Source organism: Argentina silus (assembly GCF_951799395.1).
Source record: "Argentina silus genome assembly, chromosome: 6".
Classification (NCBI taxonomy): Eukaryota; Metazoa; Chordata; class Actinopteri; order Argentiniformes; family Argentinidae; genus Argentina; species Argentina silus.
Window position 1 is genome coordinate 12,538,362 of NC_139660.1, and position 63,663 is coordinate 12,602,024.

A 63,663-nucleotide genomic window follows, 5' to 3' on the forward strand; every position below is an offset into this window, starting at 1 on the left:
TAGGATTATGACTCCTAAATACCTTTATGAGTTACAAATAACAACATCTTTACAACCAAAATAATAAGGACTTATTACTGTATTGTATTGTTTATGTTTTTGTTGACATACTCATAGACATTTTGATTGAGCACAACAGATCATAGAAAGTAATAGAAATCTAGTCATATTTGCATAATGCATTTTCCCCATTGTTTACATTTTACAAGACCCTGTATGCCATTAAACAGATGTTAATATTACAATTTACTTTCAAGAAAGAGTCAGACATAATCTGAGAAATTATTGTTTATTTCCTCTTTATTGGCCTATTTATTTTTTCAGTTGTCATTCCAGTATGTGAGAATAAAAACTCAACTATATTATATGTTTTCAATACAGTGTTTTTTTCAAGGGGGCAATCTGGGATTCAAACAACAAAGTGGTCACTCTGCCACTTTTGGGGGGAAACAGCTGAGGGATGGGGCTGGAAAAATGTAACCACTCTCAAATTCATAGATGTAACTTTGGAAAGTGACTTTCAAATGCTTCTGTGCCAAATATTTTCTTTCCATAGTTCTTTCGTCGATGCTCAGTGAGATCCTTGGGAGGACCCTACTCTAAACCGTAACCTTTACCTCTACCATTAACCTAACTTTTAACGTCCAGTACGCTAACCCACGGAATGTTCCTCCCCCTAACCATAAATCGAGCATTTACCATTGTTCTTTTCCCTCCTTTGTTAATATTAGACACCGTGTTTTGATCACTGATTGGTTAAAAGCGACTATGTCCTAGCAACGTGCCTTTGTGTGGTGATTGGGTTTCTAGTTGCCATGTGATGTCCCTTTAAGATGTTTGCTTGTAGCCTCCGTAATCATGGCAAGCCAAGGAAAGATTTGTGCAGAGTCTGGATCGGAAATAAGTGAAATGTTGAACCAGGAATTCAGATGAGCTCAAATGCGCGAAGATTTTCCTCTGTCGTCGTTAACAAACCTCTAAATGAAATCACCAGGAATGCAATTATTTCTTGATGCATATCTACATTTTTACTTGGCTTAGATTTCGAGTCGAAATGGCAAAATGACGTCTCATTTATTATTTTGGCAGCAGATTTCAGCCTAGTGCGTGGCTAGAAACTAAGGGTAGCTTCTGCTAGCTAGCTAACTAACTTATACACCCTTACTGTAGCTACTGTTTGCTTGCCAACTTGATAGCTGGCTAACGTCAAGTTTTTGTCAAGATAACGTTAGCAAATACTAGCTAGCTTTTCTCCAGTTTTAAACTTCTGTCACTGCATCGCCGATGACTCTAGACAGCCTTAAACATTCTGCTATCCTTTCAACTTTATTTAAAATGGCAGACGACATTGAATTGATAGGAGCCTCTGAGTTGATCAAAGGTAAGTGAAATTGAACTATTATATCCCCTTAAATTCGCCGTATAAGTACTTCATCCCCTTCCAGAGTGAGAAGCTAAGTTAGCTATATGGGGCGGTGGTGTATTACATCCCGCGAGCCGTTACAGCTGTCCTGTCTGTGTGACATTGTGCATTCGAGAATGAAAGAAATCTCAATTTGCGTAATAAACAAATTTGATTTGAAGTTTGCGTCCAAAATGTGTTAAATTAAAGTTGTTTTATTCTCCAAATATGTTTCGAAACGTGTACACAGTAAGTCTTTGGAAGCGAGTTGTGTAACGGCATACCATTTTATGTCAGTAAAATTGCTAATTTCTTTATATCTCTGTTTTCTCAGAACGACTGTATTTCGCCACCCTCAGGAGCAAGCCAAAAAGCACTGCAAACACACATTACTTCTGCACGGATGACGAATTTGTGTATGAAAAGTAAGTTTGTTCTCCCTCCCGCATCTCAACATCCATCGCTTCAGTGCTTTTGTTTATCGCTCCACTGGACAGCGGCAACAAGTGTTCATGTTGCTGAAGAACTTGATATTATGTAACAACTTTTAATGAACACTTTTTATTGTTCCGATTTGAGGTTTACCGATGACTTACATAAGGCAATTTGCAAACATTTGGGTATCGCTGCTGAGTTTATAATGTGATTATTACATCTGTGGCTCAAACTACTGGGGCAATACTGATTTAAAAATAAAAATGATGTTCTCCAGTTAGTTATGTCAATCTCTCTTCATCTACAATGAGCATGTATGGTTTGATCTCTCAATGTTATTGCATGTTAGACATTTTGTTGTTTTTTCCAATTACATTTCAGCTTTTATGCCGATTTTGGACCCCTCAACCTAGCCATGTTGTACAGATACTGCTGTAAACTCAACAAAAAGCTGAAGGTAGGTAACCTGCCTCTCTCCTCCACCCTCAGAAAGAATGTACAGTATGCATCTGGAATAACAAAGACACACATGGTTTTTTACCTCCCACACTTGACAACAGCAGCAATGTCTGTGGAATTTGGATATTTGTCTACGATTACCAAGTTTAATCTGTGTGGTTAATTTGTGGATATCACAAAGTATGATGTGGAATTAATTGGCCTCCAGGGAAATTGAGTGTACCAGAGAATGCCATCTGCTGTGGCTTGAAACTTGAAGGTCTAATTTGGAACTTGAAGGTTTACTCTGGAATGAATAGACAGAAGTCCTCTTGTCATGTAAATCAGGGCTTTGGCATTTGGCTTAACCAGCTCTCTGTTTTTAGCCACTGACTCACCTGTCCCAAAGTTGAGTTAGCACTTTCCTGCTACAGAGTCGCCTGAGATGCCACAATAAGCTGACCTGTGATGCTCCCTATTTCCCAGTAGTTCATATGTGCAACACAATGGTCTGGCCTTTTGTTGAACACTTAAAGGGATAGTTCACCCAAAATGCAAATGAACACAATCGCATAATCAAACATGTCTTGATTTTGGTCAATTCAGCAAGACAAGTTTAGTGTCTAAAGTTTCCCCAAAGAAAGATTACATTTTGCTTCTTGTGTTTGGTACAAATAAACCAACAATGATTATCCCTATGGGTAGGGCTCTCACGGTAACTGCGCCGTTGCACCAATGCGGTTGTGTCAAGCCACCCAAGGGGGTCGAGCAAACAACCAACAACCGCCATTGTTGCGTTTTATTATTTGTGACTTAGTCCATGATTTTCAATCGCTTGTACCCCTAAACATATTTTGAGTTATGGTGACTGTTGAAACGCTGATCTCAGCTTTCTAAATATGTCCAATATCTGTCTCAACTCCCAATAATGAGTGAGGAAGAGCCAGTCGGAGTATTACTGAACACTGATTTGGAGAAATCCACTCCGGAAGAGGTAACAGCTATTGCAATCCACTCGTGGCACCACAGACACTCACACCGTGGCTCAAATGAATTCCAAACTGCGACGGCCCTACCTATGGGTAATAGGTAACAAGAGTTGTGAGAAGAAAAGCTTGTTGTTTTTCATTCTTAGTATTCTGATTGCTGATGTAAAAGGTTTGGATTCTTTATAACAGTTGAAAGCCTTCCTAAACCTATAAGGTTTCTATAGCCTAGATGCATCACAATTAGTTTATCAGCAATTGTATGAAAATATGTTATAACAAGTCCTTACATCCTATCCCACCTCATCACCCACCACTTTGGCTATTCCTTAATCTTCTTATGAAAGACACAAGGAAACCATTGGTGACAGTATAGCTGTCCTCTGCTTTGATTCGTTCAACCATTTCTTCAAGCACATTGTATTTGGGCAGTTTTCCTTTTTTACTCTGAACTTGGGAGTTCTAGGTCCAAGGCCGTGGCAAAGGCTTGATGATTAATTGATTACAAAAAAGAAAAAAGATGTGCAACCCTGAGGTGAGGGCCCTGGACTGGAAACATCCATGAGCATTCGGTCAGGGGAAGCTGTTGTTTCTTGGCGATTTTGAGCTTGGGTAGCAGGATGTGATTAGATCAGTGTGCATGTAGTCAAGGTCATGATGGTAGCAGTAGAAGAGAATCAGGGCATGGACACAGGCAGGAGAGAGAGAGGTTCTGTCAACTTCCTACAACTACTTCCAGTTCAAGCAGAAAATCCCCATACATTTTTCCCATCAGTTTTTTTCTCCCCAAATAGCTAATATAAGCGTTGTGTTACACATATCCGTACAGTTTCCTTTTTTTTTTCTTTTTTTTTCTTGCAGATTAACTAGCGTTTGGTTCTGGTAACCATTTGTCATTTATTTTGTCTTTCAGTCCAAACTTGAAAGTCAATAAGCTAACTTAAAGATAGGGATGCACCGATCCCATACTGAGCATTGGTATCAGGCCAATATTGGCCTAAAATTCTGGATCGGGAATCTGAGATAGGGAATGCTATTAACCGATCCGATGCCATGACGCAAACTGTCATAAAAAGTTTCCAAACACGTAGACTGACGGCTGCACAGCTGAGAGGACACGAGTGCTGTGACAACAATAACAACCATGTCTGCGGTCTGGAGTTACTTCACGCTTGAGACGGACACCGGTAAAACTGCATGTTGCAAATGACCTCATTTGGCCAGCAACAATACCGACCCCACCATTGGAATTGCTTGTGAAAATTATAAAGGTACCAAGAGTGGCCACTAGGTTTTGCAGCGTGCCTGCCAGACGGCCGATTGATCCCCCCTCACACATCGCATATGGGTTGCATGTAAAATGCAATGTGAACAGTCTACCCATAATATTGGTTATGCTGCCAATGTTTTACCCAAACAATAAAACATTGGTGATGGAGAGAAACTTCTATTCTACTTTAGATTTCAATTGCTCTTTCAAACAAGGGCCTAACAGGACAACCTTGGACCTAAGATCCTAAAGTTACACTGTGGAGCTCCCAAGTCCAAGGCGCACACAGCAATAAAATGTCCTCTTTTGCCTGCTTGTGTGCTTCTGCTCCTTTAGGGATGTAACCCTTAAGAAAGAGGGGGTGTCATTAATAGAGCTTCTGTCTCTCTTTTTTTTTGTCTTTTGTTGTTTTGAAGCAGATAAGATGTATATCTATCATGTGTACATGTTTGGGAATGTTGAAGGTAAAGTTTCAAGCAAGTATGATGTTTTTACTGCCCCCCCCACCCACCCACCTACCTCAACATGCTTGCCAGGTTGCCATGTTTGTGTTGTGTACTGCGTGTTGCCTTAGCAACAGAATTCCTTTGAATCTCACTGGTTTGGATCTGCATGACGAGCTGAATATCGCAAAAAAAAAAAGAAATAAGGGGAGAAGAGAGATTGCTCTCACTATGATTGAGAAATGCTGAAATTGCCATCTGAATAATGTTTTTGTCTTTGTGAATTGAACTGAGTGAAGCTTTGACAATCTCAATCTCAGTGTTTTTTGTTGGACTTGATCTGCGATTGAGAGTGTCAGTTTGAATCGTGCTGCCCTCTCATCTACCCCAATCCCCAAACCCCCCTCCCCTCACTACTCATGCATGTGTCTGGCCCCAGATTGGTCTGGCTTAACCTGCTGAATGATATTTGGCAAGTCTTTAATTTACACCCCTCCATCACCACTGAAAATATCTCAGAGCTCTACTGGACAATGAGTGTATGTACTTTGTTTTTGAGGTAGGCCTACACTATTACTCTCAGACCCAGGCCTAAATGGTATTGAAAAATTATGTAGTTACTGTATCTCTCTGTATGGTGAAATATTCCTCCCCCATCCACTGAAAGCTGCTGGTATGTCCACTCAGGGAGAGGTTGAATTCATCTTCACAAACCTGTGCAGTTTCATTTCCATACCTTAGTGGGGAGAGAAACTCAAATACGGCGCTTCTGATTTGTCAGTAATTTTGCTGATTTGTCTAGCAGCACTGTGTGCTTGTGCAACTGTGAGTGTCTGTCTGTGTCGTCCTGGTCTGCCTGCTGCTTCCTGAGTGCTTTGGCCTCTCAGGCAGTGATTCTCAGTGAGAACACTGACAGCTCCATATATTATTTATATATATATATATATATATATATATATATATATATATATATATATATATATATATATATATATATATACACACACACACCAGCCCACCTGCCTTGCCAACGGGCTCCTCTGTCTGCATCCCCAGCAGAGGTGTTGGGACCAGCTGCTTGCGTCTGAAGAGAGCAGCTGCTGCAGCATCTGTTGACATCTGCACATGGAAGCCAGGAGAGTGCCAAATGTGCATTCAGGTCTATTACCTCCAAAACAGACACGTTGCATTGATCTCTGAGCACAATTAGGCTAACAAAATAATTCTACTCTGAGATGGGCAAGATGAGTCAAATCAGAGTTAACTTTCTTCATGTACAAAGTTGACTTGTACCAGAAGATGGTCAACTCACAGCTTAGGCTACATTTTATTCGGCATGTATTTCTGATGTTTTATAGCTCTTTTCTTTTTTTTTTTTTACCTGACTTGAAGTCATTATTGTGCAATATGTATTCAGTCCAATGTGGCAGTGTTTAGGCCTGCAGTCTAAACAGCCTTAGGTCATGGTAGAACCTCATTGTGTTGACTTGGTAAGTGACACCTTGGTGCCTATTAACCGCCTGAAGAACCAGCATCTTCTCCCTTTAGTTATAGTCAGACTAAAAAATCTCCTCAACCACCACATCTTTGCAAAACACTGACAGTTTGACCCTTGGTCCCCTCTGGCAGTCCAAACCAACACAGGTTTTGTTGTTCTGAACAAAGTAATTGATTGCAGAGACCCATTCTCTTTTATGCCAGTAGCCAGCTTGGACTTGATTGGACTTGATCCTGTTGCTTGTTTCAGAGAGTATGGACTCAACATTTGTAAGGGCTTGACTCCAATTTAAGGGAGTTTGTCCCAGCTCTGACACTGCTCTACAGCTGCACCAAATTCAAAGACATGTCAGTTCTTCACAAACAGAGGCTCACAGAGAGCTTCAGTTAGCTTTTGATGTCGAAAAAATAAGAACTGTCTGTGGTGAAAGTCAGTTTGCAAAAAAGACATATTTTTTTAACCAAACTTATTGTGATTAATTTGATATTAACAGTGGAAACATTCAGTATTTTGTTGATTTCAAGTATAAAATGAACTACTCAATTTGACAAGCTTTTGATTGATTGTTGCTGTTTATCTTATCTTTGTATGTCTTCATTGCATTTATGGTATGTTTATTTTGTCTGCAGTCCTTCACACTGACCAGAAAGAGAATTGTCCACTACACCAGCTTTGACCAGCGGAAAAGGGCTAATGCTGCTGTCTTAATCGGTGCCTATGCGGTAAGTATCCTTATCTCTCCTATGATCTCTCTCCCCTTGCTGCTTGGAATGTGAAGGCTTGGAAGTTTTGTGCAAGGGAAGGATTATGTTTTGGGCTCAGTGCCTTGCCCAAAAACTAATTTTGCATCAATATCAATGTACTCGGATGGTCCGATTGCATTTTTCCTCTAGTCTGTTGTTTTTTATTTTGTTCATGCTGTTTTGCTTACTCAGGCATTTTCTAATGCCTATTTCAGTCAGTGCTGATTCTTGTAAAGGTAGCAAACCTCTACAATTTTAGCATGCAGTGCCAGGTCTGTCTCTTTTTGACAAGCTCCTTCAGAATCAAGAATGGATGGGAAGGATCAGACTGCTGGTTGCACCTGTTGGCCTGCCATAGTGACCCCTCCCTCCAGCCCTTTAAATGTCGACAGCTCCTGCTCCACTGGTTCCATTCAATTGCCTTCCTTGCTGCCATAGAGAACAGTTGTTTTTCAATCCCAGATACCAACTTCCCTGTAATGTGACGGTATCCTCTGGAGATTACATTCTTCCTATAGAAATAGAACAGTGTCAAAATGAGACGGCACATTTCAGAAGATGTCGTGGCATCTTATGTCACTGAATGTCAAGTGAAGTGTCATGTTTATGACATTATGATGCTGTTATGACATATAGGCTAGTTCAAAAGTGTACTGAACAGACATCCCCCAGACCATGGCAATTTGGCTTGTTCCCTAGATCTCAGACATTGTAATAATGATATGATGATTCCTCCTACCCTGTACCAGCTGTCGTGTTCCACAGGGCAGTGAAATGAGGGACTGTGATGGGCCATGCCTTATGTGAGCGACATGAGATGGAATTATCACAGGCAATGTGACTCAGTGTCTTCCCCCTATCACAGATAACCAACACCACAAAGAGACTGTTCTGCAGAGGTCATGATATAATTTAAGAAAATGCCGTAGCCATGCTCCAAACAAACTGGAAAAGGTAGATTTTCAGGAGAAATGTGTGGACTTGTATCAGCTGGCTTCATGTATGATCCTATTTAAAGGATTAGGATTAGGTTTGAAATGCACATTAGTGAAGCAGAAGTAGTAGGTTTACCATTCAACTGAATCCTCTGTTAAACAGAACGGTCGACTCAAGTAACCTTTGGAAAGATTGTGATATAGTAATGATCATATATAGAGGTCCTGTCATAATGTGACAGGATTGGAGAAGTGCAAAAGTGCATTCAAATATTGGGTTTGGTTGAATGCCCTTTGTCTTCAACACTCTTTATTTGCAGCCTAGACAACACCCACCTTGTATCCCATTGAGGTGATTTTAAAATGGTGTCACAGAAGAGTGACAATCTGGATTATAATCTGGATTTGGCTCTAGTATTTGTCCTTCTGGATGATACGGGCACAATGATTGTGTGCTATAATAAACCCTACTCAGCCTATGTTTTTATAAATAACCACTTCACCTTCAACCTTTGATCAAGCTCACATAGCTGAATGGCTTGACAGTTCTGATGATATTCTGATGTCACATGTCCAGTATAGCGTAGTTTGGTAGAATGTTGACTAACGTTAAACTTGATAAACATGCATCATTCAAATTATGGGTTGCTGGCTAATATATTTCTTATCAATTGTACTTGTACTCAAATGTACTTACTAACAAATTGTTAACATACACACAATTGCCTTTACAATAAATTATCAATAATGACTTATCTGTTGCCAAGTGCCTCTTAAAATCTTAAAAGATTCGTAGACAATCTCTCAAGGGTTTCATACACAATCACTTTGCTTGATTTAGCCTGAACCCTGATCAATGCCCAAAATACACTTCTCATTTAATGACACCAAAACAGAACACACTTTCCACAATTACGCCATAATAAGTAAACATTATTCAAATGCTTTTTGGAAAATAAAACTCAATCACACAATCCCTTACAAGTGCTAGTACAAGTCTTCAACACGCTCTCTTGTCTCTTGTTTGCCGTAAGTCGATTGTGTCTGTGTCTGTCTAATGGTAGGGAACTTGTTTTTCCCAGTTGGTGAAGTCATAACTCCGACATTAATGCATTTGAGTGCTTTTGAAGTGGGCACAACTCTTCAACCAATTAGATTTAATTTGCAATACATAATGAAGGTTAACAAACTACAAACATACATTATACATACACGTGTGATTGTTAACAATTAAACATGTTGAAATTGTACAGGGAGAATAAATGAATACTGTTAACATTTTTAGAATTTACTGTCGTAATCAGCTTCTGTTTTCTGGTGAGAAGGTGAAAGGTTACAGTGGATGCGTCACAACTCGCAACCTCAGGTATCATCATACTGGTCCCAGCTTCCCACTTGGAGGAGGGATAGTTTCCTACAGCTGCCGAACGCACCATAAGTGCATCTCTATTGATCCAATGATGTTATGATGTGTGCTATGTTGAGCCCCTGCTCTCATTACAGATGGTTGCGATTCTGTTTTAATACCAATGCCCTGGTTTCCACTGAAGAGGATTACTTGTGTTGGATGAACAGCTGGGCTCTGTGATTCTACATTTTGTATTATGGGTCATGTAGGACCACATACACACACACACACACACACACAGACACACACACACACACACCACCCACTCCAGCAAGCCAGCAGCAGAATTTAATATGGTTTCAGCAGGATCTAATTGTCTGGCCGGTAAATATTTCATGAGCTGAAGCAGGAGTAACAAAGCTCTGTTCTCTTTGCTGAGGAGATGCAAGCTTCATGCACTGTTTCTCATGTTTGGCCTTGGCCTTTAGTGCTCCATGTCACCAGACCCACAGACACGCAGCCTGCTCTCATTTCAAGTCTCTAGTCAAGACATCCCATCACCCATTTAAAACTGGCACTCTAGCCCAGATTTGTCTATGCATTTACACCTGTGCAGAGTGTGTCCCTTTCATTGGGGTAAAAAGCAAACCACATGGTTGTTTAGTTGCTAATTTAGCCTGTTTCAGTGTTGACTCGTACTCCTATAATACAATATCAGTCCATTTCTTGCCTTATTAAACCACACATTATTTGGCTGAAGAGCACCCCCAGAGGCAAATCTTCCCTAATGAAATTAGGAATTAAAATTATGATTTAATTAATTATATACGTATCTATTATTTCTACTTCACATGTCCGAATCCTTTGTACCATCTTTACCAGGAAAATTGCAGGCATCAGTCTTGTCAGCCTCATGGGGGGGCCATTTAAAGTATTGTTTACATTTCATATGAGATGTATGTGGCTACCCGTGTAGCATTTAAGCCTGACCAATGTGGTGGTTGTTAGTTTTGCACATGGATAGCAGAAGGGGAACATTTAAAAGAAAAGAAAATCCAAACACAATTATTTTTATTTTAAAAAAATGTTAAATTCTGTTTTGTCAGGAATTAGTAAAAAAAGCCTGTACTATCTGCCCCGCTTAGTGTAGTGCTAGCACTTTTTGCAACTAAAAGTCTAGTCTTGCATAGAAACATTTCTATATTTCATTATCAGTGGAAAGATAATTTAGGAACATTGAAGATCAGTCTGGGGACCACAAGAGGGCAAGACACTGGCTGCATTTAGTCCCTGGGCTGCATATTTGAGACCCCTTATCTATATGTTTATTGAAGAATTTTTTTTCGTTTACATTATTCTTTGATGCCTTCACAGGTGATCTACCTGAAGAAGACTCCAGAGGAGGCCTACAGGGCTCTGATCTCAGGATCCAACGCGTCATATCTCCCTTTCAGGTAACTGGTCCCTATAAAATCCATTTAATTTCCCTTTTCTCTGATTCGGTTTTATGATTCCCTGGCCATCCAAGCTGTGGTATCGCACCCTCAGGCCAGATTAGTTTGCGTACGGAGCACACTCCGCAAGGAGGCGATGAATTCTTCCCCACCACGATCACCATACCCCTAGATATGTTGCAGAGTTCCTAATGAGATCATCAAGGGCGCATTGATCCTGTCAGAAGATCATGTACCTGGTGACTTGAAATTAGTCCTCTTAGACTTGTCCTTTTAGTATTTAGTAAAAACAACAGAAATGAAGATTAGGTTTATTTTAGGATTGTAGTTAGGTGTGTTTCATGGTTGTTATTTGCTATGAGCAGGATATTTACCTTCTAAATCTCTGCCAAGTTTACTGAATATACACCTGCAATATGGGTATAGGGCCATGTTCAAGATGTATTCATTGTTTGCTTGAGTTGTGACTTATCGACCCTTTGGGTTTGTCTCAACCTGTCCTGTGTTTGGAGAGTGAACTTGAACAGTATCATTCAGCAACAGACCCAGTACCAGGGGAAAGTCACTAAGGGGGCATCTGAAGTCTTCTGAGTGGGCACAACTATTTGAGCTTGGTCACAATAACCTGTGTTTGTAGCCATACACAGCTGTCCACTTTCCAGTGGAGAGCAGGCTACTATGCCCCTTTACAAAGAGAGAGCATTGTCTCATGTTAGATAGCGCGACTCCGTCTGCACTGATCTGTCAAATGGATCTATTTTATCGTGGAAGACCTCTAATCTTCCGATTTGAAGATTGGTTCCACGTCCTACGAGACAGGTTGACAGTCTCAGAGTGTTGCGTAGGAACAACACCATCTGTTTTTAGACAATGAAGAGAGCACGTTTCAATTAGTTTTATGCTGCTTCAGTAGTATTCTCCCCACCTTTGGTACTCAGTTGATAAACAAAAAAGTATGGATAGGCATGGGTTTATTCACTCTAACCTGCTTTCATTCAGTCATTGGCTCACTGATCGGCAAGCAGCAACTTTAGATGAGCATCTTTAACAAAAATTCAAACTGAGGGGGCGTTGCTATGTCTGTCTGGAGACAAACGTAGCAAGCTTGTGTAGAAAGCTTCATAGGAGACTGTAAATATAGCAGTTTAAGCTAGATTGTTGAGCATGATAAAATATTTGTATTTGATATTCGAGACGTGCTAGTACAAGTAAGTTGCTAACGTGACCACTCGCTATATAGCTGATTAACTTTTTTTTAAATCTTCTAACCTTCTATCATCAGTTTTGTAGCGCTGAACGTTTGTTTTGGTGTCTCCAGTGACTTTCCACTTTACCAGCATACTGTATAAGAAGCTTTGGATCATCTCCCAGGTTGTCTAGAGATCATAATTGGAGCTGGAATGCTACAGTAGCACTGTTGTCTATAGTGCCCTCTCTGTGGCGATGCCTCATTCATTGGCTCTCCCTCGCCCTAGGGTTGATAAGGGCCTGGTGTGCCCTACAAAGATGGCCTTCTCCAGGAAACATGGGGGGGGACAATAGGGCTTTTGTCTGTTTACCCCCACGATTGGGGCAACTTGGATGGGCAGACAGCAAATGGCATGGACTTATGTAATATGTTGCAATGGTGGAGAAAGAAGAAGAGGAGAAAAGCAAAGAGGGGAGCTACTGTTCTCTTCTCACTCCCTCATTAAGCTCTTTATCTTCATTGAATGTCCCCAGTGGTAACTCATGGTACTGCAAGCACATGATTCTAACAAGAAACCAAACAAAAAAAGCGTGTGTGTACAAATGGCATGCCTATAGTTTTACACAATTTATTGGTATGACCGCTGCTGCCATTCATCCACAATGTGTGCACCATTGTTTGCTCTTAGTTTCTTCTTTTTTTTTTTTTAAGCCAGTATGCATTAGTTTTGCACAATGTACCGATTCTACAAAAGTATCACAATACCCTGTTTTGAAAAACGGTTCTATACCAGAATTATTTAGAACCTTCTTTTATCATCAGTGCCTGATGCTGAATTTCCTTTAAGCAGAGTGGAATATCATCTTATAAAATCCATGCAGTGTTATGGATTTGTGCCATACCTTCAATAGCGGTTTTGCTCCTCTCCTCGTAACATGTGCAGGTTGTGTCCGACCAACAGTTTAATTCATAGCTGAATTTAAACATATGTGTTTTATATATATATATATATATCGCTCTATGACAACATTAAAACATTAGTTCTTATCTGTAAAATGAGCAGTGTTTCATACATGAGACAGGCAGCAAGAAATAGCGGGAGATTAAGCGTGAGACAAATTTTCATTTACATGAATAGGCGTGACTTGCTATAACAACGCACCCTATGAAGTACAGAATGAAGTGAAGGATTTTCATGAGACAGGAGTCAGTATTTTAGGTTGTAGCAACATTGGGACTGGATAGAAAAATAGGCTATCCAGGACAGGAGAACATCATTTCCCTTCCCGTGTCATCCTTGACTCTGAATGGTTAACAAACTTCTTGGCTATGGTGTGAAAGAGACAGTAGGCTGATGAATTTTAAGTTCCATTTCCTGTTACTGTATTTAATAGGATATTGTTTTACTTTCACTTATGATACTTAAACTGGTATCGGTATTGAAGTCAAAATGTTGGTATCGTGACACTAGCTCCTAATTCTTGTTCCAGCAATTTGTTGATAGTTGCTTTTGATACATGATACTTTTTCTTAATACTTTTGCAATGCACTGCATCAAATACATGTTTGCCATCTTGCACCTTTTAACAGATATACCCACTCTACTTTACTGAACAAAATGTCTTAAACCGCATGAGCATTTGCAACAAAGCTGGAGAGAGTAGTTTTATCTGCTGGAACACTTTTAGACCTTCTATTTTTAATGGGGACTTTGACCTTGACTGTTAATTTTTTCCCCAGTGATTCCCTCCAGTGTTAGAGAACTTAGAGACTTGCTGTGTAAGAGAAGGAGATGGGGCAGGGATGCAGCTGCTTCGCTCTCTTTCATCTGATCCTCACCTCCAAAAGAAATTGACTAAAATGACTGTGTATGTGTACCCGCTGACTGAAGTTTGGGTGTTACAGTAGTTTGGATTTCTGGAGTGACATGCGCACACACACACACACACACACACACACACACACACACACACACTCTCTCTTTCAACATGCTTACGCACATGCCATGCACACATACAAATAATGTAATATCAGGCATGTGAGGTACACACACAAAGACCCTCTCAAATGTTCTCCTTTAAGGGACCGATTCGCTTCACTGTCCCATTACTTGCTTATCTAAAAGGCGCCTTTGGTCCTGCCATTTCATGGTTCCAAACCGAGAATTAGAATGTATTATGTAGCTATTATTTGAAGTAGCCTATACTATAAGTCGGCTATATTACCAAACACAACTTGCATTACCATTATTTATTAGATTAGATTAGATTAGATTAGATTAGATTAGATTCAACTTTATTGTCATTGTGCAGAGTACAAGTACAGAGACAACGAAATGCAGTTAGCGTCTAACCAGAAGTGCAAAATAGCAGAAAGTGCAATGAACAGTATTTACAGGTAGTGCAATATATGATCAGTAAGTAGTGCAGTATAATATAAGCAGTGCAGTATAGCAGTATATGAGTAGCAGTAGCATTATAGCAGAATAAATAGTTACAGTATGAACAGTGTAGCAGCATATGAGCTGTATGGGTAATGCAGTCTAGCAGTATATATGTATTAACAGTAACATGAGGTAGATAGCAGAATAAATATAAATATGGAATGCCGTATAAACAGGTATGTACAGTATGTGCAGTAGTATTAAAGAAAATATAAAGATATGTGCATTATGAACAGTATGGACAGGTATGTACAGAAGAGCAGTGGTATTGAGTAAGAGCAGGGGAGGGGAGTAATAGTGCAATTGTCCGGGTGGGGGGGGGGGGGGGGGTTGCAGGGGTAGTAGGTTGTCAGGTCGGTGCATTATGCATCTTGGATTCCCATTGGTTGACTTTCTTATATTGCCCTGTAGTACCTCTCACTGCACGAGTAGAAGGGAGCCACCACCCAAACATTTGGACATGTCAGAATTCAAATCGGACATGATCACTTGACCCACACTGTGCGTCAAGTGCGTCGAGTCCACCACAGATGACCTGCGTTTCCAGCCAATATGTACATTTCGTTGTGAGAACGAAATGAAGAATTTGTGGCTGAAATCGTATAGCGTCTGCCCGGCTTTAGTCTTACATTATCAGTCAGACCCCCTACTAAGAATCTGTTTCCCTGTATATCCCTCCCCAATATTCTATGGTGTGACTGTGATCACAGCTTTTATAGTACAACATTGTTGATGCTCAAGATTCTGATTTTACTAACTAATTACAAAGGAGTCTTGCATAAGAGTGGGCTGAGATATTTGTCATGTAAAAGAGAAGTGGTAGCACTCCTACGAGGAGGGCATTATGCACTCCTGTGGTATGATCCCCCGGGGTTTGATTAGAGGTGGCCTTGAGTACAGCAGAACTAATGAGCCGTCAGAAAGAAACTCGCTTCCTCCCCCCAGTCTCTTGAGGGTAACACACACACACACACACACACACACACACACACACACACAAAATATTAAGCTCTATAGAGTTATTCTTCAAAGGAATACTACTAATAAAACATTCTCATTTGGTTTATACATTGCAATTCCACATCCTTGCGTCACCCATTAAAGGGATAGTTTACTCTAAAATACAATTCATGTTATTAACCACATGCATCCGCTCCAGGACACACTTGCCTTATCTGTCTGTGACAGATATGAAGTTGCTCCCATTGTGGTTGACTTCTCTGCCAATGGCTGTCAAACACGGTTTTCCTAGTGATACCAGATAGGCCCATGCTTTGTTGTGGTTTGGCCTCTTTCCCTTTACCCCTCAGACCTAATGCCTGGCTTGTCATCATGTCTGTGTGTCTTTCCACCACAGGCATACAGTTGAACACAAAGTGCTCGGTATGAGCTTGGAGAAAACACCAATTGGTTAAATTGTGTGAACAATACCTTTTTTTTGAGGTCCGACTGTCTCTGGAGTGCAAGCATCTAAGCGTTTGTGCATGCACTGGCTAAGCTCCCTGAGTTAAAATGTCATGGGAAGAATATACAAACCAACTGTATCCATTACGCCACCTTACTTTTTTGCCTCTACAGTTCACAATACTAGCACACAATGTGTGTGCATACCTACATTATCTGTGTATATTTGTTTGCATGTCTGTCATGTGTTGCCAATGGTGTCAGAGTAACTGAACTCTTTGTGCCTCTGATACTGCTTCGTTCCCTACTGTACTAAAGGCTGAACCTCTCCCATTCATGCTCATATTCCAGCAGCAGAGCCAACACAGCCTGCAGCTACACTCCAACTTAAAAACACAGGAGAACGGGAACATAGCTGAATTTGACCTATTTGCTTTCCTTCCTTCAGCATAAATATGCATACAAAATAAGAAATTAAGTACTGTACATGCACCATAATTTGCAATCTGAGAGGGCTGCGGAGGTGTGAGTGTGAGTGTGTGTTTGTGTACTTCTTTTCTACCTGCACAAAGAGTGCCAAAGGAGCTGAAGATGTTTTGATTTGATAAAATATTTCCTGTATATCCCTCCCCAAATAAGTGCTATTGATCTCCCCAACTTCTCAGATCTCCTTTCCTAAACCAATTTTTATAAGGAACGTCTCCCTTCAACATCCCCAACAACGTGGAGAACGCTTTTCATTTTCACCACCAATTGACAGTTAAATCCAGCCCGTTTACACAGAGGCATGTCCTGGTAATTTACCGTGATTGTTGTCTTTTGTAAACTGACCTGGGCTAGGGCATGCCGCTTAAACTTTTACCTGTGGCAGAACTAGTCATGGTCCCGGTAAAAAGCAGATCTGGGGTCTGTATAAATGCGGCAGAGGTGAAATGCCAGTATGCTCATTTGAAATTGCATTGAATTCCACTATGTCCTGTGCACCCCTCCCCATGTTTCCCAACCGTCCTGTCCTGCTTTACCTGCATTGCTCTGATGTGTATAAACAGGCGACCCGGGTAAATCAAGGCCTGTGTAAACAGGGGTCAGACAAAAAATACTGGGAAATCTTTTCAGCATTTTCTCTGTGGGAATAGAATCCCTGTGGGAATAGGGCTCATGTGTGGCCCGTTGTTAAACATTAGCAACGTGCACGAAGCGTATAGAAACTTTCAGAATGCGGGAAATGCATTAACTTCAATGTAATGCGCACCTGAAATAGTGTGTGTGTGTGTGTGTGTGTGTAACCTTTTTAGTCACTAATCTCTCCTTTATTGCTATGTTTTACAGGGATGCCTCTTTTGGAAATTGTGCATACAACCTAACGATTCTTGATTCCTTACAAGGAATCCGAAAGGTGAGTTTGTTCTAATTTCCTAATGTTAGTTAATTGCACTCCAGTTTGTTTTGTCCTCCCCCAGAGAAGGTGTATACTGATTATTATACTGCCAACCTATCATTTAGTTACCCTATAATTACTTGGTAAACCAAATGTAAATACTCAGTATCACACAGCAACTGCAGATACAGTACATAAGTAACCTGAAATATATATTTAAAAACACCATCTCAATATCATGGACTGAGAGTGGTTACAGTTCCCCGGCCCCAGCTCTCAACCTCGTACCAAAACAAATGTTGGGCCAGCCAATTTGCTTGAAAATAACTATATTTCAGCCCTTCATGAGAGACCATGACCTTTTACTTTGACTATAGGAAAATATGCTATTGCCTGAATACTGTGTGTGGATTTGATTGAATTGGTCATCCATGGACTGCAATCTTTTCAACTAACCCTCTGTGTCTATGTAGCATCATTACTCTGCACTAGGACTGTAACCCCAGACAGAGGACATGTGCTGATGGTCTGTGGGGGTCCTTATGTAGTGGAGTCTTAGTGGGGTTGTTCTTTTGTTTCTGTATGGTGCAGTTATGTAACCATGCAGGTGCAACAAGTGGCTTGTCCTCACGTGGAACAGTAGGTGGGGCATTGTTGTCAGCAAGTAAGGGAAGTACAGAGACAAAGGCAAACACACACACACACACACACACACACACACACACACACACACACAGATCGTGGCTTGGGATTGTGTGTGCTAGTGTGTGTCCCTCTAATTGTCATGGCTGACAAATCCAGTGTCAGGTCAGTCTTGGAGATCAACCTTGTGGAACCCAGAAAAAATCTGAACTTCAAATTACAGGCATCTTATTGGCATTGCTACAACAGATACCTAGCCATGCTTCTCTGGAAAGACTGGTCAGACGGCCCTCAGACAGGAATGTCTTGGTATTCCTCAGCACATTCCTTCAGCCTCGCTTTTTCCTTTGTCCTTGCTTCAGAGATGAATGATTGGGTGCATAACCTGAGCACTGTGTACACATGTACACACACACTATTGCCTCTCTCCTTTTATCAATCTTTTTTTTTTTAAAGATAAGCTACAGATTTGTGCTAATGATTTGTTTTCACACATACTGACCGACAGGCCTCTCTTGAGCACCCTTTCCCCCCACCTTTTTGTTGCCTTGTGATTGTAAGCAAGCTTGAGTAAGTGTATCATATTGGCTCAGTCTGTTGCCTTAATTACTAGGCTATTTCTTGCTCTAATCACAGCAATCTGCTCCATGATTTACTGTTTAGCATCTGCACTGATGGAGGGACCCAATGCCCCCATTTAGCATGCCAGTATAATTAATGAATTAATCACTTGCCACACACACATACGTGTTGGAAGGCCACTATGAGTTGGAAGGTCCTTGGTGAGTCGGGTTCCATAATAGAATAGTTGGTAATAAAAGCAACATTGTACAAGTACAAGAGGAAGGAAACAGGTAAGGCAACTACAAGCTTTTTCAAACATAGCTGAACGCTTAGTGTCCTTCCATAAAACGGCCATTAAAATGACAAGGCATGTTGTAACAAGTAGTGACAGTTGATAAGAAGCCATAACACTGTCAACATTTGGCATTTGACACTTACATATGAAAAATTATGGGCTGTTTTGGAATAAAAGGCCATTGGTAAAGTGTGAAGCACAATGTGAACAATTACCAATTTCAGTGGTGATGGTCTTTTCTTTTTCCTCTTAATACCTTTGTCCTATTACGAATGTGTGTGCAAGAGGGTTAACTCGATTAAAGCTGCCCAGGAGAACTGAACAGTTGCGTAACAGCAACCTGTGGGAGAAAGCTCTGAGACAGCTGTCATCACCAAAGACCTGAGGGAGGTGGTGATATAAAGAAGCTGTCAGCCACACCTGTGTGTGTGTGTGTGTGCACGTGTGTGTGTGTGTGTGTGTGTACGTGTGTGTGTGTGTGTGTGCACGTGTGTGTGTGTGTGTGTGCACGTGTCCAGGTCATGCTCCCAGTCTATCATCTCTGAAGCTCTTGTGTCAATGTTTTTGTTCATCTTTGTCCTGCTTCATGTGAGCTCCCACTGCAAGTTGTGATTTTAATTAATAGATTCATGGCATAGGACTACTGGTTTCTAAATCAACTGGTAACTGACTGCCTTCATAGGGGACACTAAAGCAATATGACACAAGACGCCGAGTCTTCCCATCGGCTTAAAACACCCCTTAGCTGTGACATATTCACAATATATCATTGTCAACTGTACAGTGTTCATTTTAGGACAGCATCATACATGAATGAAAGTTGTCAAAAAGTCACATGAACATCTATTATTCAGACTTGTCTCACTTGGATCTATCAGTCAAACATCTGTCATCAGTTTTTGGAACTCCTTTTATAAACTAGATTAGGATTTACTGTATATGAAGGTAACTCAAGTCCCCTGATCTACTAAAAGGAACTGTTGGACAACGGTTAAGTGATAGCCTTGTGTGACAACAGACATGCTGATTAACTAATATGTCCATGGGCTGGAGAGCTGGATGTGGTGGTTTCTTCAAGACTCAGAATGTCACACTGGGCAGTGACACAATATGACAGTTTCACAGAAAACCCTGGACCTTATGTACCAGACCTTATGTACCAGACCTGAGAATAGATACCGTAGGGCAATTCAACTACTCTTTAAAGGTCAAAGGGTCTCAGTGGTCATTCTTGGTTTTTAATCTGTTTAGACAGGAAACCAGAAGTGGGATGTAAGAAAACAAGTGGACAGCGCGGCCAGAGTTGAATAGCACCTCGCTCACACCCATGATAGTTTAGCAGTGTTTGGCCATCAGTCACAGTAAAAGCCTGACTCCACACCCATACCATTTTAATCAGAGCCTTCCTACTGATGTAACACCACTGCCACAAATGTCACAGGCCTTAGACAAAAGAACCACTATAGGGTGTAGGTGAAGTGGGAGAAGGACTACGCATGAGTTGTCGCCTCACCGTGACCCTGACAACTTTGTCTGGATGCTGAACCAACACTTGACTTGAATCACGTCGATCAAACATATTCTTAGTACCTTATAGATGCAGCACATTATGAAAGTGCTGATGATAAAGCAATGTCTTGTGAGACCCCTTATCTTTGATCTATTCATAATATATTTCCCTTCATCAGTGTGTGTGTTATCTCTAACACTTGTAAAGTTCCCACAAAGTTATGGTTTATGGAATGAACATGCAAATTAAACCAACTCTGCCCTTTTCTCTGTTGCAGGCCCTGCAGCATGGATTCTTTGACTTTGAAACCTTTGACGTGGACGAGTATGAGCACTATGAGGTAATGATGTCACGTTGACCTGGGATTCAAGAAGCAAAGAGTGTTCACTAATCAGTTTGAGCAACCGTGCTTGTTTGTAAACAGCAGCCCCTATTCAGAATCACAGTCAAAGATGGTACCCAATGCTGCACTTGACTGGGCTGATGTGCATTTTAGTGTAATGATGACTCTCTATGTGAGTAACCTGACTTTGCAAATGCTGCTGACAATGGAAAGGACAATATCTACAAAAAGTGTGTGGCCACATAGTCACAAAAACAACAACTATAGTAACGAAGAACACTCTTTGAGTGGTTGTTCTTGTTGATGCTTTATGTCCACATGCTCAGCTTTTACACTGGGCTCCTATTTGACATGCTGTGTTTCCTCTCTGTTAGCGAGTTGAAAATGGAGACTTCAACTGGATCGTCCCAGGGAAGTTCCTGGCCTTTAGTGGACCTCACCCTAAGAGTAAGATAGAAAATGGTGAGAATCATTTTGGATTAACTATTTTCTTTTAACACTGTGTTCATTTTAGGGTACTCATAACTGCTGGCTACTCTGATCCTGCTTCATAATATATCATACATTTGCACAATGATGAAATGTACCAATGCTGTTTACAATACCACAGAACCCCCATTATAGACAGGAGCTCACCTGTTTTTTATGTTCGGTCAGTTATGTTGTCTATATGTAATAATGTAATCTACCTAAATCAGTTCATCATGTGTTTTCCAAATCTATCTTTTGCCTTCTGAACCTCAAGGTTACCCACTGCACGCCCCCGAGGCCTACTTCCCTTACTTCAGGAAGCACAACGTGACCACTGTGGTGCGGCTCAACAAGAAGATCTACGACGCCAAGCGATTCACGGACGCCGGCTTCGACCACTACGATTTGTTCTTCGTGGACGGCAGCACTCCCAACGACGCCATCACCCGCCGCTTCCTGCACATCTGTGAGAGCACCGAGGGCGCCGTGGCTGTCCACTGCAAGGGTGAGTCCGCTTCCTGGAGCATAGAAATAGGGATAGCACTTTACAGTGCTGCTGCCACAGGTTCAGGAGATTGTGTTATGATGCTATGATGATACACTGGAACCAAATGGTGCCTGGTAGGTTTGCCAGGAGGGGGCAGTGTTGTTCAATATAAGCCCACCTTTCAGATGTGCTACTGTCATGGTGATGTCACAGTTCTCTAGCAAAAAGGAAAAGTTCTCTAGTGTCGGAGTGATAGTACTTCTGTCTGATGTGATGAAGTCTTTGTACTTTAAGGTCTTATTTATGCATTTACTGTGATGACATACTGTGTTTACAGTTTTTCTTCTTTTGGCTTTTGACATCAATAGCAGACTCCAAAGGTAAATGCAAAGCCTAGAATCAATACTAGACATTGACAGCCCTCTTATGCCTGCACAAAGGATGACGAAACACACCTGAATAAACCCCTGTCAAGGTTTCTCGCTTTTTTGCTATTTCTGACTCCCTCTCCTTCTTCCTTTCCTCCGTATCTCATTAGCGGGCCTGGGTCGCACAGGCACCCTGATTGGATGTTACCTGATGAAGCACTACCGCTTTACAGCAGCGGAGACCATTGCCTGGATCAGGATCTGCCGACCGGGCTCGGTCATTGGACCCCAGCAGCACTTCCTAGAGGAGTAAGTACCCCAGAGCTGGTCTAAGATCAGCTTCCCTCAACTACACATCTTGTTTGTATACACTGTAGGGTTGAATAGCAAGCTGACTCTTGGCTATCGCAAGAATGGACTTCTACGTATTTGAGCTCAAAGAACGTCATACCAGTTCACAAACCATTGGGCAAGACATGACCCAAAATACTCTGCAAATGCATTCAAAATTACCTCATATCCATACTTAGGCTATTCCTGGGCCAGGGCTCAAGTGCCACCTAGTGGATCTAGATAAGACCTAAATAGGAAAGTTTGTCAGCTCATAAGTGCTCAGTGGTAGCTATTGTGCAATAATTTACAGTTTGTAACAAGGCATACCACCACCCAGAGTCATATAGTATTCATTCATTTATTCATACATGCTATATTTGACAGGGACAGTGTTCATTTTTTTTTTTTTTAAAAATCAGTTGAGAAAATAGAAATGTTGATTTCACATCAATGTAAATGTGCCACAGTTAGCCAGAGAGGTAATTGTATAGTAATCATCAGTTGTCGCTGGGTAGGTTAAAACAGAATGAAATGTAAAACCTTTGAATAGTTCAGCCTTTTTATGAGTCATGCTCACATTGTAATAAATTATAATCATTATGAGACTGTTCCAAAAGCATTCTGACTGAAATCATACTAAAGAACTAAACATACAAATGTGTTATGCACCAGTTTACGTTTGACCTTTTGAAACACTAAAAAGTCCCAAATCATTGGGGTTTTTGGCTTGAGAGAATCTGTATCTTGTTTTGCGTTTTCTGTTTACCAGTTCAGTAAAATGTGTGTCCTGGTGTCTGCACTCTTTTACTTTGCTGACCAGAGCTGTGTGTGTGTGTGTCTGAACACAGTGCTCAGGTCATGCTCCCAGTCCGTCATCTCTGAAACTTAACAGACTTTGTCCTGATCTGTCCGGAGCTGAGTTCCAGGGTCTTGTGGGAAACGGGTAAAGATTAAAGGGTTCCCACTAAAATATGTTCCCCCATTAACCAGCCAGAGCTGGAGAAGGTGCCCTTATCTCCTGGCATAGTTTCCACCCGAGGGCATGATATGGCCGTAGCGTGTGAGTGTACACTCCTCTCAGAAAGTATTGGTTTCTCACCCGTCAGACCACGTTGACAACGGTCTTACTTATTTAAGGCCACACAGGAGGCCAGTGTGTCCTAATGCAACCTCTCTCCTTCTTTCTGGCTTTTTCCTGCCCCCCTCTCCTCCCCCCTTTCTCCCTCTCAGGAGGCAGGGAGCAATGTGGATGCAGGGCGATGTGCAACGCTCCCAGCAGAAGCAGAGGCAGCTCGAGGAGAGGGGGGTGTCTCACCTCATCACCAGCATGGACGACCTTTCCCTCAGCCCTGCCAACACTGGCATCTGCAGGTCCCACAGCAGCGACCGCCTTCAAGAGGTGAGGGTCACAAAAAGTCCAAAAGTACTGCTTATGTGACTGACTGGGTTTGAACCATGACAGTTAACCTGCTGAGCTTAAGTCTAGAACACGGTTTCTCACCCTTTTTTTTAACCAACATCAAACATCAAATGGAAACCAAAATATTTCATACAGAACATTTAGTCATAATAATGACATTTTCAATGAACATATTTTCAGGGTTATATTTTCCACTGCCTCTGGAAAAATGTGACCATTGGCAATAGGTCCATAAGTAATCTGAGCATAGGCATGCAGCGGAACTACATGTAACCCATGGTGGTAATTTGAGAAAAATTATGCATAAGTTGCCGTCAAGCCTTCCTTCCCTTGATATCCTAACTATTTTAAATATTAGTTTATGCTAAGGGGGATATTTTGCTAATGTAAAAAGAATGTAAAGCTCATATACCCTACTTGCAATTTATTATGTTTAGATTTTTCTTTTACGATTTTTAAACCAAAATTAAAGTAAACAGCAAAAAATATGTTGCAGAGGATACAAGATAGTCAAATGTAGAATACTGTCTTGTTTATTTCAAATCTTACTTTTATTTTGGCCAACTTATTTTTAGTGCCTATTTGTAAAACACTTTGGGCTACAATTTATGAAAAGTGCTGAACAAATGATGTTGATTATCATTATTAGCATCAACGTTGCTCACTGCACAGGCTGTTTTGTGCAAGGAAAATGTCATCTTAGCTGTCCTTTCTACACAATGCTATGGTCTGATCTTCCCTTACCTTTCATCTTTATGTAACACCATCCTAGTGTTCTCTCTGGAATGTTCAGCTCTCGGTGCCCAGCTTCCTTTCCCTCACATGGGGATGGTGATGCAGTGTAGAACAGTAGCATGGTAATGACTAAACAGAGGCTGAGTCACTGCATCGTGTGTGTGTGTGTGTGTGTGTGTGTGTGTGTGTGTGTGTGTGTGTGTGTGTGTGTGTGTGTGTGCACGTCTGTGCGTAGGTGGGCTTTCTCCATTGGGTTAAGGGTGCACTGCAGACAGGCAGTTGAAGTCAGCGACTTGATGTTGTCATATACAGGTTCCCAAATATGCACATTGTACTGAGACATCTACACTCACTGAGCACTATTAGGAACATATTGTTCCTAATATACTATTAGGAACTCCTGTACACCTTCTCATGGTGGTGTAATGGTGTGGGGAATGTTTTCTTGGCACACTTTGGGCCCATTAATACCAATCAATCATTGCTTGAATGCCACAGCCTATTTGAGTATTGTTGCTGACCATGCGCATCCCTTCATGGCCATAATTTTACCCATCTCCTAATGGCTACCTCCAGCATGATAATGCACCATGTCACAAAGCAAAAGTCATCACTTGTTGATGCTTATGTACCTCAGGGCCGAGGTGTCATGTCCCACCTTTGCAAAGTGGGCCGCAACTGGGCAGGTCCTTATTTCTTATAGCGCTGCAATGTTTTCTTCTGTGCATGATGAAGAGCTCTGGTGGTCATCCAAGGTGAGCTAGGGCACACAGGCATTTGAGCATGTAAATCACGTGTGGATTTGCATGTAATAATGCCTTTTGATATTGTACTTTTTTCCTGTGCATGAATGATGGAAAAAAGCATACTTATGTGTAAAGCTGCATTGTGCGCAACTGTCGCATCTATAGTTGCTGCTTGGAATCTCCAGGGTTTTGGTGGAGTGGGGTCAGATGTGTCAGAATAGACCTTAAATTCTGGCGTCTTTTGTAGGGTACTTGGGAGCTTTGAAAACCTCTCTGAGGTGGGGGTCTGTTTCAATTATGTTCCAGTGTTTCTAGAGAATGTTTTTAAACTGGTAATGAGGTAATGAAACAGTGTGGCCTATTTTCTTTTCTTTCTTTCTTTCTTGTCATTAGGATATCTGAGGTTTATGCAAAAACAAAAAAATATTATATTTCGGGACGATATAAAGGGTGGACTGATGAGAAATATACTTGCAAAATATTCCTTGTAGACTTAATTATCAAACAAATGTCATATAACTTGACAGACAATAGAAATGTGTGTGCCTTTGATTTATTAAGGAAACTATTTGGTTGGTTACATCATGCTTTATAATATGAGTGTCAGAGTAGTGAATGCTATGTCACAGCAGTCTTATGGGACTGTGCTCTCTCCACAGAATGACTATGGGGAGAATGGTTTGTGCATGACCCAAGGAGATAAACTGCGTGCCTTAAAGGGCCGGCGCCAGCCCAGGTCTGCCACGACAGGCGCCCTAAGGTAAGAGCTTTGAGTTTTGTGTCCAAATGCATCATCATGATACTATTCCAGGAAGTAAATCTAAGCTTGCTATTAGGATATTTTTGAGGCTCTGTTGCGCAAAATGGTGGGCTGATCCCAAAATGATTTTGGAGTAAAATTCCGCTTTTAACATTCTGGCCTTCAATGTGAACACTCATATATTGTACTCATTGTATTAATATCCCCTTTTCAGACTTGAAGACATGAAAATGCACACCAGGTCACCGTCCCAACCTTTTAGGTACCCCAAGTTTTACCATATTTCTTATTGTCCTTTTTCCTTTCCATTATTATGTAGTATGCTGGGTTAGGGTTGGGCGGTCAAACGGCAATATGGTATCCCGCAGGATTTGAAAATGCCCACGGTACGCTTTTCAATACCAGCATAAAAGTTCTGCTCCGCTATCTATCAAACTGCCAAATTAAGCAGTGTTTGTCAATTCACAATGTGTAACAGCGCTGCTGCCAGCGTGGCCAGGGATAAAGAATTACAAGTGAAACACTTAGCGTGCTGCATGTGACCTCTTCCACCTAATAAAAAAAAAATGATGACTAGCGCTTAATGACTTGGTCCCTAAAAAAGAAATGCAGCATTTCAGGTTCTGACCTGATGATAAAGGAGAGCCTGCAGATTTGGACTGGGTTATTGGCAAGATTTGCATGAAAAAGATGACGGTCAGAGATGGGAACTAATCTACACTCTACACTGCACCTCAAACTGAAACACCCATTAACAGCTGCACGGATGGGATATCTGTCTGTATCAAGTGCTGCTGTCGGGTTCAAACAGGTATTCGCTGACATGACGCCATACATGTCGTTAACCGTCCACTTTGTCACACCCAACTGGAAACTGCAGTCAAAATCCCTACAGACTAACTTTTTTCCAGAAAACCACACAGCGGACAACATTGATGCACTTGGATGTGAATAAACTCTCGGCCATAACAACCAACAATACTGCTAACATTGCAGCTGCCATCAGGGCCGTGAATTGCCGATGGCTCAACTGAGATAAGGTATAGAGGCAGTGGGGTATTCTTGGCTTGAAGCCGGAGAAGGGTCTTTTTTTTTAGTGCATGAAGAGGGGATGGAAATTGAACTCCCTCCTTTGTGTGAGAGTGTAGCCTTTAATTAATATCTCTGAGAAGAGAAGAGCAGTGAGAGAAGAGGGCTCTAGGACGGAGCTCTCCTCCCACTCCCTCACACCCTCGTCCTTTCATCCACTCAGAGGTGTGTGTGCGTGTGCATGTGTAAATGGAAGGGACTGAGCCAGCACTGTAAGTGCTCTACACTCCTGAAAGAAAATACGGCCCTTTTGCCCCAGACGTCCCCTGGAAAACCATGAGCAAGAAGGATACAGAACATTTATTTTATGAAAAGATTCTGAGAGATTCCTATCCTTTTCTTTTCTGTCTTCGCTATAGCTCCCATTGAACCAGCATACCAAAGCTTAAATTATTGTGCTTTTTAAGACCTTTCCCACCAACTAGTTGCTCAAATAAAGGAGTTTACCTTCTTGGCCAAGAACAGACTAGAGCCACCTATCAAGTCTGTCCTTTGCTATTGTTTGCTTGCTATTGCTTTAACAATAGAAATGTAGGTTAATAAATTATTCTGCGTTTAATATGTTAATGACAGAGGAAAGACATGATTTATTTCAGTGTGTTTGGAAGCTCTCACATATGTATCAAACCTGTGAGTCAGGAAGATGAGTTTTTTCTTTCTTTCTCCCCAGCAGGATGAACCTCGGGGTAGGTACCCAGGGCTCCATCTCCCCCCTCAAGTCCTCCAAAGTCCTATCATCCTCTGCTTCCGCCGCAGCCAAAAGAATCAGCCGTAGTTCCTCGTCCTCAGCCTCTAACCTCAAGAGGTGAGCCTGACCTCAAACTCACTTATTACCCTCTCCCTCCCTCTCTCTCCCTCTCTCTCTCTCTCTCTCTCTCTCCCTCCCTCTCTCTCCCTCTCTCCCCCTCCCTCTCTCTCTCCCTCCCTCTCTCTCTCTCTCTCTCTCTCTCTCTCTCTCTCTCTCTCTCTCTCTCTCTCTCTCCCTCCCCCCCCCCCCTTCTCTGTATTTCCTTTCGTTTCATACAGCATAGCTCTCTCCCATTGTTATTACATGCTTATCTCTTCTCTTGCCTCCTGTAGGTTATATTTATATAACTCTGCTAACCCTCTTTCTCTCTCTCTTCTCCTGTCTTGTCTTTCTTGGCTGTCTCAGTCCCCTGGTGGTGTTTTTACCTGTCTGTGACTACCCTATTCTCTGAGAGTGAGTGGCAAGGGAGACATTAGACAGGGTAGGGAATATATACGGTGTGGTTTACCAGACCGATTTTTATAGAGATTTCAACCGATACACTGTAGGCAGTGAGCTGCCCAAACTGCCATGGATTATTTTGTAATAGGGACTGTGATGGGCGAGATTATGCAATATATCTCTTGAGAGTGACTTATTTTGGTTTACAGTGCTTTCAGAACATATTCAGACCCCTTCACTTTTTCCACAGCGAAAACAGGTTTTTGAAATTTCAGTACATTTATTAAAATTGAAATACAGAAATACCTCATGTACATAAATATTCAGACCCTTAACACTTAAAATGAGCTAATATGCAAAATGTCATCAACAAATCACACAGTAAGTTGAATTGAGTCCATCTTAATGCAAGGATAATAGTTCATGTAATTTTGGAATTAATATCTTTGTTTTTATAGGGTCTCTGATTTGCAAAGGAATCAATTATGCACTGTGTAGATTAGGCACTGTATGTACTGGATTTTTAGATGCTGTAAAAGGTATATGGGTCACAGGACCATCTATTAGGCCTGTTTTATATAAGGGACAGTGGGGTTAGCTTGAGGTGTTAAATAACCCTTTTGGACCCCAAAACCCACTCCATAAGATCCACTTCATGAAGAACCCTATTACAAAGAAGGCAGTGACTGTTACCTTGTTGTTTGGGCTGTGTCCTGTACATTGTGTGTGCCTGTGTTTAAGACATCCCCTCCCCCCCACCCAATCCCCATCTCAGCTCCTCCATCAACTCCAGGTTAGCCAGCTCCTTAGGCAACTTATACGCAGCCGACAATGAAGACAATAGCAGCAAAAGGAAGCCGCCGTACGCCCCTTCTTCACCTTCCTCCTCTCCTCCCTCCTCCACCACCATCCCCCCATCAGCCCGGACGGCCCTGGGTCACGGGGTCTACTCTAACGGCACGCGCAATTACCACCACGAGGTCAACAACAACAATCAGTATAACTGCTCCCCCACGCCCCCTGGTGGTGTGGCAGGCCCCAGCAAAAGTGCAGCCTTCAGCCACGGTGGCCCCACGGCCCCCCACCATGCTGGGAGGCTGGGGCCCGAGGAGTTTGGCCCCTACAGACCCCAGGGAAGCTACTCTGGGCTGAGTGGACCCTCTGGCCGCTATCTCAGCCGCTCTATCCCAGTAAGTGTGCCCTCCGCCCCCTTTCAAACAACACAACAGCAGCATATTTCTGTATTGCATCCCTCCAAACTCTTTCTCTTCTCTTACAGTACTCGCACTGCTCAAAATCATGCCTGCCCTCTTGTTTTGATTTTTCTAAATTGTGTGTTTCAATCTCTGGTGGCTCCACTGAACTTCTCAACTCCTGTCTGAATGGGTGAAATGGCCTGACTGGATCCATTCTAAATGGCTATAGGCACTAACCATAGCTACTGTATCAGGCCATTCCACACTGAATAGTCTGCCTTTGTTTGCTCATATCGAAATAATTACTAGCACATTTAGGAAGAATCCTAATTAGTGTGATGAAGTGCCTCTCAAATGGCATTTTGTGGATTCACTCAGCTCTGCCGCCTTTTAACTTCTCACCTCTTTAGAGTAGATCCGTGCCTACTTAAATTGAGTAAGTAAAGCAAATGAACAAAACATTAACAGGAAACTAATTTGAGGGAACAGATGGATTGTGGGTTAACATAGGCTCATTGGCCACTTAAGCCCTTTTGGCTGATGCAGTAGGGGCTTACCCACATGTGATTGCTCATTGGATGATGGATGAGTATCTGTGTCATTCTGGTCTCTGGCTGTCTAACTTTAACTTTAACATAAGGACACTGAGGCCGCAGACACTAATAACCTGAAGACTAACACATATTCACATGCTGCAGTTAGATGGATGCTTTCATGTTGTTAACGCCAAATTCTGACCCTACCATCTGAATGTCGCAGCAGAAATCGAGACTCATCAAACCAGGCAACGTTTTTCCAATCTTCTATTGTCCAATTTTGGTGAGCCCGTGCGAATTGTAGCCTCAGTTTCCTTATCTTAGCTGACAGGAGTGGCACCCGGTGTGGTGTTTCAAGGTTCGACGTGTTGTGCGTTCAGAGATGGTCTTCTGCATACCTTGGTTGTAACGAGTGGTTATTTGAGTTACTGTTGCCTTTCTATCATCTCGAACCAGTCTGGCCATTCTCCTCTGTCCTCTGGCATCAACAAGGCATTTTCGCCCAGAGAACTGCCGCTCACTGGATATTTTCTCTTTTTCGGACCATTCTCTGTAAACCCTAGAGACGGTTGTGCGTGAAAATCCCAGTAGATCAGCAGTTTCTGAAATCCTCAGACCAGCCCGTCTGGCACCAACAACCATGCCATGTTCAAAGTCACTTAAATCACCTTTCTTCCCCATTCTGATGCTCAGTTTGAACTTCAGCAGGTCGTCTTGACCATGTCTCCATGCCTAAATGCATTGAGTTGCTGCCATGCGATTGGCTGATTTAATTTGCGTTAACGAGCAGTTGAACAGGTGTACCTAATAAAGTGTATGTTTGTATGTTTCTAATAATATATTATTATGTTTACTGTATTTCCCTTATTTAGCTTTTTTGCTGTACAGGAGTTTGGCTCTACAGAATGTTACCCGCATCTTGGGAGTTCGAGTAAAGTGAAAGATTTTTGGACGTCTCCTTTGCCTAAAAAGTGTCTCTTAGTGTTGGCCCTGTGCCAGCTCCTGCCCCCCTGTAATGACAGTTTCATTATAACGCAAATTCCCTGAGAGGATATAGAGTAATCCTCCTTTAGGCCCTTCATATGCCCAGACCAGCGCCTGACATTTGAGTAAAGGCCTAGTTCTCCCACTAGTGCATGCAACTTTATTCTGCTGCTCAGTATCTAGTGCAGTAACAGGAAGTGTCTGTTTTTGATTCAAAAGTGTTCGCCCCGCTGCACAATTTTCTGATTTTGTTACCTCGGAGCCTAAAACTGACAACAAGAACCGTGTGAATGAGTGATAAGAAGTGGCACTGTTGAGACTGATGGTTGTATGGTATGAATGTGTCTCCACTTTGCACTCTATCTCATACCCTACCCCCTTGGCTCACCCTGCATCCCAACCCCTATAAAGCCCCCTCTATAACCTTCCATCAATATTTGTGTTAGTTTCTGAGGTGAAATGTAGTATTTACAATGTAAAACGATTTGACATTTTTGTTACGTGCAACATCTCTCAGATCTGAATCTGACAACATCTCTATCTGAATAGATTATTTAACATGTTAAACCCACCACAGCATTTCATGCAGAGGATAGGGCTTTCCCCTTGACTTCATTATCTTTTGATGCCATCAACACTTTGACAACAATTATGTACAGCAATTTGGTTTTCTATTTGCTTTAGAGGTTGTGTGTGATACACGACCATTATGCTCAACATCATGTTTGTGTCTCTGTCTCCCTCTCTTGCAGTCCCTTCAATCTGAATATGCTCAGTACTAAAGTGGCGGTGCTACGTTGACCAAGACCGGACACCTTTCCTTCGCCCTCTGACTCCTATCATCCTCCTTTCCTCTCAGCACCTTCCCCACTCAAACACCCACCCATTCTTCAGTCTCTCCTACTGTCTCCCATGTGTTAAAAGGGAAACAAATAAACCAGAAGGCGCTGAGTGTATGTGTGTGTACAATTGCATCCACATCCACAAGCTCCCAAGGGCTCCTGGGATTTTTTGAGGGCAGCTTGTGAGCTGTGTGCTGCTTCTGTCAGCTTCAGGCCTCAATTCACCTTAAAACTGAAGTCACTGTTTGTATATGCTAACAAAGGGGCATTGTTTACCCAGCCTTTATTTTGTTATGGCCTGCTATGCTCATGCTCTTGTTGGGGTGCGGGCCAGGCTGTAACCTTGTTAGTGCTCAATGTCCTTAAAGCTGAGATGTGGCCACATAGGCAGCTCTGATTTCAGGCATTGCATATTTCCTTTTATATGTGCTATATATTAATAGTATGTACACACATACTGTATTACTTGTACTGAAAGAGAGGATATTTTTTAGATTAAAATGATTTTATACTACTTTATCTATACATGACACATGACACATGACATGATTGTATTGCCTGTAAACATACATGTTTATATTTACGAGTTTTATTTGGGTGTAAGAACATGTTCTGATTTATTATTTATGATTCTTTTTCTATTTCTGTCTTGTGTACTACACTAACAACATATCTAGATCAAAACATGAGGGGTTCACAGCGAGGTGATGTAGAGCCTTGTTTCTTATCAGTGAAGTATTTGCTGCATGCAGGCTCAGGGGAAAAGTGCTTGTGTGTGTGTCTGTGTACAGTATGTGGGGGGGGGGGTTGTCGTCTCAGTCTTGTGTGTAAAGTCATCCTCTACCCATAGCATTAAAGGGTGAATAGATTTGTGTGATTTGGTGGACCCAAATTTAACAAATAGATACTTAAATACTCTCATCTGTTACCTCCTCCATACAATTAATTATACTACTACCATTAGCAGGGATATACAGTAGTCACAGATAAACACATGTACAGTTAACGCTGTTACATGTCTTTTTAAATTGTGAATAGCGTTTATCCACCTTTTACGAAAATTTGCCGATTTTAACGTCAGCATTTACATTTCCTCTGGTGTCTGTTGTTTAGCCACCTTTTTTTCGACCACTACATCCCTGTACATTAACCCGCTTAAGGACTTGGTTTGTCAAATATGTGTGGTAAACTACACCAATAATATTCAGTACTACTGTTGAGAGAGATTTTGTCTTAGAATTTGACAGTACACACAACACGAAACAGCTCCTCACTCATTTCAACCCCCTCCATAGACACAAGACGTCACTGCAATAATGCTCTTGGAAGGGAACATGTTTCTGTTTTTAATGAGCAGGTTTTTTCAAAGTGTTACCCGAACCGCAAAGACATGCTTGTTAGATTATGGACTTGATTTGTGGCAGCCTATTTTTTTTGCACACTACTGTAGAGCCAATTATGTTACAGAGTTTTATTATAATGAAAGCACAATGGCAACAGATTTTTAACCAGCGTCATTGCTAATTCAAATGTTTATGTTTGGTGTGTTTGTCAAAAGAAGACTGAAATCGTTTTCCTGTTTCTCCCATTATCCTCCGATTATACTAAGTTAAAGGTGTTCAGTAGAGGTTAATATCCTACATAATTGAGAATCACAACTGTCCCCCCAAAACACCTCCTTTGAAAGATTATACAATCTTATGCTGGATGTCATTGGGTGTACAATGCAGCTTTCTATCAAAGCTGGTTTTATACAAATGAATCTGACCTATGCCTTTCCAAAGTAAACTGCATGTTGGACCTTACTAAGGTGCTTGCATCCATATATTTGGAAGGTTTATAAAACATCCATCTTATTCAACTGTTGAATATCTAAGTTGTTTAAAAAAATAAAATAAGACAGAAAGCTCTGTCAATGATGGCAAGGAAACCTTTTTATGATTTTTCATATTATTTTAAAACTCTGTACATTCCAGGCAGTGAAATGCTTTTCTTTGTTTAGAAATGGGAGAATCTTAATATCGCAAGTATTCTACCTCCTTGAAATGTACAATGAATAGCTGTAAAATTCTTACTTGCATATATTTTTTCAAACAGTATGTAATATCATAAGTGTAGATCAGTATTTTAGCTTTTTTCATGGACACATACAGTTAGCATAGAGAAATGCAAATGTATCTACTATACATATATATTTTACGCAAATAGCAAAAGGAAGTAACAAAATAAAAACTAATTTTAAAGATTCTTGCCTCTGTGTAAATTCTGTGGCTTTTGCCGTGCTGTTTTGACTGGCCACATTCTGGTTGGCTTGGTCTAATTGCTGTCTTACTTTTCTGTCTCTTTTTATAAACAGCTCTTGTTCCCCATGACAAGTAGCTTGGTGCATAAACTCTGGGATAGGGCTTAATTACTTGTACGTTTTGTCTTAAGTGAAATGGCAAGGTTGGTTTGATCCTGTGCCGAAGTAGGCTCATAATATGTTACAAATCTGGTGTTTTACCACTGCACTCTGACTCCAGTACAAATCTGGTGTTTTACCACTGCACTATGACTCCAGTACAAATCTGGTGTTTTACCACTGCACTATGACTCCAGTACAAATCTGGTGTTTTACCACTGCACTATGACTCCAGTACAAATTGCTTCCTCATCTCATTTCAATAATCTTTGCTACTCACGTGTGGTTGTGGGCGACTGGATACTGCAGTAGGTGGCCACTGTTCGTGAAGAGACAATTCAGCCTAATTAATTCATGTTTGCCTTTCAAATTCTAATGACAAAGCCTATAATTAGTTTTTCACAGCTTTGTAGCTTGTTGCCAAATAGCCCTCTTTTGATAACAAGGCTAAAAATGAATCAACTTGGCGTTTTATGATTCGTTAATTTTCTTTTGGTAGAGAACAATGATGGATGAGGCCTATAAAATAAGGCACTGGGTGTGACTTGGACCATGACCTTTCCTCATTACAGAATGTTTATACTTCCTGTAAACGTGACTTCCGTTGTGGATATATGGCAATTGGATGTAGGGAATATGAGATGCTTTGACTTCCAATTCTATAAAGGCACATCTACTGGCCAGTCTTTTTCATCATGCAGTTCATTTACAAGCTCCACACGGCGTATGGGGTTGTCACACTGTGTTGAGGAACTTATTACACTTAGTTACTTCGCATAGTAACATCATTTGCCTAAATCAGTGATTGGATCAAATCTGCTTCTTTATGTATGGGTAAACTGCATGTCCAGCTCTAGTCGGCTTATGTGTGATGAATAGTATGTTTAGAGCAAATGGCTGAATGGATGCTCTTGAAATGCTGCAGCAAACAGTCTTGCTGAGAGATTTGGCTATGAACAAACTGAATTAAACTACTCAAAGATGATATGAAAACCGTCAATGGTGGTGTTACTTATGTATGCATGATCATTACTGTAATCATTATCATTTTGAGTTTGCCTGATAATTATACAGTAGATGTTCAAAAGCCTCTGTTTGTTGAAATATTAAATATGTCACATGGCTGGCTACCTATCCCCAGGGGATAAATTGATTTTTTGACTTGCCTCCCCATGTAGGCCTAGTCTTAATCACAGATTGTTTGATTTTCCTCTTCTCTATTTAGGCTATGATATTATTGCTTTCATCATCATAGTAGACTTAGTTAATTCAACACATATGATGAGGCGTTGCTACAACATTCATGAATACGCCGCATAGATTGGTACCTGCGCTCAGCCCTCTCTAGCTCCTCTGTCAGCTCACTACATCGTCTTTGTTGAGCTAGTGTCCCTGCAGCATCACTTCAAGCGCGCGTCTTTATGCCAGTGAATTAGACTGGCATAAGCCGTAACGGGGGGAACAACATCTACATCTACTGAGCAAGAGATTAAGAACAACACTATCAAAAATGACTGCTCGCCGATTTCTCTTATGAAAAACATTTGTATTCTTCAAACATGCCAAACCATTCGGCGCAACAGTCACACTGCGATGTTGGACGCAGTGCAAAAATTGGCATTGCGGCACTCTATTCTGCCATGTGCTTGTTTGGGACCATTTTAAACATTTTGGTTGTCTACCTCGTCCTTTCGTTTAAAAAACTTCGGACGGCTAGCAATGCATTTATTGTGAACGGCTGTATAGCCGACCTGTTGGTGTGCGCGTTTTGGATGCCTCACGAGGCGGTGCTGATGTCCACTGGAAGTCTATTCGCGGCGTGGTACCAATCCTTCAAAGATGCTCTCCTATTTCTCGGCATCACAGTCTCTCTTCTCTCCCATTCCCTTATCGCCATCAACAGGTACGTGTTGATCACCAAAATACCATCGACTTATCTGTCAATCTACCAAAAAAGGCACACGGAATGGATGATAAGCGCGTCGTGGCTACTGGCACTTGGATTTCTTCTTCCCTGGCTCACATCCTCGCGGTACTCACAGGAAGGATGCTTGAATCTACCGGTTGCAGCAGCTTCACTCCCTAAAGGGAAGCCAATTCTCTCAGACCCTTTTGCAGCTGGTACACTTATGTTGACTATTATTGCCCAGACAGTGGTTGTTCTGTATTGCTATTTCAAAATATTTCGAAGGGTGCAGATTAGTGTAAAGAGAGTCAGCATATTGAATTTTCCAGTTGTGAATAACCTTCCGTATTCCTTCCCTAGAAAGGACAAACGTTTGGGTTTTTACGTGTTGGCAGTGTGTTTCATATTTATACTCACCACAGAGCCTTTTCTCTGGGTGTTATTCACTGGACTTTTTATGACAGTGCCCTTGGCACTAAGAACTTCTTCATGGATGATTTTCTGCGCTCTCTTTGTCACAAACCCTTTCTTATACACTTGGAAGAACGAGGAATTTAGAAAGTCTTTTAGATCCGTGATCAAGGGAGAATTTTTGAGAGGGTCTACCGTTGGAGTTGAGCCCATCACTATTAATACAATTTCTCATCTTCTCCCTAGACAAAATAGTCGAAGGGCATTTATGAGCGAGATGAACTGAGCACAATCTGAACTGTTATTTTGTTGTTATTACATTTCGTTTTTATTAGGATTACACTTCTGCTCTAGATGTGTGAGGTGGGCTCAGCTGTAATAAACCTCGTATAAAGGGGCAATCTTGATTCAAAAAACAACAAAGCGTCACACCGCCACGTTTTTGTTCAGCTCAGGGAGGTTGTTGGAGAAATTTAACCACTCTCAAATTTAAAGATGGAGCTATGGATGCAAGGACTGACCATCCACAATTACATTTGCAAACCATGTAAAACACGTTTATGTTTTAGGTTCTGGTGGGGTAAGACAGTTAAACTAAACTCATGAGGAATTTATAATAAGTGGCTATATATAATTAATTGAAAAGTAAAAATGTGATGTACCAATTACAGATAGTTCCTTTAAGGATAAAAATAGAAGAGGACCTAGAACCTATGTTGCTTATTTGTTGTTCAATTAGGCACCAGGCCAATTTGTTGACCAGCTGGAAGCACACTGAAATTAGTTGATGTAAAATAATTTGTAAAACATTGTGTTTGAAATGAATATATTCATGTATTTTGTAATATGCAAATAATAAATAAGTGAATAAAAAACTAACTATCTAACTATCTATTTAAGTGCAAAAATGTTGTCCCTTGCAGAAATATTATAACATGAAGTCCCCCTTCCCTCTCTCTCCCTCAAACATGCACAAAGAGGCACAGGTTTCCAACTTGCTATCAATATTTTGATCAGGCTTCCTTCAGGAAAAGTGATTCTGTCGGCAGGCAGGAATTTCCAGTGCAGTCTGTTCAAAGGAATGGGTGGAGAGCTTGCACATTGGTCAAGCTTTATGCCAAGTATAGCAAGGGATAACGTTTTCTAAAATGTTGTTTGTAGTTCATTATTCCCAAAAATGGAAATGAAAACCATACGACTTCTGCAACTGTGTGCCGTCTTTCATGTCACAGATATTTTTTATTTGTGAAATCTATAGCCTACTATTTAAGCAACATAGATGGAATGTATTAATTAATTAGTTTCTTTATTGTTGTTTTGTAGTCTGTAATCAAGTAACCATTTCACCTCCTGGGCAAGAGGTAACTGTGATGGCAGGCTCCTTTTTCCAGTTCACCTGTACTTATGATGGTAGTTGTGAAACTGTGCAGTACAAGTTGACACGAGCCGGTAGGGACTCAGATGGTGAGTTAGCCAATGAGAACACACTGGTATTTCCTAATGTAACGCTTGAAGAGGCGGGCCAGTACACCTGTGAAGTGAAGTGCAATGGCAGTGTGAATTAAAAAAAGGTCAAAATGGTTGTCTATAGTAAGTACAATGAATGCAGCCTGACATGACATAACAATCTTCATGTTTCAATATCTTAAATCATTTGTCATATTTTTACTGTAAAAAGTGTTTGAATTTTTTACTTTAAATGTTTTCTCCTTATGTTTTCCCATCATGTTGAAACCATGTCTCTCTCCATGTTTTGCAGATTTCAGTCGACCTATTTTGACTATACCAGGTGTTTTGACTGAAAATCAGGCTAGCATTGTAACTTGCGGTGTGGATACATTTGAAAGGGTTGACAGTGTTCATGTAAGCTGGTAAAGTGAGCTGCTTAAAAATGTTACACATGAGTGTTTAGATACAGTAAATATGTCGGACACACAGGCTATTATTCTATCAAGGAATCATATCAGGAAGAAACTAACCTGCATAGTGAAAGCAGGAATGTACAATGACACAAAGCAAACCTCTGAAGTTCTAGAAGTAAACTGTGAGTATCAAAAACATGTTTTTATTTATAGTTTATGTCTGCATGCATGAAGCATCAACAACTACAAAGCCATGTAGACTAACCCACAACTGAACCAAAAGTCTTGTTGCCTACTGTGCTCTGGTGATTTGCATCAAATACTTTTTCATGGATTTCACAGAAATACAGTATGTATTTCTGTGTATATAATTAATTATAATTCCATAGTTTCCTTCAGGGCATACTTGGGCAATATTTCTGTGGGGATTTTAGCTTAAACTTAACATGAGTTCTGTGGTACCCCAGATGCACCCAATGTCACTATCAGTGCTTCACAGTCCATGAGGGAAGGAGATGAAGTGAGTATGACCTGCAGAGGTGAGGGCCACCCCAGTCCCTCCATCAATTGGAGGAAAAAAGGGCAGCTCTGGCCACAGAATCTGCGCCAACACTCTAATGGAACCATCACAGGTCTGCTTCACTGCAGCAACCAAGGGATTTATCAGTGTGTGGCCAAAGATGGACCTGGTGGTGCAATGTGAGTAATGCTGTATGTATTTTAACCAGTGCAAACAACAAAGAGGTGCACATCTAAGCCTATGCACGTCATATTTATTCAATATGTCCCAATGTCCAACACTCTATTTCACAGTATCTTGTTTATTTATTTCACCTTTATTTATCCAGGAAGGCCCATTACGGTTGAACAAACAGCAGCCTAAATGGAGAGTTACAGAAGTAAAATACAGTTATTAATTATAATTCCATAGTTTACCTACTTGATTTAACCAATGCAACTTGGGATTCACTTATTTTTGCACCTACACTAATTTCTTTATAATTTAGTTTTTCTACTATACGCATGATTTCCTTTAAACCAACGTATGGAATTGGTAAATATAAACCTGTTATGTCGATAAAAAAGACTGGTTCTGATTAAATAAAGATTCCATGGTAAAAACTAAATGAATTCACTAATTGCACAAGGGGTTCACATACTTTTAAGCAGCACTGTATATTTGATTTCATATTTAGTCAGTCCTTGCATCCATAGCACTGTCTATGAAATTGAGAGTGGTAACAGCCCCATCCCTCAGTTGTTCAGCAAAATAGCGGTTTTGTTGTTGTTTGAATTACAGATTGCACCTTTAAGAAGTCAAGCTTGATATGATGGAAATAATTTCTTCCAGTATGGTATTTGTACATGTTGTCAAGAATAGGTCATTGTTAACCAAAAAGTGTGTGTTTGTTTATCATTAAACACAATGAGTTAACATCCGAGGGTGTACAAATCTTGCAATGCCTCTTGCACAAATTATACTGTACCTGCTGCACCAAAGCAATTTCCTTGTAATCTTTGTTGGTATGGCAATAAAGTCTTGAATCTTGCATCTTGAATATTGTGGGCGGTATTCAGACTTGAGATCTGTGTGCTTAACTTTAGAGTCAAGCATGCTGAGATATTGGTGGCACTAACTGCTAGACCAACCCAAGGCCACAAATGATCCTAATTCAAACGGCAGTCCGCTTTTGAGTATCAACTTGTGGACAAGTGCTTTCAAATCACATTCACCCTTTGTTTTTATAATCAAACCTTTTCTATTGGATAGGCTATACTTTCTGTTTCCTTTTGACACAGGTATTTTCCAATTTCCTGGCCATGGTCTGTTGAGAATAGACAGGACTACTGCCAAATTAAAGTTTGGCCTTAAATAGCCACTGAACGTGTAGGAAGAGCAGAGCACATTCATTTACATAATGGAGATGAGGAAATGTTTTTACGACGATTTATTATAATTATTTATTAAACTTGTCAGGCAAATTCACTTAATTCAAGGGATATTCAACGTTGGATACCCCCTCTACTATGATTTTGAATGACAATAATAGCTCACGAGCACTCCGGGCATCACCCTCTCTTTGTGTCTGTTTCTGTGCACAAATGGCTGATTAATATTCTACACTAGTGCTCTTCGTGCCTGGTCTCAGACCAATGTGCTCTGGAGTAGTTCGGAGTTGGCTGAAGCACAAACAGATTTGGGTGTAGGATAGTGCTCTTCCACACTCTCTGTCCAAAATTTCATTGAAAGAACACAGCAATTCTTATCCAAAAGGACTCTGACCCATGATAGAATAAGTAAAGTCCCACAAACTGAACATGTGTTATGAGTCAGTTTAAAGGGTTATGATTTGTCCTAACAGAGACAGTTCTGGCACTGATATTCATTCTTGTGATTCATCAGCATATGGAGCGGGGGGGTAATTTGACACAAGAGCACCAGTGCTTCTCCTCCCCCCACCCTTGTTTCATATACTCCCTTGTCTGTGGTATCTCTTCCCAATGACAGTGTTTAGCATTTCTGGGAAAAGCTGAGAATCTGGATCTGGAGGGCCAACATAGTTGTATTACATGTAATTTCAGCAGATAAACTGTTCATACTTATACAGGTCGAGCCCATTGAGGACTTAGGACTTTATTAGCACTGTTCAGGACCCTTTACATAAGGTAAAAGAAAAGACTAAATTGTTTCTGAATAGTTTGCGATCAAATTATAAAAAGGGTGAATGAAAAGTGAACTTGTAGGGATATCAAATGGTAAAGAAATAAACCCATAGTAATTTTTGCTGGTAATCTGCCCTAATGCCTAAGATACAAATCTCTATGTTCATCACCGCTCTAACTTCTTCCAGTGTGATCACATGTACTGTACGTCTGTATAGAACACAGTATGCCAGCCGAAGTTCAAAGTGAAGTGATTTCTTTGAGGACTAGGCCTGCATGTGTCAGTCTCACCTGTCCCTCTTCAGAGCTCCAGCTGATAAGCTACAAGTGGCCTCTCCACCTTCAATGGCTCTAACTATGACACTGTATGTTCAGAATAGAGGCCATGCAGATGTGGGAGACGACTACAATATAGAGTGCCGATTCACTGCTGTTATCTCATGGACTATTTTGCGAGGACCATTACTCATAGACACAGTTACATTAGATATATTCAACATATATTGATGTATCTATCATCCTAATAATCATCCTTCTGCAGACAAGCTTGTGGTTAATGGAAACCATTTAGACCAGCAGGGGGCGAGAGAGAGAGAGAGAGAGACCGTGAGACCGTGAGACCAAGCAATGGGAAAAAGAAGCTGAGCCAGGAGTGGGGGAAATTCATCCGTGACCCTCTTGGTATTTCAAGGGGGTGTGTGTTAAATGTATCCTCCTCTCTTACACACACACTGGATGGTATCCCCCTATTCCAAGTTTCAATCCACAGTCTGACCAAACACGTAATTCAGTGCAAGGCTTGACCAAGAAAAGTTAGAGAACTCAAGTTGTTTTAACTGTTATTGTAGCTTATCCAACACAAGAATGTTACTAAACAGAATGGCTCAGACTCTAATATGGATATTGATACTACCAGTAACAGGTAAGCCATAACTCCATTATGAAAAACTCTTCACAATGTGACATGCTTTCTGTTGTCATCCTGCACCCATCCAGAAAAATTAGATGCTTACATTAAATGATTGTGATGGATTTTATTCTTTAATTTATTTTTGGATTTATCCTCCTTTACTGGATATGTTATACAATTGGTTATGTGCTAATACAATTAGTTATGTGCTATTCTAATTCTAATATTCTAATTCAATATTCTAATTCATTCTCATTTTCCATTGAAGGATTTGCATTTGATATAGATCTGAAGCCAAGGAACGCTTTATTCCGAGTTGGTGACAGGCAAGAGTTGAGATGCAGTGTAAAGGATTGCCCTGAAAGGTTTACAATCTCTTGGGGTTTGTTGGAAGATAAGCCCATGTATGCTAAGATACACACCACTGGATCAGAATCATTGGCTATCTTTGATCCAGTAGTGCCAGACCATGAGGACACATTTCTCTGCAAAGTCAGTTGCGGACAAAAGAATAAACAATTGCGTGCAGTTGTTAAAGTCTATGGTGAGTACATTATCCTTGTATATTTTCAATCCATAGTCTGTGAGATTTCCAGTAATTTCAAAGAATGAACTCTACACCCTGATGTGAATGAAATAACTTTCTAGATTGCATAATGAGATCACTACAACTGTCTATCATAACAAAAACAATGAGGACTTACAGCATGTGAAAATGTCATGGGCAGGATTTGCTTTATTGTTTATGTTTATATTGTCGTATTAAATCTTATAACCAAATTATGTTCAGCTCCAAATGTTTAAAAAAACAATGCTACTGTAATGGAATGTTAGGTCTACAGATGCATACAGTTTATTATAGAAATCAAGAAAGCGACTACTATTTGCATATGGAATGGACTACTATTTGTCGTGGAATGCTTCTGCTTAATAGCTCACTTAATTTACTTAATAGACTTAAAAACAGAACATTTCTGAAACAAATAGAATATTAAATGGATTGTTCATCTAATTCCATTACCATTTCGATCAAAAGAGTTAGCAGAGCATTGTCTACATATTAATGCTTAATGTAACTTAAACTATCCTCAGACAAAGTATTGCAGTGATGTTATCGATTGGAAGCGTGACAACATTACTTTCACTACAACCTTTTGAATTCCTACAAGTAGCCCATCAAAACTTTATTTATTGAATGTTTCAGCTTTTCCAAAGGACCCTGTTGTCTCAGGGCAGGACCATCTTTTGTTGGGTCAGAAAAGTACACTGAAATGTGAGGTGTTGGATGCCTATCCAACGGAGCACCTGCACATTGAATGGCTGCAAGGAGAGACTGTCCTGGAAACACATGATGGGGATGTAGACTCTGAGTCCGTTCTGACTACCTACACATTCACTCCTACCCTCGAGGACACAGGAAAGAGAATCACTTGCAGAGCAAAACATGGTCTGGAAGCTGTGCCTTCTGATGAGAAGATAAGGGAAACCACAGTCTCTCTCACAGTGCTATGTAAGTCAGCTGTTGTAAGTTGCTGTAGTTTCCAAGACTGTTCTGTTTACACTGATCGACAATCTGTGACATACAGTATGTGATAGATTACATGACAAAGTTTACATTTTCTCACAAGATATTTCAAGATGACAGTATGGGTCTCATATGAAAAGGTGTGTGCCAGATGAAATTGCCCCATAAGCACTGATATAAGGTCACTTTGACCTTTTACCTTCTATTGGTTAACATTAAGATTGGAGACTAACTAATATTATCTGAGCTGTTTACTTATCCCATTTAGCTATTTATGGCACTGGTCATTCTACTCAGTCTTTTACTGTACATGAAGCGATATAATAAATGCAAAATATTTCACCCAATTTGACACAATGAGTATAATATCATGATCATTTAAAAAAATTATTTTCCTTTTTTCTGCAGATGCACCACAAATGACGCTGATATCTGAGCCGGCTGTTCTAAAAGTTGCTTCAAATCTCACTTTGTTATGCCTTGCTGATGGGAACCCCAAACCAGTGATACAATGGAGGTCCATTAAGCCAGACAGACAGTCTTTTATAGTAGGGGAGAGTGAAGAGCTAGTGGTCAAAGATGTGACACTATTTGATGCTGGTGAATATGAGTGTGTGGCAAGCAACTCCGTCGGAAACCAAACAGCGAGAGTGGACGTCATTGTTTTAGGTGAGCAAGAAACCTTTGATATTGTTGTTTGATATTTATAATGTTGTTTTTATTTTGTTTTGTTTTTTAAATGATTGTTCTCCCTTGCCAGCTCCCCCAACAAACGTCTCCATATTGGTTAGCCCTGCCAGTGAGATAAAGGACGGGGAGCCATTGACCGTTTCCTGCCTCTCGGACAGTGTTTCAGTGGGACGGATGGTGCTGTGGAGAATCTCTGAGAACCAGAAGATGGAGCTTCAGTCCAGCAACGGCTCCTCCACCTCCTTCACCCTCTCCTCTGCTCTCCTGGCAGACTCTGGCGTCTATGAGTGTGAGGCCACCAACGAGCATGGCAGCCAGAAAGTCAGCACCCTGGTCAATATAGAAGGTGAGATTACTGTTTACATTCAATTTACATTAACACTTCATAATAAGCTGTCTTAATGGTGTTTAGTTACTCTAACTTTGGTAACCAGAATAAGTTTACTGACACGGCTGTATGTGGAAAAAGCAGATAAGGTATGTGAAGCACAGAAGGTGTTGTAACACCAAGAAACTGGCCAAATGCTTTTTGATTTAGTTACCAATATAACACACTACAGTGTTCTGATGTGTTCTCATGCGTCTATGAGTCATATGAGTCATAACAGATGTCATAACACTAGCCACGGCTAGCTATTTAAGCCTAAGTGACTAACTGACACACACACTGTGATGTCAACATGTCATAACTGTTTTGATGCATGCAAAATGACATCGTCTTGACACTTGACATTCAGGGACTTAAGATGCCATGACATCTTATGATATTTGTTGACATGCTTATGACAGCAGTTTGATGTTGTTGTGACGTACAGTTCAAATAAAGTGTTACCGTGCAATATAATGTAAATTTCACTTATGATGCTGTGATGGTTGTCCTGATACCCCTCCTGCTGAACTGCTGGTTGCTTCACCTTTCTTAGATGAGTGCCCTCACATTAGGCATGAGGCATGTGCAGGGCATGTTCAAAAAGGGGAATTTGTATCAGTAATGGACCAAAACCCCCAAATCTCTGGGGATCAAATTCAGAGGGCTGAGTTGTGACACTATTAGCTTCCCTTCTGTATAAAAGAGCCCTTCAGTGCTGGCACAGTCAATAATCTGTGCACAGGTATTTGAAAGGCTATGAAATGTGGATTGCTGTTATTTCTACCCTATGCTTGTGCTTCACACTTTCAGGTAAGATAAAAGGAATGGAATACAGGAGCCAATGATTATAACCACCACTAAGATCAAGAACATGATAATAATACTGTCACTTGTCTGTCTGTGCTGTATCTTTCCATTTTTATTGAACTGTACTGTGTTGCAGGGATATGTATTAGAATTTAGTTGAACTGCATTGAGTGAATAGGCTATAACAGAACTTAACTGAACTAAATTCTACAGAATTGAATTGAATGGAGAGGAATTGAATCAAGTCAACCATCCAGAAACAGACTAAATTTAATTGACCCATACTCTACTGAACTGAACTCATATCTCCTTCTGGTCTTCCTAGCTTATCCCCTAGAAGTGGAGCTGGAGCCAAGGGTCACCACGGCCGAGAGAAGCTCCAGTCTGGTGCTCTCCTGTCGAGCCTCTGGTTGTCCTCAGCCAGCCTTCTTCTGGAGGAGCCCATTGGATATGCCCGTCCACAGCCACATACACACCCAGGGCCCCCTCTCGCAGCTCCACCTGGGGCCCCTAGGACTCTTGGATGAGCGAGCCTATACCTGTGAGGCCAAGTGTGGCTCTGTTATTAAGACAAAGCACACAGAAGTGAGGGTGTTCTGTGAGTATACTCATACAGGCTGCTTAGTTTAGTTTAATCATTTAGTTTATTTGATTAACGCATGTACACTCACACACACACACACATACACACACACACAGTTTTACCAGTGTCATACACCTAGTGCAGAAATCCAATGACAGATTGATAGTGTATTCCAGCTCATTTGGTAATGCCTGAAGGACATACATAGTCAGGGTTAGTTTGTTGTTTGTACTAAGGTTGTTGAGGTGGTCAGGGCCCGGTGCATATAAATTCACAGGTTTTGGATGCGATACCATTTCCCTCAGTTATGTTTTGATTATAGTCACTGACTTGGAATGACTCCAGTGACCCTTTGGAGGAGGTTAGATAATCCTCCTCCGCTTATTAAACTAAATTCTTGATCACTCAATAGCATGCTGCACTCCTACACAACATGGACAGAGGTCCAGTTAGCAGTCTAAGGGTCTGGTTCACTGTTGGAGAGATGAGCAAGTGAAGATAAATAAAAGCACTCTGGGGACAATGAAAACATTTCATACATCCAGTATGTGAAAGTCAGAGATTGGCAAATGCATTGTCATTCTGCTGAAAGGGGTCAAATCTCAAAGCTCTCTAGGTCTTTGACCCAGAAAGCCCCATAAGTCAATCCAGAGGGCAATTTCACAAGTTGTGAACCTGAGGTATATTCCATATTATAATTCTCAATGGTTCTCTTGGGAACAGGAGTATTTAAACTTGTTTTAAATCTGTGTCTTAGAAACATGTGTAACATGTTTAAACCTATGTGTCAATGCACATTAAAATATGAACCACACCGGTGTGACTTTGACCTGAAACATCAGATAGCTGACCTCAAATGTACCCGGACTGACACTCCGTTTTCCCCATGTCTCTCTCCTCTTCTAGCTTTCCCCTCTGACCCTATCATCAAGAACCCTGGCCCCTTAGTGGAGGGCGAGAAGGCCATCTTGCACTGTTCCATAGACAACATCTTCCCTGCCAACCATATGAGGATTCTGTGGCTGGACGGGGACACAGAGCTCTTTTCAGAAGTGGGAAAGTACTCCAGTGACCTGCAGAATATGACCTCAACGTTTTCTTACTTGGTGGGATCAGAGGACCAGGGCAAGCACCTCACCTGTAGAGTCAGTCTGGAGATAGACGGAGTCCCCATGAGCCAGAGAGACAGGGAAACAGTGACTGTCCTCGAGCTCCACTGTGAGTGTGTTTTATTTACAGATCTCTAACCTTGTTGAGACCAAGATTTCCTAGTTTGGAAAGCCTGGTGAAATCCTTTGCAGAAAGTAGCTACAAAGGGATGGAAACCCATTTGGAATGAGTGACACTTCAGCATGCATCAAACCCATGAAATACCTAATGCCTTCGTCGACTAGATTTTGTGTATAGATTTTTGTGTGATCTATTTTTTTCTTCAATGTTGCAAACTAGCATTTAGCTAGAACTCTCTGCTAAATAATCCTACCCAGTTGGAAAAGAGTCAAGACGATGCACATAACAACAAGCAATCATCTATGGACATGTGGGGGAGAGTTTTTGAAATTGCAAAAACATTCTTGCTCCGTCCAGGTTCAATCCAAGCCAGATTGGCATATCTAAAATTCTCCAGACCTCCAAAGGAGGCATGAGAACAACAGATCACTAATGGCCAAACTCAAATCATTAATATGAATACCCTTGATTAGCAGTGGTCACACACCTGATTCTACTGATTGTGCTCTAGATCAAAGACTGTGATTAGCAACCCTACCTCCCAAGCTCCCAGAGAAGGTTTTTGCAATTCCAAATAAATTTAGAATTTAGAAAACAAAAACCACACTGGGAATGGAGCTGCTGACATGTGGCATGCCATTAAGCATGGCATGTTACACCCCCTGCCATCCACAAGCCACCTCCTTACAAACTGTTTACATGTTTCTCTGTTGCTGCACTTCTCTCAGCCACTTATGGGTGTTCACTCATAACATACACTCACCGGCGACTTTATTAGGTGCACCTTGCTCTTCTGCATAGGATATTTTCACTGGATATTTTCTCTTTTTCTGACCATTCTCTGTAAACTCTAGAGATGGTTGTGCGTGAAAATCCCAGTAGATCAGCAGTTTCTGAAATACTCAGACCAGCCCGTCTGGCACCAACAACCATGCCATGTTCAAAGTCACTTAAATCACCTTTCTTCCCTATTCTGATGCTCGGTTTGAACTTCAGCAAGTAATCTTGACCATGTCTACATGCCTAAATGCATTGAGTTGCTGCCATGTGATTGGCTGATTAGATATTTGCGTTACCGAGCAGTTGAACAGGTGTACCTAATAAAGTGTATATCACCAAGCAAAAATGTTTGTTGCCAACATCTCAGCTGGGAGTGATTATATTATGATGTCAGTCAGGTGTGTTTGTGCCAGGGTGGAACAAAAGCCTGCACACCCTGCAGCTCTCTAGGACCTGAGCTGTCCACCCCTGACCTTGGTGCTTCGTACTCTGGGAATTTGTAATATTGTACAGATGCATAATTTTACATATTGTACAGTTATTCCAAACATGAGAAAATTCTTAGTGAGGGTTATGAAGACTTATAAGCGTAAGGCATATTGGCCCTTTCTCAAATGCCCTATGAGTGACATATGACTGTGTTTGCCATGCAGATGCCCCACGGAGTACTTCCATCTCAGTGAGCCCAGCCAGTGAGATGAAGGAAGGGGAGCGAGTAACGGTTTCCTGCGTCTCAGACAGTGTTCCAGTGGGATGGATGGTGCTGTGGAGAGTCTCTGAGGACAAGGAGACAGAGCTCCAGTCTAGCAACAGCTCCTCTGCCTCCTTCACCATCTCCTCTACCACACTGGCAGACTCGGGCATCTACCAGTGCCAGGCCTCCAACGAGTACGGCAATGAGCGAGCAAGCACAAATATTAGAGTCAAAGGTGAGGTCCATGCTATAAGTAAGTTGGCTTGTTCCCTAGTTGGCTTGTTCAATTAAGTCACTGTTCCTCCGCCCCCATCTCGTTTTTACTTCTCCTTTTCAGTTCTGAGTTGCCTCTTGTACTCTCATGAGATAGTGTGGCCTTTTCATTGTCATGTGACAGCTGCCAGTATCTAAAAACATGACCTCTGAGTTTTTTGCTGTGCTGTTGTCACATCGTACCAAAATAGAATATGACACCATTGTTAAACACTGCACAGGAATTTTAAGAAGTGCTGTAGCATTGTAGGATTCATTGCTGACCTTATCCCCAATATTCTCATGTTGAATGACATTGTTGTTGTACTAACTTTTGGACTTAGTTACTGTAGTAATGTCCTGTAAAATAGTGTCCTGTAAAATAGTGTCCTGTAAAATAACTATTGGTGTCGTTTTACTGTGTACAACTGTATTTGCGTTATAAATGTTCAGTCTCAAGCCTTTACCCACAGTATTCAAGTGTGTTAAATAATAATAAATATGTCCTGTTTCCTTGTGTTCAGCACCACCAAGAAACACAACAGTTTTTGTGTACCCATCCACTGAGGTACAAGAGGGTCAAAATGTCACCGTCTGCTGCAGCTCTGTCAGTTATCCCCCACCTGCTGTGGTTTTGAGGAAAATGAGCAATGGCACGGAGCTCTACTCCTTGGATGGCACCTTCCTGCTGGTCAACCTCACGCCCAATGATACAGGCCTGTACCAGGTGAACGTCACCAACGACCTGGGTTACGAGACAGAGATCTTCACTATCAACGTCATGGGTGAGTGAGAGAGAGGTTGGGTTTTAGGGCAATGATGGCCTATTCCCTCATATACAGTCATGAGAAAAAATTAGGACACCCTATGAAAACCTTTGTCTTCTTCAACATATTCAAACATATGGACATTTGATATTCATTTGAACAATATTGAAAAATTGAGGTAATATAACTAAACAAATACAACTGAAACAAATTATTTAAAAAATGATTGGTAAAATGTAATTAATAGAAATGCAATCTTCTTGTGAGGAAAAAGTTAGGACACCCCCACATTTAGTTCCACTTAAAATGCCTAAAATTATAATAAAGAGCACCACATCAGGTGCAAATGATTAGAACATCGTTACAGAGGATTTTGGAGGAGCCTGTCCTATTTAAGCCTCAGATATTTAGTTTGGTTTGCTCTTGATTGTTGAAGTGAGTTGCATCACCATGGCGAGATCAAAAGAGCTCTCTGAGGCCTTCAGAAGAAAAATTGTAGATGCATATGAGTCTGGGAAGGGATATAAAAAGATCTCCAAACTATTCGAAATTGGCCATTCCACTGTCCGGAAAATAATTTACAAGTGGAGAACATTTAAAACCACCACCAACATGGCCAGGTCAGGCCGCCCAAGCAAGTTCAGCATAAGAGCTGACCGAAAGATGCTTGAAGAAGTCTCCAACAATCCCAGAATGTCATCACGAGACCTACAGGTATCTCTTGCCACAATTGATGTCAAAGTACATGCATCCACCATAAGAAAGAGACTGAACAAGTTTGCATTACATGGGAGGTGTGCAAGGAGGAAACCCCTGCTGTCAAAAAAAAACATCAGGGCAAGACTAAAGTTTGCCAGAGAACACCTAGAGAAAGACCAGAACTTCTGGAACAATGTGCTTTGGACAGATGAATCCAAAGTTGAACTATTTGGGCACAGTAAGAGTAGACATGTTTGGCGCAAAACCAAGACAGCATTTGAGAACAAGAACCTCATACCAACTGTGAAGCATGGGGGTGGAAATGTCATGGTTTGGGGCTGCTTTTCTGCAGCAGGGCCTGGTCAGCTCACCATCATAGAATCCACTATGAATTTTGTATTGTATCAGAGGGTGCTTGAGGAAAATGTGAGACCATCTGTTCGAAAGTTGAAGCTGAAGCAGATGTGGACCATGCAACATGACAATGACCCAAAACATTTCAGTAAATCTACCAAGGAATGGCTCAAGAAAAATAAATTCAGAGTTCTGGAATGGTCAAGTCAAAGCCCGGATTTTAATCTTATTGAGATGCTGTGGATTGATTTGAAACTGGCTGTGCATGCAAGACACCCCTCGAACATCACACAGCTGAAAGAATTCTGCAAGGAGGAGTGGGAAAAACATTCTCCCAATTGATGTCAGAGACCTGTAGACAATTATAAGAAACGTCTAATTGAGGTTATTTCAGCCAAGGGGGGCAATACTAGCTATTAGGGCATAGGGTGTCCTAACTTTTTCCTCAGTAGGAATTGGCATTATTGTTAATTTTTCGTTAAATAAATGATTACAAAGTTACATTTTCATAGTTTTTTGTTCAATTACATCCCCTTTATCTATAGACATTGTTAGAAAGAAGATAACATATTGATATGTCCATATTTTTAAGAGAATAACTTAATATTTTGGGGGGTGTCCTAACTTTTTCTCATGACTGTAGTGCCCTTGGCCAAAGGTAATGCTCTATAGATATGTAGTAGAGTCCCATTTGAGATGCAGCCTTTGTTCTTTAGTTGGGAAAGTTGTAATTTAGATTTTAGACAGGAAGAGAGGGATTTATTTAACTTCAGTGCAAATGTACATAATTCACATTACAACCAGATTAAAGAAACAATTTAATTCTGCAACTCTATTTCAAAGTTGAGGTACAGAAGAACAGAGATAATGTAGCTCCATTCCCTCAAAACAAACAACTGTGGAATTTGAAAACAGCAAAGCTTGTAAAAATGGGTTCTGTCCACAGAAAACAAACAATAGAGTAATTTGAGAGGTCTCTCAAGCTGTAAAAACAGGAAACGCAATAATACGTTTTTTTTTCAAGAGTCTGCTCTGTCTTCACTGCTCTCTGTTGTTCCTCTCTCTCACCTTCAGAGAAGCGCTCCAGTTCTCCACCTAGCTTCAACGACATTGTCATTCCTGCCATCTGCCTGGGCATCATGGCGACCACTGCGGGCCTGGTGTTAGACTACCTAAGAAGAGCCAGGAGGAAGGGCTTCTATGAGCTGGCCAAGTGTGTGCCTAGCACTGCATAGAGTCAAACCTGTGGCCAGGGCAGCCAACACAGGTTGCTGACATGCACATGAACATGTTCTGTATATACAAAATGATTTAGATGCCCCTGGTATAGACAATGTACCAGATGCCCCTGGTATATACCAATGGTTTAAGACTTCAAAAATACTTTATTACAGGCAGTGTCTGCCAAAGGAGGAGAGCAAGGGGAGACAAGCACTGGTGGGGTAGGGTTATTTGTGTGTGTGTGTGTGTGTGTGTGTGTGTGTGTGTGTGTGTGTGTGTGTGTGTGTGTGTGTGTGTGTGTGTGTGTGTGTGTGTGTGTGTGTGTATGTGTGCGCGTGCGTTGCGTGCGTTGCGTGCGTTGCGTGCGTGCATCTGCAATCTGTTAACGGATAGACGGATGTGTTCATCATGCGTCTGTATTAATGTGCTCTTAGAGTGTGTGTGTGTAGCAGTAACTAGTAAACATGTTTGTTTTAACATACCATTTGGTCCTAATTACAATTGCAAATAAACAGATAGAATCCAGGGATTTACAACTTAATGAGCTGTCTGGACTCTTAAAAGGAATAGAGGTGTACATAAAGTATGTTTATGTTTGTACAGAAAATGTGTGGGTGTGTACATAGACACTGTATAAAGTATGTTTAGCATTTTTTGGCAGCTCTTATTAAAACCATTGCTGTTTGTGTCACAACAATGAAATATGTTACTTTTGTGAAAACTAATCACAGTTTGTCACTAGCAGTGATAAAGATGTATTACCACATGTTAATTTAATGCAGTGTTGGATTTTGATCAGTGAACCTTGCTATGCCTATATTACTGTGTGTCATACGCAACAGAGTGGTTTCACAAGGAATAAAATCTGTTTTGTGGTGCTGTAATACAGTATGCAAACAAGGCAAGATATATTTTCCTCTTACTGTCGTTAGGCTGTTACACATTGATAATATATAGCCATAGGACTTACTACAGCTCTAAAAATAGTCTACATTCATTAAAGTTGTTTACAGAGAAAAGAATTTGATATGTCAGTGTGGGGTACTTTTATCCTGCACTATTTGCTTAATTGCTGTGGGGGAAGGAGAGTCAGTTTGGTACGTGTTTACTGTCTACAGAAGCAGTCTTTTAATTATTATTTTTTATTTTTATTTTTGTTTCAAAATCTGTATACAAGTTTTTGTTTCATGATTGCTTGACTTCTCTATTGTATGCTGTGATATGTTTTTTCCCATGTGTGTGAATTGCAATTTGAAGAGATGTTTATCATAAATAAATATTTATTTACAAAACTAGAAGTAGTTAATAAGGGCATCAGAGTTCGAGTTCTCCCCTTTGCATTGTGGAAAGTCAGGGAAAGTTTCTTATAACTATTTTAGGTAAGTGAAAGTTTCGAACAATCATTGGGGCTTTCACATGAGTCAAACATTCAGCATGAGACAGTAAGTCAACTTTCACTTTCAGTTGCTGCTCTTCTGGGACTTGATAACAACCCTTTGAATAAAACCTTCCCGCTTCTCTGAAATCACACAATTCAAGGTTTGGATAGAGAGGGAATGGGATGGGCCAATAGAAGATTGGACATTCAAGTCAGCAGCAGATCAATATTATGTTTGCATTATGCATTCTGTCTCTGAGGAAACTGTGATATTTGAAAATTGGTGTGTCTGAACCAAGTGTAGTATAGACCACACCTTACAGCAAAATGTATTATGGTATGTTGTTTGTTACAACAGGGTACAGTGTCTGATATTCTCTATACAACAGTCAAACCATAAATAGATTATCAAAAGCTCCAAGTGGCTTAAGAAGGGGTACAGATCTTTATAGAGTCACACTGGTTGGATCATTGGGTTTCAACATCATTAGAGTCCACAGAAGAAACATGTCCTCTCTTTAAAGTTTTTTGGTAGACTTGCTTCAGCAAGTCCAACGATAGTTATTTGTCATATTTATTATTAATAGTATTTATTATTACTAAACTAACTTTTTCCACGACCAAAATAAGACTTTGCAAGCCCACAAAGTTTCTTCTGTAACTTATTTTTCCATTTTCATTATGATGACCGTTAAATGTCCTGCATCAAAAGCATATTGAGCCCCCAACATGGATAGTCTTCTTCAATTGTGATTAATAGGGCAGACAAATTAGTGAAAAAGCTCTGGTTTAACAAGCCTGTATCATGTTCTCTGCTCTTAGTTCAGCTCATTGTCTATTGATTCTTTTCCTTCCTTCTATAATGGGCAGTTGTCATGGAAACAGTCCTGATGCCTGGCTTCAGATGGGAAGAAGGGTGTTGGGGTTTTTAATACCCAGAGGACAAAGATGTGAGAGAGCAGAGGAGGTGCAAATGGAACATTGTGGTCTTGGTAAACCAGGAGATAAGGTTTCTCCAGGTCACTGCTGTCTTCTCTGTTGCCAAATTTAGAGAGGCCCGGCCACAATGTTAGGTGTGAGATGAGCTGCAACCCCATGTGCAATTCATGGATGGAAAGAGAATAGGTTAGAAATTAAATTCTGTTCCTGTTGTAGAACCAGCAATGCCCTTCTCTGCAATCCTCATATCTAAGGTCTATTGTGTTGACAGAGTAGGAAGACTGCTCTAGAAATCCTGTTTTATAAAAGGTTTGTGTCACATTGTCTGTATTTTAATTGGCTGTGGATACAAACCACCCATTTCCCCCATAATAAAAAGTTAATAAAAGGGAAAAGCACAATAAACAAGAGACAGAGACCACTTATTAAACTGTGCTGTTTAATGCCAGCCATTCAATCAACTGAAAAAATATCTCTTGACAGATTTACAGAACATTGCAATCAGCATTACTCAGATTATGTAATAACACAATTAATTAATGAATTAAACACTTCAAATACAAATACAGTGATGATACTGAATGTGTTTTACCTGTAGACCTACGCATGTTGACAAAAATAATGGTCAGGCATTGCTTTATATATTAGCAAATAAATGCTAGCCTCTAATAAATTGTCATTTGTCCTCCTTTGAAACACTTACCAGTGCTCGTTTGAATACATTGCAGCCATATGTATATATTGCATGTTCTGTGGCTAAAATCTAATAATCATATTATTAATTATATGTGCAGAATTGTCCTCCATGATAATGTTGGTTTTGTGCCACTCATCACCTATAATTGTTTCTGTCTAAAAGAACAGGAGTTGGGGAATGTACTTACTATACAGTAATTAATATACTGTATGCTTTGTCTGGGTGAACATGTTATTCTGAGCATGCTCAAGAAACCTTATGGAGTACAGTACATGGTGAGGCACATGAGCTGGTCTCTTGCTTCACTGCCCCATAACTTGGTGGTAAGGGGAATGAATTTGACAACCTTTGAGGTTTTAGCCAAAACATCTCGGGAAACTAATGGGGGATAACAATTTGTGAAGTGCTTTTCAGCAGAGCATTCCTGTGAGGGCCTTGAGTTGTAGCCTTGCTCTGGACTTCAATGACCTTTGACCTTGTTGTGAAAAAGTTATGTAAGACTAAGGGATGTTCTTCAGAGAGGGAACATCTTTCGTTCCAGTGATTTGTGCTGGGTCTTGTCATATTTAATCGTCCAGAGCTGTTGGTATTTCCTGGTCAGCAGAGCACGGGGGGACAAGTTTTTGTTTTTTGATGAGACAGATTCCGGCTGCTGCCCCGGGTTTGAGCAGTTTGTTTGATTACTATGTCAACAATAATACTATATTTATGGAGCCAGACCCCCTGGTTCAGCAGATGTTAGCTGAGCGGGGTCTTTTCGTATGGAGGACTCAGACACAATGATTATCTGAGAAACATATCTGCATTGCCAACAATTTTTGTTTTACTATGTGTTAGGTTCATTAACACAGCACGGTATTACAGCACGGTATTTACAGCACGGTATTAAGCAGGTACTTACTTAGAAAAGTACTGGGTAAAGCAGTTTACCTGATAATTGCATATTAATACATTTAACTGTTTTTTTTAAGATTCACTGACTCAAGCACCACTATAGCATATGCCATTTTGTACTAGGTAGTTACCAACTGTGCTGAATTTATTGAGGTAAGTACAAGAAAGTACTCCTTGTTGCCATATAGTTACAACCTGATTTTCAAAGCTGGAATGTGCTTTGTGAGAATTGCACTAGTGGTTTAATAAATCAATTTTGTTTAGCCTCTGGAGGACAGGTAGCATGGGGAATTAAGTTCTTTTCACATTTAGAAATTCTTAAAATAATTCAGGTTGGTTTTACACAAGCTAAAAGCTTAAGGTACTTCAAAATCGAAGTTTGCCATTTTCAAGTCCCACACAATTGGTTGTCTAGATTCACCTGTATGCCTCAATTTTCAAAGGAAAATATTAAGTATGAATTATATCAGGAAATTATTTGCTGCTGATCTTATCCATTCATTTGGGATTGTAGATGTAGGTATACAGCTGTGCACAACAGATGGTGAGGGACTTATCTTGATATTAGACTACTTTTGAGATCTGAAAAAAGTACATTAAAACATTTAAGTCTTGGTTTTACTTTAGGGTGCTTTTATTATATTTACTTCTTTTATACTGTATGTTTCTATTTTATTATATTGGTCTCTACAGTCAACAATTGATCTGTTTTTTTTTTTATTAGAATGTTTAAGGCTGTTAGACCTTTATATTTGACCTCTGTGCATTATCTGTTTGTTTTGATCTCCCTTCATCTTGATTTATTTTCCTTTTTTTCGTGAAGCGCATTGTATTGCATTCATAATGTGCGACTGCATGTCTGACAATAGATAGATAGATAGATAGATAGATAGATAGATAGATAAGTACTAATATGTCTGAGGTGAACAATCTAAGGGAAGTAGAGTATTTATCTTTCCAAATGACCTGGGCATTTACACTCACTGGCCACTTTATTAGGTACACCTTGCTAGTACTGGGTTGGACCCCCTTTTGTAGCCCATCTGCTTCAAGGTTCGACGTGTTGTGCATTCAGAGATGGTCTTCTGCATACCTTGGTTGTAACAAGTGGTTATTTGAGTTACTGTTGCCATTCTATCATCTCGAACCAGTCTGGCCATTCTCCTCTGACCTCTGGCATCAACAAGGCATTTTCGCCCAGAGAACTGCCGCTCACTGGATATTTTCTCTTTTTCGGACCATTCTCTGTGAACTCTAGAGATGGTTGTGCATGAAAATCCCAGTCGATCAGCAGTTTCTGAAATACTCAGACCAGCCCGTCTGGCACCAACAACCATGCCACGTTCAAAGTCACTTAAATCACCTTTTTTCCCCATTCTGATGCTCGGTTTGAACTTCAGCAGGTCATCTTGACCATGTCTAAATGCCTAAATGCATTGAGTTGCTGCCATGTGATTGGCTGATTAGATATTTGTGTTACCGAGCAGTTGAACAGGTGTACCTAATAAAGTGGCCGGTGAGTGTATGTTCCCTGTCTTTCCCAGTTCCCTAAGGCCTTCCCAGAGCTTGCTGACCTGCTTAAGAACTTCATGTTTGAAGTTCCTCATGAAAATCAATGAGGGAAGTGAGGGTTTGCATCTCTGAATAAGGACTTGGCCAGGATACAAAGGCTGAGTGTGATGTGCTACAAGAGTATGTACAGTATAGAAAAGTTATGCCTGCTTTCCTGTTGTCTAATGCAGATAGGTTGATTTAAGGGCTATCTTGGGTGGAAGTGAGCCTTAACGGAAGTACCAGCTTGACCCTTTGAATGGATACTTGGCCTTATCATGTGTCTGCCATGGTTAAAGTGGATAGTTGTAGTGTTGATTTGAATACTTGGCAAATCTTGCTGCTTACTTAAGCATAAATGTGTAGTGTACTTTGTGTTCTTTGTTCTTGAACAGCAACAGGCATTATTTGTGATGACCTCAGAATCTCTCGTAGACGTTAGTCCCTGGGAAATTAACATCAATCTTAAATATACTATAAAAGTATACTATAAAACAGCTCTAACCATTCATCTCTAGGACGACCGTCTCAAATTTTAAATATTTTGTCCAAAGCATAACAACAGATTTAATCAGAAAAATATTTATATTACTGCGTCAGACAATGTTGAGTGAGACTGAGTTATACATTGTTAAGAGCAGTGCTATTTTCGCCTTCTGGAATGGAGGAGGCTTGCTTATGGTCTTTAATTAGAAATGGATGTGTGCAAAGAAACCTGGGCTTGCTTACACTCTGACCCAGTGTCCCGTTGCTGGAAAACTGCCGAACTAAACACTGTGTGGAGAATTCAAAAGAACTGTGCAATGGTGTTCTGCTAAAAACATCAGATCTAGTCCATTTGTCAACTGGGTTGAGTCCAGCTGATTCAAAATAATTTGTGGTAGATTTTCTATGCATTTGCACTAGACTAGTAGTTTATTTTGGTTTTGGGGTGGGTCTGTGTTGAAGATAAAATATGTGGAGGAAGCATGTTCATACTAATACTGAATTGTTATGTGCTATGTGAATCTCCAATAAAATATGATGAAACAATAAAAATAAATAAACGTGTTCAAATTATTCATTAGTGCACCAATCCCACTAAGACAACCATTTTCCCTATAAAGTACTTTAGCAATCGACTTTAATGATAATGAGATGGTAATGGGGATTTATTTTTCTTTCTTTTTTCTTTTCTTTCTTTCTTTCTTTTTTTTTTAACCTTAATATGTGTTGGAGAGGCTGTATGTGTTAATGGGTCTAAGAAGTAACTCTGGTAAGTGTATGGACAAGAGAGTTTTTTCCTCATTTGGATCAACAGAAACAGTTACCATGGGAACATTTTCACTTTTATGTTGCATAAGTACAGTTTTTTTATGCTATTTAATATGCAGCACTCCCCATTCAGTTTTCCATTACCTTAGCTTGTTGGTTCATTATCTCAGTATTGAACAGCTCTTACTTTTGTGCAGTAAGTGTCTCTTTATCACGAATATGTTCCACCTTCCTCCCATTTCTTCTCTTTTCTCTCCCCAGTGGACAGACAAAAAGACTGAATTCATTAATTATTTAACCATCACTCTTAAATTGAATAATACTGATAGAATGGTATTGTTGGCATGGAGATTTGGTTGGTGTGAAAGATAGAGAGGACCATCATTGGATCTTTCTGTGAACACAGGATGTTGGCTGTCGAAGTGCCAAACTTGAATTTAAGGTTATTTCCCAGAACTCCCTGGTTGTTATGTGGAATTTTGCGGTTTTTTCTTCTAATGAAATCCAGAGGATTAGGAAATGGTTCAGTGTCTATCGTGTGGTTCACAGTTCAAGACACCATACACTCATCATCAGTTGCATAACCTAAAGCTTGTTATATTCAAGTTGGGTGCTGGGAAATCAAGCTATCCTACATTGAGCAGCACCCTATTATCCTCACATTCAGTTATGAATCTGCTGAACAATAGAACAACATAGAAATCTGTCTTTTGGTCCTTGCAGTGCTTATCTATATTCTAAAAGCCTACATTAGTATTTTCAGTCATTTACTTAGATAGAGTGATGAAGGTGATATTATCTATTGACTATTATTAGTGATGATGTAGCTATGGGCAAGATAGTGTTTTCATTGTAGCTGTAAGATGATCTGATTCTCACATTTGATTCTCAGACTGTAGACTGAAACCAATTCTATTGTTCAATGGCAATGCCCTCCTCATACATGAGGCATGCTTCAAAATAGCCACCTGGCTTGTTTATACAGAGCTTGGGGGACATCTTCTGGTCAAAAAAGAGAAATGCACTACAGTAAGTTCCCTTTGCTTCCCTCTACCCTTTCAAAAACACTACTTTTGACACAAAAACAATTTGTATTCTAATTAAACACTTAACATTTGTATCTGAGTGGGATGAGGTGTGGTGGAAAGGCTGAGGATGTAGAGAGGGAAGTAAGAATGAGCCTAGTAATGGTCTTACTTTGGGGGAGAGTGGTAGTGGTCAACTATTAGTTGAACTACATTTTGCTGTATCTTGGTGGTAGTTGAACTAAATTCAAATCTTAATAGTTTTTTCAGTAGTTAACTACTTTTTTGCCATGTAGCAGTGTTGTGAGGTACTGTAACTACTTACTACTTTTCCCCCCCAAAACAATAAACTAACTATTATTCCAGCCCTTGAACTTAAAATGTGCCTACTATTTATTCCCTGACTGCTTCTCGTCTCCCCACTTTGCTCCACCTCACCTGTTTTTATTTTTCTCAGTGATTTAAGAGCGTTTCGGTTGTTCAGTTTCTGTCATACTGACTAGTCATCTTTCAATAACTGGCTGTCGTGTGTTTGACGACGTAATTTCGATGTAGTGAACTACTTTTTCAAAGTAGCTTAAGTTTGACAAACTATATTTCTCTCAAGGGTAGCTTTAGTGGAGTTCCACTTCTTCCCTTGTTACGTAATTGGTCATTCAGTTAAATACCTTTTTACAGTAAAAGAAGTCTTCGGACTTCTTTTACTGGAAAATAAAATATTGTAGAGAGACTTTATGTCCCATTATTGATTAGGATATAGTATCCAATAACATCCGTTCGCTATTTTGTTTTCATGTGAATTGGATACGAGACAAGCTGGCAATGCAAGTTTGGCCTAGTGAAAAATGTCAGTGCGTAAAAACAGCGGTGGGCAATGTGCCCAGTATTGCGCGTCTGTGTGGTTTCAGATGAATTGCTTTCAAACAGTATGCTAAATACATGCCGTTTCGTTGACAAACCTCCGAACATTTCGAACAGGTTTGTTATACGTGAAACCGAGAGGTATTCGCGGGACTGTTTGCTAGGGTGTAACGCTGTTTGCTAGGGTGTAACCCCCCCCCCCCCCCACACACACACACACACACACACACACACACACACACACACACTGATTTAGGACGTGCACACAATAAACCCCTGCATTTGTGGCTGAGTTCTATGATCTATATACAATGATGAATCTACTAATGCAAGAGTGAGGTAATTAAAAGTAACCTTCATTAAACTCATAACGGTGTCAAAAAGATAAAACATATTCGATATTTTATTTTGCAATTTAAAGCATATTTCCTGCATTCCTATCATTTGAAGACTAATGGCACATCTTGGTCAGTTAGAGGACAGCAAAAAAATTTTTTTAATTGTCCAGAGTAACTTTTATCAGAGATGAAAAGGAAGATACATGTGGCTAAGACCACATGTAAAGATACATTATATTACAATAATATTGTTACGGTTCCCCCTCCTAACCATCCCTCTGGCGCCACCTTGAGGCCCCGGCGATCATCGCTGGAGCGTCCAGCTCCCAGTCGACAGCGCACATGTTCCCTGTCTCCCCTCAGCACACCTGCAAACCATCTGCAATCACCGCCCTATAAGAAACCTGCCTGAACTCCACTCCAGTGCCAGAACGTACTGTGTCCATGGTAACCTCCCCAGTAACCAGCATTACGCTTCGAGCCTGTGATATCCTCTTGTGTTTGTTTGTGTTTCACCGCGTTCCCTTGTGCCCATCCAGATACCTCGTCCTCCCTGGTTTCCCCCTCGTCGACCCTTCCACGGACCGAGCCCCCTTACCAACTACTGGACCTCCCTGCCTCCCGACCATCTGCCTGTCCGACGACCCGTCTACCTGCCCGACCATCTGCCTGTCCGACTACCCGTCTACCTGCCTGTTTGACTGCCCGCTCTCCTGCCGACCCCTGGACCGAACTTCGACTACTCTCTTTGGATTATCCACTTGTCCCCGTTCATTATTCCCATTATTAAATACCCCTTCGGGCTTTATCTACCCTCTCTGTGTGCCGTCGTTTGGTTCCTCAGACCTGTGTAACAAATATTGATGATAGATAGCACTAGAACAGAGGTAAGGGAAATATCAATAAGGTGGTATTTAATTTTAGATGTAATTTAGAATGGCCTCTCTAGAATGTCCAAGAATGTAATTGAGTATTAGCTTTCAATGTTTGAATGTACCAACTACCATGAACGTCCCTAGAACGTTCTGCGGGGTGGTTGTAAGAGCATCCCAATAAGATCCCGGTTTTTCCCCTAATGATGTCCTAGACTCTCAACGAGGTTATGCATATGATAATCTCGAGGACAGTGAATGAACTGTAATAATACGCAACAAAATATGTTATATATAGGATATGTATCTATTTTACATGAAGTAGTATCTTGCTCGCATACACTACCTTGCGAACTTACTGTGCTGTCTGCGAGGGGTGTGTTTCTATAAGCGCACAAGTTGTTCCGAAAATCAGATAGGCTATATTATAATAAATTATCAACATTATTAAAAAAAAAGTTACATGTTGAGGGTGGGGTTTTCCAATCGTCTGATATTGTGATCATATTGACAGGCCTATAGGCCTGATTTAGACTGTTAGCTTTGCATGTTCAAAAGAAGAACACAGATGTAAACTCATAGCTCTCGCTTTTAAGGTCTTTTGGAGATAAACATGTTGAATTCTGCGAAGTGGGATCCACTTCATGCTACGAAGCATGTGGGAGATTGCCTGGATTTGGTTGAGGCATGCCTTTTTTGAAGAGAAATAAGTTTGCCTTACAGGTTTTATGCTGTTTTGTCAAATAAAGCTGGTGGGAAATAAATCGTGCGCACACAAAAGTTGGTTAGAACAAAAGATTAGTATGTGTTCAATGCAATGACTGTATTGTAACGAACGGCGGGGCAGAGCAGCTTGCCTTAAGCGGGTATCGAACTCACGCTTCACTATACAAGTCTCTCACGTGGACACGCCTCTCCGATGGCCTCACGGGCGCCATCCCACTCCTAACACCAATGTAGCGAACGGCGGGGCAGAGCAGCTTGCCTTAAGCGGGTATCGAACTCGCAACCTTCCGCTTACAAACCGGCCGCGCTAGCCACAACACCAAGAGAGTTAACTCACTTGGCGGAGCTGCTAACGGGCCTTACACAGGGTCGTTACAGTATGTTCAATGTTACATACTGCATGCAGACACAGGGACAGTGATACCGAAACCATTTCATTTGCTATTATGCATCCTGATCTGATCTTGCATTTACACCTAGCATTCTTATATCCGTCTTGTGTTTCTACATTGTGATCGGATTTTCGTGTTTTTTCATTATTCAAAAGGTCATGCCTTGGTTACGTGATATTACCTGTACAATCAGAATGATAATTTTGACACTGATTACATGCAAAGTCACGAATGACCCGTAAACTACGATTTAATGCTCATTTTTACAGATTAGACGTCCTGAATGCATATTTATTTTGCTGCTGTGGAGGTGAAATTTATGGTTTAACGTCTCACAGTGACGTTGTCTACTGAGACTTGAATGTTGTCCTCACTCAACTAATGCCATAATTTTCGTAGGGTAATGGTTAACTAACTTACTACACTAGCTTCTAGAGTATGTTATGCTGTGGAACATGGGTAAGAATCCAGCTTTATGCAGTCAAGGATTGGGCCCTGTTAGCATGGCCCCGAAGCACATGTTGCGCAAATTCTGCATATACGGCAGCGGACCTGCTCTTGGGAGACAGACCACTGGAAGGAGACTGGAGGCTGCATCTTTGGTGCTCCAGCTCTGGGACAGGTTTGGGATGGCACAGGTGATCTGTTCGCGTCTCAATGATCACTGTCCTATGGTTTAATGTTAGCCCCCAGTTACCCAGATGGTGTTGTTTATTAACATTGTTTATTTAAGC

General features: G+C 40.8%; 3 protein-coding genes across 6 annotated transcripts; all 3 read left to right on the forward strand.

The window, feature by feature from the left end:
• The first annotated feature begins 902 nt into the window (after positions 1–902).
• cdc14ab (cell division cycle 14Ab) lies at positions 903–34,113 on the forward strand. 4 transcript variants are annotated; one of them, XM_083671708.1, is made up of 16 exons: positions 903–1,381; positions 1,737–1,827; positions 2,219–2,294; positions 7,102–7,194; positions 10,873–10,952; positions 17,318–17,384; positions 20,655–20,717; positions 21,095–21,182; positions 21,466–21,696; positions 22,217–22,355; positions 23,610–23,778; positions 25,940–26,040; positions 26,255–26,302; positions 27,800–27,934; positions 29,094–29,508; positions 31,787–34,113. In XM_083671708.1, the coding sequence occupies exons 1-16, from the start codon at positions 1,285–1,287 to the stop codon at positions 31,814–31,816; spliced, it is 1,923 nt and encodes a 640-aa protein (XP_083527834.1). In that variant the 5' UTR covers positions 903–1,284; the 3' UTR covers positions 31,817–34,113. The 4 variants fall into 4 exon arrangements, with proteins under 4 accessions (XP_083527834.1, XP_083527836.1, XP_083527835.1 ...); XM_083671710.1 differs by having other exon boundaries at positions 29,112–29,508; XM_083671709.1 differs by having other exon boundaries at positions 27,803–27,934.
• Positions 34,114–35,836: 1,723 nt separating this feature from the next.
• On the forward strand, positions 35,837–36,880 carry gpr88 (G protein-coupled receptor 88; the record flags this gene model as incomplete). Its single annotated transcript, XM_083672509.1, has 1 exon — positions 35,837–36,880. The coding sequence occupies one exon, from the start codon at positions 35,837–35,839 to the stop codon at positions 36,878–36,880; it is 1,044 nt and encodes a 347-aa protein (XP_083528635.1).
• Positions 36,881–37,964: 1,084 nt separating this feature from the next.
• On the forward strand, positions 37,965–52,088 carry vcam1b (vascular cell adhesion molecule 1b; the record flags this gene model as incomplete). Its single annotated transcript, XM_083671614.1, has 11 exons — positions 37,965–38,058; positions 38,924–38,995; positions 42,299–42,574; positions 43,262–43,540; positions 43,964–44,224; positions 44,316–44,591; positions 45,748–46,020; positions 46,912–47,223; positions 48,669–48,944; positions 49,486–49,746; positions 51,856–52,088. The coding sequence occupies 11 exons, from the start codon at positions 37,965–37,967 to the stop codon at positions 52,014–52,016; spliced, it is 2,541 nt and encodes an 846-aa protein (XP_083527740.1). The 3' UTR covers positions 52,017–52,088.
• Positions 52,089–63,663: the final 11,575 nt, after the last annotated feature.

Excerpts from the sequence above, each read along its gene's own strand:
- cdc14ab (XM_083671708.1), top strand. The coding sequence starts at position 1,285 with ATGACTCTAGACAGCCTTAAACATTCTGCTATCCTTTCAACTTTATTT. Across the intron at positions 17,385-20,654 it reads CCTTACAAGGAATCCGAAAG|GCCCTGCAGCATGGATTCTT; the intron begins GTGAGTTTGTTC and ends TCTCTGTTGCAG. Across the intron at positions 21,183-21,465 it reads TAAGAGTAAGATAGAAAATG|GTTACCCACTGCACGCCCCC; the intron begins GTGAGAATCATT and ends CTGAACCTCAAG.